Below are 60,948 nucleotides of genomic sequence, written 5' to 3'. Positions count from 1 at the left end.
AAAAAATTCTTCAAAATTTCCGGCCGTTATACACTTCCAGTGATATCTCCGGAGATATCGGTGATAAGCTATAAAATTCCTTCTTCGTCGGACGATATTACACGGAGATAGAGCTTGGTCGCCGAGAATCGCCGATATCGCATAAGTTTTGGTCTTCGGGTGAACGATTTTGGACGATAATAAATGGACGATTTTTTTCAAAATTTTGGCCGATATTCTGTTCATTTATACTCTCAAATTTCTCGCGATATTTTGAAAATCATTGATATATCGCGATATTTTGGCGATAAAATATAAAACGATAACGATTATGCACGATTTTTTTACCTAGACTTCTAAAAAAAGGATATATCGACGATATATCCCTATATATCGCCGATATTTAAAACCTTGAGATTGAGTAGGTACCGTAAAGAGGAATGTATTGCTATTGAAAGACTGATGCAAATTGACATTAACAGGCTTATAATGAATTAAGAACTTAAAATAGTCAAATTAAACTAATACAATCAGCTCAATTACTAAAACTATATATATATATAAATTACTTCTGTCACTTATCTAAATGTCTTTATTTATATAAAAAAAATATATTCTATTAATCAAACACCTATTCTTTAGATAAGGGACCCAATTAATTAGTTATTAATAATATGCATTAGTATTTAGTTTGAATGCGTTTGAAATAAATTGTATTGAGCTAAATAATGAATTTGAACAATAGCCAAGAATTTTGGACCGCCTATTTTTTGCTATTTAATTAAAATTTAGAATGGTAACTATTTTACTGATTAATTATTAAAAAAATAATTATTTTGTAAAACCTTTTTTCAAAAAAATTTAAAAAATAGTATTTCACATAGAAAGATCGTGCAGGTCTACGTGAAGATGGTATTATATATTCATATATGTATAATATACGTATAGTCCTTTACTGTGCAGTCTATCTAGTACTATATATACATGATGTAGCTTTCTCCCCAAAGAAGAAAGAAATATATCTTTTTCCCAATCCCTTTTGGGATCTGTTTTTTATTTCACTCCGAGACAAATCTATGTGATAAAACAAAATCATGGCCTCATCATCAGTAGTAAAATATGTCAATAATAGCCCAAAATGTGCCCTAATTATTCTCATTCTCGTCATATTGTCTCTCCCACCACTCTTCTCTTCCAGATCAGGTATGAATTTGATATAGGATATGGAGGATCAACATTATCGATCATTTTAATATGTGCAACATTATTAATTTATTGCCTACTTTCATTTTGTGTGTTTTGTTGGCAGGTGAAACAATAGTCTCGGAAAGAGATGGTAATTATGAGGATTTGAAGAGAGTGAAAATGGCGTTGGGTTCAAAGCCGCCACGGTGCGTGAACAAGTGTTTGAGCTGTACACCTTGCCATGCTTCTTTGGTCGTTTATCGCAAAAACGACAGTAATCATAATAATAATAAGAATGAATCCCCTCATGAGCATGAGACTAGATACTATCTCTTGGCTTGGAAATGCAAGTGTAGAGACAAGCTCTTTCAGCCCTGAAAATTATCTCTCACTTCTTCCTTTCTACTTCTTCTTTTACTCTTTTTGTGTGTTCTTCATTACATGATATATTGATATCTATCTTCTTGTAGTTCCCAAGTTAAATATTTCTTTCCGTTGATAAATAAGTCTCTCTCTCTCTCTCTCTCTCTCTCTCTCTCTCTCTCTCTCTATATATATATATATATATATATATATATATATATATATATTATTTAATGATATTTCCTACTGAAATGTGAATGATTCAATATCAACCATGGGCTCCATCATATTGTTATTTAAACGGGCGTATAGCCAGACAAAACAAAGGGAACGTAACATTAATTATTAGAATGTTTCGACAAATACTAAACTAGCCTTAGAAGTTTAGAAGTCGGGAGTTTCAAACAAAACTAGTCGATTGTAGTGGACCACCCCCATATATGGCCCTTTTCTTGGGGGGTTTTTGGGTAGTCAAAGTCAAGGTTTAAAATATCGTTACCGATATCCTTGTCGAAGTTCTGATTATACAGATATATCGAGTATCAACGGATATTTTATAATAATTTTAATACCGATTATCGATTATATCGATTACCGACGGATATATCAACAAAAATTCTATAACAAATAAATATTTTCAAACAACTAAATATATATATATATGTCTTGGAATCCAAATTATGAAAATACAAAATCAAATATTACAAAGTTCATGACAAGAATTAAATTTAAAGTAGACATTACAAACATAATAAACTATTCTCAAATGCTTAAAATGAAAGAAGAGTAGAAGACTATAACTTTTGAAAGCCCGAATAAGTTGTGCATAATGATACATCCATATTCTTCCCACGTGGGTCGTTGTGCATCCACGTACTTCTTGAAGTCTTTAACCTCCATCGGCAAGTACACGAAAGATATCTCATAAGGCGATAGAATAGGCACATTGGGACCTATACAAGGATAACAGAAAATTTATATTCAAGCTCGCCGGAACATATAACTAATTCTATAATTAAGCATTTTTAAAAAATGTCTTACCTGCTTCGGCGACTCCAGCTATCATATTCTTGAAATAATGAGATTTTACTTTGTTGAACGCGATATTCGTGTGGATGAAAAACTTGCTAATTAGGCGACCTACTGGTTTTTTCTTACGCGGATTCACCATCTCCGAAATCCTTTGTTGCTTTGCACTCTCTGATCGATATAGAGACAGAGCTGAGAGGGCACTGCCCTCGAGCCTCCACCGGGACCCTCAAATCCCCTAGAAAATCTTTCCGAGGCTTGTTCTTGACGGTTCTTTTGGAATTGTCTGAAAAATTATCGTTCCGCTTCGGTGTCTTCATCTGAATCTTCAAGATTTTGTGTCAACCTTCGACCGACGTCAATATCAGACCTCAACTTCTTCTGCCTTTTTTGGGAGCTTTGTAGAAGCAATTCTCACATCTCATTTCGAACCTCGGGAGGAACTTTAGTGCATGCTCTCGTATTTTTATTGGGATCATTACCACTCAAGTGGTATTTCATTCGAGTTATCCCGCCACCTTTCATTTGCCAATCACAAAAGTGGCACGTGAACCCGTCGAACTCCCTTGCATGGCGTAGAATATTTTTTGCCCCTTCGTCGGTCATTTCTGTAAATAAAAAATTCACAATAACAATATCACAATTTATAATTTGCAACTTACTAATCACAATCAAAATCACAAGTTTTGATTCGCATTTTCAAAAATCGCAATTTATATAACCTAATTTCAATTTTACATATTCCCGTCCAGAATCATAAATTCCAATTCATACGTACAATATCACAATTTATAATTCGCAATTTCTTAATCATAATCACAAATTTTGATTCGCATTTTCTAAAATCACAATATGTATATCCTAATTTAAATTTCACATATTCCCGTCCACAATCATAAATTCCAATTCATACATACAGTATCACAATTTATAATTCGCAACTTCTTAATCACAATCACAGTCACAAGTTTTGATTCGCATTTTCTAAAATCACAATTTATCTATCATAATTTCAATTTCACATATTCCCGTCCACAATCATAAATTTCAATTCACACGTCGAAATATCCTAAATTCTACAATAACATAATTTCTACACTAACCTCTTTTAATTGAAATTTATATGGGTGGCGGTTCCTCGGAAAATGAAAAACTCGCCTGAACTTTAAAAAAAAGTTGGGGATCTGAAAGATATTCAAATACTAATTTCAAATTTGCAAAAAATTTCAACAAGATTTGTGTTAAATCTATCTAAAAATGAAAAACAAAATTTAAAAGAAACTTCTTCAAATATCCGAACATTATATACATACCAGAGATATATCAGAAGCTATCGGCGATATAGTATATAAATCCTTCGTCACCCCGCGATTTCCCACAGAGATGTAGCTCAGTTGACGCAAATCGCCGATATCGCATAAAACTTGCACAACATCGATCGATATTGCACTGGTTCACGTCTGATGATATTTTTCAATATATAGCCGATATTCTCATAATTTATACACTCCGAAAATATCGCGTTATTTTCAAAAAACGACGATATATCGCAATATTTTATCGATATTTTATAAAATTATAACGTCTATTGATAATATTTCACCGATGTATAAAAAAACGAGATATCGGCACGATATATCCCTATATATCGCCGATATTTTGATCCTTGGTCCCAACCAACCTCGCTTCTAAGAAGGTTTTAAGTGCTTGGGCTGGGGAACCACGTTTTTTTTGGGTAAAATAACGACTATTTTAAATCCTTTTAAAAAATAGCATTTTTCAAATAGTACACAATTATTTTCTTTATAAATAAAATCATAAAGTAAAATTAAATAGAGCTCAAAATAATGACAATTTAAAAAAATCGTAAACATAAAAAAAATGATTGTTTACAACTTACAAAAAATACTATTTTCATAAATTGTTATTTTCATGATAAACAGACAATTTTTACTTGAGGAAAGGCGCAGTCTAGTGGTCAAAATTATGGTCATGGTTAGGTCCAACCCTTTCAAATTTAAGAATTATATATAGTTAAAATTTATACCCTGCACTTAAATTATTTTTTTTCTTAATATTAACAAAGAGTTTATTTATTAATAATTTTTTTTCATTTTTTTGACGTTGTAGATTTGTAGTCAAAACTAAACTATAAAATTGGGATGTAGCCAACGTTTGCAAACGTTTAGGAAAATAGTCAACGACAATTATATTTGACTTAAATATCATTATATTAAACATATTATAACTAACAAAAAATGTAAATAATTTTAAAAATTTGACAATTAATGTACCAATGATGAATTCCGATGGAATTCTACAGTAGTAGACATGATTTTTCATTCAACACAATGGGTCTATTTTTGAAGCTCTCATCACCACGAATCCATAGGATTTAGAAGCACTCAATTTCGAGTTCATATGAGGAAGATATGGATTTTTTAAGTTTTGATGAAAAAAAACTGTATGAGAGAGAACGAGTGACGAATCACCGTAGGAAAAAAAAACGATTGGAAAGATAAAATGAAAATTTTAAATGTTTTATTCAAGTGTTACCTCATCTGTTTGGCTATTTTTTAATAAGTTTTCAAACGTTGATTATATCTCAAACTTAATGTTTGAAATGGTCTAATAAGTTACAATTTTTTTTTTTTTACGAAGGGGGACTTGACCAGCTTGACGGCAACCCTTGGCCAGGCTTGGTCCTAAGTCGGCCCTGAGGTCTTATTCCCAAGGCCTGGCCCAGGCGAACGGTATGACCGGGTCTAGGTTTGGACCTTTTCCTTCAGTTAAATAAAAGAGCAAGGCGGCCCTTTTCCGTTTAAAATTCTTTTTATATCCATAAAAATTAATAATATATAAAAGAGTTGGAATAGGACAATACTGTTTCTCACGACTTGAAGTATTCAATTTTGAAAATATATGGTTATTTAGAAACAAAAGCCTTGGTAACTTTTTCAGCAGCACTCTCTCTCTAGAGAACTTGTCTGAGTGTGTGGCCGGGTGTCCTCTTATCCCCTGAGTATGGACGACCTGTGCGACAAATGGTCGGAGCTGGGCATCGAAGAGGAGGACGACGGAGAGGTCATGTCTTTCGAAGAAGAAGATCTCGAAAGTGCTGCAGTGGACCTGTCTGATTGCCTCTTAGGGAGGCTGCTCCGAAGCAAAGGCTACAATAGCGGGGCGCTCAAGTCCGTCATGGCCAGGATCTGGAGAACTAACGGAAAGCTCGAGATCAGCGACCACGGGAATGGAGTGATATGTTTCAGGTTTGAGAATCTCGCCGATAAGAAGCGGGTGTGGGACTCGGGACCGTGGACGTTTGACAAGGCTATCCTAGTTCTTAGCGACCCAGAACTTGAGATGGACAGCGGAGACGAATTCCGGTTCGTCGAGTTCTGGGTCCAACTCCATGGGATTCCTGCAAAGTACAGGTCGACGAAAATGGGAGAGCTAATAGGGGGAAAACTCGGCAAGGTCTCCAAGATTGATAAAAAAAAGGACGGGCGGGTCTGTGGTGATTTTATCCGTGCTCGCGTCGCCGTCGACATCGGGAAGCCGCTGATGAAGGGAGTTTTCATTAAACTGGGAGCCGAAGAAGGGAAAACCTGGGTTGCTTTCAGGTACGAGAGGCTCGGCGACTTTTGTTTTGGCTGCGGTCGGCTCGGTCATGGAGAACCGGATTGCCATGATAGGAACGGGAACAGGAACAACGTCGGGAAGGCTCCGTACGGGAGCTGGCTGCGAGGAGTACAACCTGCCAAATCCAACATGGACACCAGGACTTTCGACGGCGTCAAACCTCATCGGCATGAGGGATGGGCTGGCCCGGACTCGGGCCCCGTGAATGCCTCCGGGAAGAGAGAGACGGCCAGGTCTGGCGAGGCTGAGGCCGACGGCGAGAAGACCCACAACGTCAAGGAAACCCACGGCTCGCAACGGTCGGAGAAGAGGGGCCCGCCACCTAGGGAAGGAGAGGCTGGGCCGAGCGCGACCCGGAGCGAGACGACGGAGGAAGAAGACCCGGTGCCAATGGACGCTGAGCTTGGGCCGAGAGTCTCGCCGGGGAAACCTCCGTCTGCTGGATCTGCTGCGAAGGAAGACCCCCGGGACTCCTCGGGTTCGACGAAGGACACCTCAGAGGTGCACCAAACCCACCCGGGGACGAGATCTGGGCAGGGCACACCTGGGATAGCGGCGACTCACGCTACTCGGGGAACCCACCCGGTGACGAGATCTGGGCAGGGCGCACCTGGGTTAGCGACGACTCACGCGGCTCGAGGAGAGGGAGACATGACCGGGAAGAAGAGAAGGGCGACTCCGGTGACTGAAAACCACCGTGGAAAAACCAGCCCGGCGATGGAGACGCGGATAGGGAGTGGGGATGCGGTGGCCTCGAGATCTGAGTCCGATTGCCAGATTGGGAGGGGCAAGCAAAACCCTAACCCGAAAGTTGAGCAAATCCCGCCTGTTTTGGGGGGGTTTAGGTGACAACGGCTTGGAGCAGGTTACTTTTTCTGAGGAAAAGTCTGTCGCAGAGAGTGAGGCCTCGGGTTTTAGCGTGAGGCGCGAATCTGGGGAGGCAGTGGGACCTGACTTGCGGCCTTCCTCAGAAGAAAAGGATGGGAGCTTCTCCTTGGGCCCAAAAGAGGATAAGGCTGAGCCCAATACTGGGTTTAATAATTATTTGGGCCTGGCGGTGGCCTCTTCTCCTGAGGGAAACAAATGGAGCATCGTTTTGGGCCAGGATTCTTGTGACGCAGAGCCCAAGGGGGACAAACAGGGGATAATATCCTCTGATGCTTCAGTGCCGTCTCCCAAGTTGGGTTGTGGGAGTTCTGGGCCTGATGTGGCTAGAAGGTTTACTCCAACGCCCAAGAAACGATCCTTGGGCCGGAAGAGTGATCAAGGCCAAGGGAAGGGGGTTGAAGTTTCCAGAGCGGGAGGTGGGGAGCATGACTGTGGGCCGGGGAAAAGGAAATCTAGCGAGAGGATTCGAGTTGGAAACGTGAAGAAGATGGCACGAATGTTCGAAACGGGTGGGCGATTGACGACCACGGACGACCTGGCCCGATTGATCGAGGGCGGTGGAGGTGTCTCGCCAGCGGGGGGCCCTGATACTCCGGCTCTGAAGACAGTGTTGAGATCTACGCTCGGCACACAGGTAAGTCCACCTATCACCTCTCATACTCCTTTTCCTCAGTCTGATATAGGCCATAGAGACTTATTTTCTGTTACACTAAGCCTAGGGGTTAGAGACTCCTTTCCTGACACTCAAGACTTAGGGGTTAGAGACTTATTTTCTGTTACTCGTACTTTGGAAGTTTCTAGTCCACTAGATTCGACCTCAGTTGTTTCTGATGAGAGAGCGGCGCCCCTCGAGAACGAGGGCCGCCGAACGCGATGATAGGCGTTATATGGAACGTCCAGGGGTTAGGTAACCCCGGGACGAGGTCAGCCCTCCTTGCACACGTTCGTGATCATAGTCCCGATTTTATTTTTCTTTCCGAGACTAGACTACGGCGTGAAGGGGCTGAAAGGGTGCGTGTGCTGTTGGGTTTCGATGGTTGTATGGCGGTGGACTGTCTTGGTAGGGGTGGAGGCTTGATGTTACTTTGGAAAGAGCCTGTGAAATTCCTACTCGGGACGTTTTCGAGATATCACATTGAGGGAGATATGGTTAGCGAGCTTGGTGAGAGATGGAGATTTGTGGGGATCTACGGGGATCCAGTGAGTACCCAGAGAAGGCATACTTGGGAGCTTCTTCGACGCCTCAGGAGCTCTTCCACAGGTCCTTGGCTTGTTGGAGGCGACATGAACGAAGTTGCCTCTAACTCCGAAATTAGAGGCGGTTGCGACAGAGGCCCAGTCCAGCTCTTAGCTTTCAGAGACATGATTCTAGATTGCGACATTCATGACTTAGGTTTCGAGGGTGACCTTAACCTGGCGCAGATGAGGTATTGAGGAGCGTCTGGACAGATGCCTTGCGAGTCACGAGTGGTGCGATCTCGTCACTTGAGGTTCTGGAGATCGGATCACAGACCTCTACTTATGCTCACAACCGGTTTCAGAGACCGCCGGCGAAACAGGAGGCCTAGGAGATTCTTCTTTGAGGAGTCTTGGATTGGTGAGCCGGAGTGTGACGAGAGGATCCGTAGAGCTTGGGGGATGGGTCAGAGTGGTGATCAGAGCCAGAGTCCGAGCTTAGCTGATGCGATCAGTCGGTGCAGACAGAGCCTCTCCCGCTGGGGCGGAGAGAGGAACAGAGACATCAAAGTTAGGATTGAGAAGCAGAAGAAGATCGTGGAGCTTGCGGGACGCTCGGGCCCGGATTTCTTTATGGAGACCTTCAGACGGGAGGAGAGACAGCTTGACGCCTTAGTTGAGAGGGAGGAGTTGTACTGGAGACAGAGGAGCAGAGTGTCCTGGATGCGGTGCGGGGATAAGAATACGAAGCTTTTTCACCGCAAGGCTTCTGCTAGGAGGAAGAAGAACGCCATCAGAGGTTTGGAGGACGAGCACGGGGATTGGCACGGTGGAGACTCGGAGATAGAGAGGATCGTCTCTGGTGACTTTGGTGACATTTTCTCTTCAGCGAGGCCTTCTTCGCAGAGTATTGAGCTAGTTTCTGCGGGCGTACAGCCTAGGATCTCGGAGGCGATGAACGCCGAGTTGGAGCGCCCTTTTGAGCCAGGGGAGGTAAGAAAGACGCTTTTCTCGATGGATGCGATCAAGGCCCTGGGAAGTGACGGCTTTCCCGCGATTTTCTACCAGAGATATTGGGACATAGTTGGCGAGTCGGTCCTGAAAACCTGCCTTGGGATCCTTAACGACGGGGAGGAAGTGGCCACCATTAACGATAATGTGGTCACCCTCATCCCCAAAGTAGAGCACCCGAGATGAGTCAGCGATTTCAGACCGATTAGTCTGTGCAATGTGATCTATAAGATAGTGGCCAAGTGTTTGGTCAACCGTCTTAAGATCACTATGCACGATGCCATTTCCGAGTCCCAAAGCGCTTTTGTTGGAGGTAGACTGATCTTCGATAATGTCATGGTTGGCTTCGAGGCTCTCCATACGATGAAGCGGAAACGCTTCGGTAATGGAAAATGCGCGTCTCTCAAGCTTGACATGGCTAAAGCGTTTGACAGGGTCGAGTGGGTCTACCTAGAGTCGATGATGTTGAGACTGGGATACAGCACGCAGTGGGTGCACCTCATCATGAGATGTGTTACCTCAGTCAGGTTTGCTTTCAACATCAACGGCTCCACCCGAGGCAGTGTGACTCCTTTCAGAGGCCTCCGCCAGGGGGACCCTCTCTCTCCCTTTTTATTCCTCTTCTGCTCAGAGGGTCTCTCGAGCCTCCTTCGAGCGAGCGAGGATGCTGGGGCGATTTCAGGAGTCCGTTTCCGGGATCTTCACGTGTCTCACCTCCTTTTCGCGGATGATAGCATGGTTTTCTGTCGTGCGATACCTGACGAGTGCGAGAGGGTTACAGACATTTTACGGACTTATTCAGAGGCCTCGGGCCAGATGGTGAACTTTCAAAAGTCCGATGTTTGTTTCGGTACGGAGGTCAGCAATGAGGAGGGTGAGGTCCTGGCTCGGATCCTAGGTGTTAGGAAGACGGACTGTCACAAGCGATACCTGGGTCTTCCCGCGTTCAGTGGTCGGAGGAAGGCTGAGCTTTTTGGGTATGTGAGAGATCGTGTCTGGGCTAAGATTAAGAGTTGGAATGGTCTCTCCCTCTCGCAGGCCGGAAGAGAGGTCCTAATTAAATCCATCCTTAAGTCGATCCCCAGTTACGTGGCCTCATGCCACAGGATCCCTCTGCGCCTGATCAGAGACATCCATTCGGCGATCGCCAGATTCTGGTGGGGGGGTGGAACGGAGACGAAGAAGATCCACTGGTGCAAGTGGGAGGACCTCACGCGGCACAAGTCAGAAGGCGGGATGCGCTTCAGAGATCTGGAGAAGTCCAACCAGGCCCTTCTGGCTAAGAGTGTCTGGAGGCTTCTCCGAAGACCGGATAGTCTAGTAGGACGAGTCTATAGACAGAGCTACTTCTCAGACGGTGATATTATGACGGCTCTCCCTGGCTCGTGTAGCTCTTCCATATGGCGCAGTCTTCTTTGGGGTCGTGAGATCATCCAGTCCGGTTCGAGATGGCGGATCGGGGACGGGGAGGCTGTGTTGGTCATAGGCGACAGTTGGGTTCTGAGGGATAGACCGACCACCTGGATTGATCCCCCTTGGATTCCCCCCGATATGCGTGTAGCGGAGCTTATGAGAGTCGACGGTAGCTGGAATGTCGATCTCATTACAACGATGTTTGGGGAGGAGGACGCTGCGGCGATCCTGAGCATTCCGAGTGGTGGTGAGGGTACTCCTGATGTGCGTCGCTGGCATTTCACTGAGAACGGAGAGTACTCCGTCAAGACCGGCTACGGTGTCGCGATGGGGAGAGCCAGTACTCCGGTCGCCAGCTCTTCAGATCCGACGGTGATGGAGAAGTGGTGGACGAAGTTCTGGCAGCTGAGAGTTCCTCCTAAGGTGAAACTCTTCTGTTGGCGAGTCTGTTTAGGCCGGATCCCGGCCAGAGCAGTCTTAGCCAAGAAGAGGATCACCTCTGACGATAGCTGCCCTGTCTGCCAGGAGGCGAGAGAGACTGTTTTCCACGCGTTTTGGGGTTGCAGGTAGAGCAGGAGAGTCTGGAAAGAGGTGGGCTTCAGCCACATTCTTCCGCCTTTCAGAGACGGCGATGTCTTCGACGCCATCCTCAGAGCGACGGAGACACTTGATGTTCGTTTTCATGAGCTTTTCATTACCATTATTTGGGAACTTTGGAACCACAGGAACAATGTCTTGGCCGAGAGATCAGCTTGGAGCCAGCCACAGCTAGTCCAGTGGACCGTGAGCTTCCTCGAGGAGTACAGAGCGGCTACGGTTGGGGAGACTCCGACGAGCACGAGGGTGACTACGACCCCCAGATGGACCCCCCCTAGGGACGGGACCCTCTCGATTAACGTCGACGCGGTGCTCGCTCGCGACCGTGGAGGCTTCGGTGTCGGTTGTATTGTTCGAGACCACACCGGAGAGGTGATCACCTCGCAGACGCTTTTCCTGGCTAGGGGGTTCTCCCCCTAGCTTGCGGAAGCGTATGCTGTCCTCCAGGGCATAGAGCTAGTTCGCAGCGTCGGAGGCAGGAGAGCAGAGATCCAGTCTGACTGCTTGGGGGTGGTGAGGATGATCGATGAGGGCGCGACGCCTGCGACAGAGCTTGGGACGATCTTGCACCGCATCTCCAGAGAGGTGAGGGAGCTTGAGGTTTTTAGCATTATGCATATTTCTCGTCTTTGTAATGTTGCTGCGCATAATCTAGCGCGCTATGCGGTTAACCATCACTCGTCCTCGACCTGGCTGGGTTTAGTCCCGCCTTGTTCGGAAGAGGCCATTAGGGCCGATGATCGCGAGTTGAGGTCCCGCTCGGCCTCCTAGGGCCCTGTTTGTGTTTGATTTTCTTCTGTTTTCTTTCCGTTGGTTTCTGTTTCATTCATATCTTTGTAACCACGGTTTTCTTCCGCCATACGTGAGGGCTTTTATGATATTCCGTGGCACCGACCACGTTTCCTCAAAAAAAAAAAAAAAAAGAAACAAAAGCCTTGGTCCATTCATTCATAGACATTTTAAGAAGAAAAATAACGGAACCAGGCTATATTTGTCTTTATTTCCCATTAAAAAAACACCCAAAATCTGTTCAGTCCAATCCTGGTTTGAAAACAAAAATTCCGGCACATTATTTACGATGCTTACCAACTGCTTTATTTCGTAATATTACACCATATTTTTATAGACATATTTAAGTTACACAAGTATGCAAAACACTTGTGGTACCTAGGATAGCCTAGTGGTAATTCCACACCACTTTCTGTGTGGGTTCAATCCCCACTGCAGCAAAGCTGCCTTAAAAAAAAAAGTATGCAAAACACTATGAAAGATGTATTTTCTATAAATTCAAATCATTGCGTCATAGTTCTAAGCAGTGGAGAATCAGCCAAACCCTCGGTTGGTTTCCAAATAATATTTTCTAGTTTGGTGCACAAGTTTTTGTAAAACTGCAAAAAAAAAAAAAAAAAAATTAATTAATTAAAATCATGTAAAGAAATATGATAAATGAGGTGTTTAATATGCGTAATCCAAAGAAAAGGAGTACCTTGTGATATTCAAGTGTGTCCCCGGCAGCCTTTCGAACGTCTACCATGAAAAGCGACGGAGCAACTTCGAAGACCTGTTTGGAATTTAAAGGTATATTTATATAGCTGCTGTTCTATTTCCGTAGATAAAAAAAAAAAAAACAAAAAAACAAAAAAACTATTGAAGATACCTCCAAAACTACAGCAAATTGTCCGGTCCTATATGCCGATACACCTTCTAGTCTCATCTATACAAGCAAGAAATAATTAATCATTTTGCGATTATTAGTTGAATGTCTCAAAGCAGAGCAGATCATGGAAATATATAAGTATCTATAACAAGCTACTTTACCTTGTAACCTCGTGTATGGACTTTAAAACCCATCGACCCTGCAACAGCTTCAATGGTTGAAATTATACATTTTGCAGGATTACGAGAAACAAAGCGCGTTTGTCGCTTTACATAATCCTGCAAGAATTTAAAAGAAAAATTAAAAAATTGAAAACATCACTTTGGTTTAATAAAATTCGTAAAGAAGATTATGGAAGCAAACAATGCTGAAAAATGCCATAATTATCAAAGATGTACCTGTTGTCTGTCAAAAAGTGCAGATAGATTTAGACCTTGGGATAATGTTATCATTTCAAATGCATTCATTATCGAGGGACCGACATTACTATTCCGGGACTGCTCGGCTACGAACATGTCCTGCAAAATACCGCTCTAAATTTATATAACGATATCAATATGCAAAGTTATACCAACTTTTAAATTTTCTGCGCACCAAGTATTTTCAGTTAACTCGTCTCATGAAATGCACCACTCACTTGTAAAATAAAAATAAAAAAGAAAAAAAGGAAGGTTAACCTCAATATCATCAAAAACTGCACAAACATCATCCAGATTTACTTCACCATCTTCCCTATGCTCGACGAGTGTGTAATCCTCGCAAAACCATGGATCTTTTCGAATTCCCTTTATCCCAATTCGCTATTTAAACGCAGATAACAAGTCAAGAGAAACGCATGCATAAATTCTGTGTAATTGGATGTTAAGAGTGCTATTCTTGGGACAATAAAAAGCAAAGCCATTCAAACCAATCGAGTAATCTTGAGCAGTGTCGTATAAATAAATACTCACGGTTTTGGGATTGGGGTCGAGTATTTTATGTATTAATGACCTTGCTCCGTTAGAAAACCAATACGGACAAGAAAATGATGCTGCTTCTATCTACAAAGGATGCGGAAGATTAGTTAGCATCCGAAATTTAATTTTCGGAAAAAGTTTAAGGTATTTTGATATGGATCGGTAGAAATGTATATTTCGAGCGCCCATCAGATTCATAGAAATGTACCTTTTTGTAAAGAGTCGGAAGATCGGTCTCATCAAATGGGAGATATCCAGCCATTATCACGAAAAGGATGACACCACACGACCACACATCAACCGCTGCACCATCATAGCCCTGATCGCCAAGAACCTGTAATAATGGAGTTCAGCGTATAAATTTGACAGAATAACCAAACACCAAGTGTGTGAATTCGAGAAGAAGAATATTTTGTAGATTCATACGTTAGCTCTAAAGGACTCATCGGGATTATGAAAGAACTTTTTAGACCCGGAAGGGTGACTTCGTAATTTATTCACTTAGTCATATTTTAGGATAAATACTTCATCATAGTGGGTCATCAGGGTAACAAGAAGAGTTATTGAGTTAGTTATCTTATTTCTTTAGTCATAGAGTCGTACAATTGGAGAGATTGGTTCACTTCTCAGATTATTAACTGAGCTTTTCAGTAATAATATTAGTAATTTGTGTTCAGAACTACCCGGGTCCTATCAGAATGTATCTATAAGGTATAAGAAACGGAATACACTAGTGAAACTAATGATAAATCTCCCACAGCTGAACTAAGGTCAAGCACAGTCAGACTAGTCACTGGAGTCATTACTATCTTTATGACCTCATAGTTTTTTTAAAAATCCTAAAAGAGTCCAAATGGAACATGGTAAGCAAAACATAGTATAATCATAGTCAAAGCATTAGCTCTTTGTGGTTTATTAGAAGAAATACCTCGGGTGCAACGTAATTCGGGGTTCCACATGTTGTGTAAAGAAGACCAACTCCCTGATTCAAGACATGATAGAGAGAGAGAGAGACAGAATTAAATAAATGATTACTTGCACAAGAAATTATATTACTCTACAAAAAATGAAAATTAAGCTTACCTTTTGGGGTAATGCACTCAAACCAAAGTCGGAAACTTTCAATTTTCCATACGAATCAAGTAAGAGATTTTCGGGCTACAAGACACAGGGAAATAAGTTAGTTCTGCGCGGACACAATTCACGACAAGAAATGGAAGCCTATCAAAGTCAAATTTCTACTGGAACTAATTATCTTTGCAAAAATAAATAAATAAATAAAACACTGTTTTTTCACCTTTAAGTCTCTGTGGAACACACCCTTGCTATGACAATGAGAAACTGCATCTATAAGCTGCTGAAAGTACCGCCTCGATTCATTCTCAGGAAGCTTTCCTTGGTGAACCTTAAATCAAAATCCATTGATTAGACTTTCCAAAAGAAATTAAAACCAATCTATTTAGAAGTAATTCTTCAGCTTGAGTAAAAAACTGAGAAACTGTTTGGAATAGCTCAATGGCTAGTCTCAATTACACAAATATAAAAAATATAGCCCAACTCTATCTTCTCTAATGGCTTTCTTAAGTAAATTGAATTAATTATTATATTAAATTAACAAAAATTCATCAAAATTATTCTCAGTCTAACTTCTTTTCTCTGAACAACCTAGGTCTACCTTAAAAAAATAAAATTGTTCATTCAAGTGAAGAAGAAAACTCACAATTTTGTCATATAACTCTCCTCCACTTACAAACTCGAGAATTATGTATATCTTTGTTCTGCTAGACAAAACCTGCCAACTCCAACCAGAAACTGAATTACATATCCTTGATTTCATTAAACAATTAACAAAAAACGGCTCTTCACAACCCGAGAAGCATACCTCATGCAACCGAACTATGTTGGGATGCCTGACAATCTTCATGATCGATATCTCTCTCTTGATCTGAAGTTAAAGAAAGATTTAAAAAAAAAAAAAAAACATATGATTAATCTCAAATCATTACTCGTGTTCAGTCATTAATATTGAAATCGACTAACAACTTTAGTCCAAAAATACGAAACTTTAACTTTTCGAGACTAAATATGAAATACCTGATCTACCATTTGGTGCCTGAGAATTGTGCCTTTGGATAAAACTTTCATGGCCACGCTTTGGCCGGTCTCGGTGTTTCTGGCGAACTTGACCTTCGCAAACGTGCCTTCGCCGATGGTACTTCCAACTTCATACTTCCCAACCTTCCTCATCACTCTCTCGACATTCATTTCACGGTTTACCTAAACTATAATAGTTACCAATCCGAGGCAAAATTCAACCTTTTATCACAGCCTAACGAGTCCAGTAAAAAAAGAAAAACTCAAGTAATTCGAATTTCTATTTGAAGGATCGAGATTCAACAACGTGATAAAGGTTTTGTAAAATAAAATATCTATCAGTAAGATATCTAAATCAATATAAAATAATAATCAACATTTGAAACGTGGAAATCACATAAGCACTGTTGTCACGATCGCTCGATAACTACAAACTTCGTTTCCCCTCTTTTTCCTTAAAAAATATCATGAGAAAATATAAACCCATGACACTTCACAAACGATCAACCAGAAAGCGAAATAGCAAACAAAATTCTCCAAACCAATTCAATTTAAGACATAAGTGCCTCCTTCAGGAACAGCAGTGATTACCATCACGAATCAAGAAAATTCAAACCACAAGCTGTAATTGAAAAACAAACATAAGATAGACAGATAGGATTAATGAAATTGCGATCGGAGCCTCACCGGCGAATGTGAGTGTGATCAAGAGAAATCGCCCAAGCTCCGGCGTGGATTATCGCCGTAACACAAATATGAGAGAAAGAGAGAGTTTTAAAATTAAATAACCTCCAGAGCTACGAAACGAAGATGACGCAACCAGAAATGGACTCACTGTTAATTGCGTGAAGATTTATATTAAGAAAGTTTGTATTTCGAAAACACTGACATTGCCAAGTCCTATTAATATTATAATATTGTCGTTTCATTCATTTTCTTATGATGAATAATCTTTTATGACTCAAGAAAAGCAAAGATTCGGGTTGGTGTTACTCTTACGGGTAAAATATTTAACTTGCGGGTAACGTATATCTATGGGTTAATTGAAAAATGATGAGTGGTTGTAAGTCACATGTGATACAGCATCGTCTCTCCACCGTAAAAAAACGACATTTCCTTACAAAAATAACAAGTCCAAACTCAAAAAAGTTTCGAATTATAAAACATTGTCATTTTTTTTTATTTGGGCCTCTCTCTTCCCATCTATTGCATTCGAACCGATGTTAATTGTCGAAGAGCGCGTTGGGGGAAATTCCTCCACGCTCCCCTAGTTTGCTCTCATCCTTTTCTTAGATTCAAAAATCTCTTTCCGGCGAGGTAAAAACGACAAGTGGACAAATTTTACAATCATTTGGCCAACGTGCGAACAAACACATAAAAACTTATAATTGATAATATTCAATTTATAACATTATGAAAAATGATAAATAATAACTATAATAATTCAATATAAACTTAAGTGATTTAAAATTGTTTTTATTTGGAGTTGTTAATGTTGACTATAAACAACATAAACAATAATGTTCACTATAAGAATAATTTTTTTATAGGTTCGTCGTATATCATGCGATATATCGCATATCAACGAGTACTGAACGAGTATATTAAAGAAAGCGTATATGAGTATCGTTTATCATTACTTACATATAGAAGGATTATCGACGAGTAATAACATATTATCGTGGGAACCTCGAACCTTAATAAAATCTCAATATATCGACATAAAATACTTTTGCTATATATTAAATAGATAAAAAAAAAAAAATAGGATCCAAGCACTTATGAAGAAATGGATAAAATTTGATGGCTTATTAGAAAAACTCAAGCTGTCATATGTAAAATTCAATCACACTAATACTTTATACATATATATATACACATATACGTATAAATAAAATTATATAAAATAGCTATTTGAAATTAGGGCACTCTACAAAACTAGTCAAATTGAAACGTTGAAATTTCAATTTAGCCAGCGTTTCATAAGTTTAAGTCAACTAGCTATTTGTTGATGTGGCAAAAATTTTAGCATGTAAAAGATCCAATGTTTGTATGAGAAATATATAGATTTTTGAAGTTTTGAAGAGAACGAAAACGAAAATTGAGAGAGAGACAGAGAAAGAAAGATGAATCTAATGCGAATGAGAGAGAAACAAAAAATAGAACATGGTTAAACTTAAACAAAAGGAGAGAGAGAGAGAGAGAGAGAGAGAGAGAGAGAGAGAGAGAGAGAGAGAGAGAGAGGTCCTATCAATTAGGGATTTAAATTTGATTTTTTTTTTCAAAAAACAAAATCTGATTAATTAAATAAATAAAAGTAATAAGGAGCATAAAAAATATATGTTGACTGTTTGTTTAAAATTATGATCAGATTGAAATTCTAAAGTGGCCCATCGAAGTTATTGTTTTAAGTATACATTGACAATTAAAATGAATCGACTGCATAAATCATAATAGTCAAAAGTAGAAGGTTGCTTGTCACTATAAGCAATAACTTCTTAGATCTTGGCCATAAACAAAAATAGTTTATTGCGGGATTCGGCTTGAGTTTCAAAGCGAATATGGACATTCGTACAAAAACAAAAGCCATCTAAGTCTCGAAAGTTTAGGATTACTGTCAAACCTTAAAATATTAATTTTGTCAAAAGTCGGGTCCACGAGAACTATTGGTGAAAGTTAAGATAAACTATTTTTTTTTTCTTATACATATCAATGCCTTTATTTATAATACGAGATCACAAGAAAACAATTGGTGTATGATAATGAAAATGACCGGTGAAAAGAGTAGATTAGATATTAACCGCCCTTTATATTAATTATTAATACAAGATGAGTGTCCGCTAGCTAAGTTGCACAAGCTTTGATGTTCAAAATAATAATTATAAAATTTGAATAATTTAAATATGTATATGATTTGTGTAACGAATTTGTATTGTAATATATTCTATGTTTGTTTGTTACATAGAAAACAGAGTTCACTGGAAAATCTTATCGCACTACATGGGATATCATACTAGAAAAAATCAAGTGCATCCATTTGGTCCGTCTAGACACGTTTATTGTAAAGCGTTCTTTTTCATGTATAGTTATATGAAATATATATTTGTAAATCAATCATTCGGAATATTCCAATCCAAGCTTCATCATGATCATGGATCACCCAAGTTCCATTTCATAAGCAATGACATTTATGATAAAATAAAAGATAATAAATTTTCTTGATAAAAAATCATTTGATGTAAATCCGTTGATTAAAACATAATCTCAAATTATCAATTTCAATAGTATTACCAAAATAATCAGAAAAAATAATAATTTATATAACTATTTGCACTAGTTATGTCGCTTTATATCACATCGCCATCGTCGATAATTTTTTAAAGAGTGAGCTATGGACTCAATAAGTAAACTTGATGCTCGTAAATAATATCCTTATGAAACCTTGTTGGACTATTAGAGAGATTTTGGATAATAAAGTATTTATTATCAAATGGGCTGCTGACTTTAGGCAAATATTTGAGTGGGGTCCACTCAACGGAATTTGATAATTCTTTCGTATTATTCTTCCTTGCAGAATGGGATAGAATATCGATTATAAGTTTGCCAAAATCGGAGCTATAATGAATGTGAAATTGATGATCAAAGTATGCTTAAAAATCACATTTGTTATGTGTAAATGAAGTGAATTTCAAAAGTCTCACATGGGTTGGGTAAGTGTGTTGTGTTGTGTTTATATACTATCTTCTTTCTTTATTGGATAAGCAAGTGCAAGAGAGGAGAGTGTGGGTGGGTTAACTCTTAACCTCTCGTGCGTACATACACATGCGCCGCCGCCGCCGAGCCTGGCTGGGCTCGGGTTTTGGCATGTCTCGGGCTTGGGCTTGGGCCAATTCTTATCTTTTTATTGACAAGTTCACTTCATATAATTTTAATTCCATAAATAACTTGTTTTGTTATGACGGGAATCAATTATGTACCTTGTACTGTTGTGGCATACCAATAGAAACGTAATCAGTAGGTTTACTTTTTTATTTGCTGAACGGTTTGTAACAGCTACGTTAATGCTGAACGGTTTGTAACAGCTATATTAATACATTTAAAGGCCATTATTTAGTTAGTTTTGAATGGCTCTTGTGTGTGTAACCGCTCAGACCTAAGGCTAAATAAAGGAGGCCTTTGCTCTCATTCGAAAAAGACCAATAAACGCAGTTTCTCTCTACTTCTTTCTTTCTCTCCAAAAATTGCTTTGTTTATTTGTAGTCGGTGATCGGTTCTGTTACAATTTCTATTTCGCCGGAGAAGTTCGTTTGGTGCAAAACTCTTCTCGTTTCTGTCATTGTATCCTGGGAGGTAAATTGCTCGTCGATTCTGGTACATGTGGGAGGCAATATTACTTTAAGAAAACTGTCGAACCGTCTTCGGCCTTTATTTTGCGTCTTGCCTTCTTTTCTTGTTTTCGTTTATAATATTGTTGTTGTTTAATTTATTTATTATAATATCAAGTTTTTCTTTTTATTCCCAGAAAATAAATATTATTTACGTAATATTTCTAACAAACCTATAGTATGCAATTGCAATTGGCACAAACCCATTACTTTATAAATAAATAAATAAAACACACTATTTTCATATAATTCGAAGTATTTTATTCATTTGACAAAAAAACCATTATTCATTAACAGTTCAATATATTGAACATTTACGTTTAATCACGATATGCTATACTTGCAACACACATTCATGTATTAACTATCTACATGGTACATGTCAATGCCGAAAAATGGATCAACACTTACACCGGCCGCGGTTCGGTCTAGGGTCAGACCATATGACCGTGAGGTAGCCGAACGGGAAAAATACCTCCGACTTGACGCCTCTGCCGTGCCGAAAAGAGGTTTTCAGTAGCTCATCACTTGAAAAAGAGATAAACGTGAGCTAGAGGGGTGCATATGGGTTTCTTCCGACGCTCAACATTAGTGCAAGTGATATGTGAGCTGGGGGCGTTTGTTCTCCCTTATGAATTCTAAAGAGAGAAGGTCTGAGGTGAGAGAGAGTCTGAGTTTTGTTAAGTTGGGATAAACTTACCTTCTGATAGTGTGATTAGAGGTATTTATAGTACAGCTTTAACAGTAAGGGTAAATTCGCCATCTAATATGGGCTATTCCTCCTTTACTTTGGCTGAGGTCGAGGCCAGCCTTACTTTGTTGAGGTATAGACGAGCCTCACTTTGTTAAGGTGATAGCAGACCTCATTTTGTTAAGATTGATTGCAGGCTCCCTTACATATGAGCCCTAAGCATCGTTGCTTCCACAACGAAAGATTTTTTCGTACGTACTTATCTCAACCAAAAGTGTCTCGCCTTCATCTCAACAAAAAGAAGGTTGCTCTTATCTCAACAAAAAAGGGGCCTGCCCTTATCACAACAAAAGGGGGGCTGTCCTCATCTCAACAAAAGGGCCGCTACCCCCATCTTATTAAAAAGGAGGCCTACCATGATCTCAACAAAAGGAAGCTTGCCCTCATCTCAACGAAATGAGGCCTGCATTCATCTCAACAAAAGGTCTGTATTCTGCACTTGTGGTAAGTGTGCGGCTAGGACAGACTTTGATTGTTGATGTGTCATTTAAGCACCGTTACGACATACTAATTGGGGTCGCTATGATGGTCACACTAGAACTTAGTCTGAATCCCGAAGTGATCACGGACTTCTAGGTTGTATTACCATGTTCTTTGAGTCACTCGTTAATGGCTGCTTTTAGCTTCCTAAATACATATGTCTTGGGACTTCGAGATATGATTTGAGCGAAAAGTAATTCAGAAATACATAATCCGGCCTTCCTGAAAGAAGGTCAATGTTCACTCACCTAAGGGTTGACTTTTGTAGTAACACTACTACAAAAACAGTTTTCCGGTGCGGATGACTTTTGGGTGCGACTATTCGCACCTAAAAGTCGCACCAATAAGACTTTCAGGTGCGAATAGTCGGACCCAAAAATCAATTAAGCGCTGGAAAATTTTCGCGAAATTTTTTGACTTTGGGTGCGACTAGTCGCACCCAAAAGTGTGGTACCACTATTGGGTGCGACTTAGTCGCACCCAATACTTTCTCTAAAGTTATAGGTGCGACTAAGTCGCACCAAAATGATCTAAAATTTTCGGCGGCCAAAACTTCCCCCTTTTTTTAGAAAATGTAAATGGGTGCGACTTTGTCGCACCCGAAACCACTGACACAGGTCATTGGGTGCGACATAGTCGCACCCAAAGGTGTCATTGGGTGCGACCGCCACCGCTCTCTCTCTCAGCCTGCTCCGACCGTCACCACTTCTCAGCCTCGGACCGCTTCTTCCTCGCGCCAGACTCGATCTGAACCGGCCGGCCTCGCTCTTCTTCGCGCCAGGCTCGATCTGAACCGACCGGCCTCGCTCTTCCTCGCGCGACCCGTCGAAGCCTCAGCCAAGAAGTCCGGCCGTGAGTCTCTCAGGTATGTGTGTGTGTGTGTGTTCGTTTATGTGTGTGTGTGTGTGTTCGTTTGTGTGTGTTCCCGTGTGGTGTGTGTTTATGTACCGGTGTGTGTTTATGTGTGTGGTGTGTGTTCCCGTGTGCTCTATTGCAGAACGAAACCCTCGGCCCGGCCACGTCCAGGTTGAAGTCTCACTCTTCCTCGCGCGACCCGTCGAAGTCCGGCCGTGAGTCTCTCAGCCAAGAAGTCTCAGTGTTTAGGTATGTGTGTGTGTGTGTGTGTGTGTTTATGTGTGTGGTGTGTGTTTATGTATGTTCCCATGTATGTGTGTGGTGTGTGTTTATGTGTGTGGTGTGTTTATGTGTGTCCGGCCGTGAGTCTCTCAGCGAAGAAGTCTCAGTCCGGCCGTGAGTCTCTCAGCCAAGAAGTCGCAGCACCGCCGCTGTCCCGCCAAGCTGCTCGAGACCCGCGCGCTTCAACTCCCCGTCGCAGCACCGTCGTGCCTCTCGCAGCCTCGCCGTGCTCTACAGGTTAGCCTCTCGTAGTCCTTTTAATTGTGTTTTTAATTAATTGTAATTAGTATAATTAGTCTAATTGTTAATTAATTAGGTAATTAAATAGTTGTTTATATGTATATATGTATTAATAATGTAGTTAGTATGATAAAATTGTTAATTTTGAAATCGAAATTAATTTGATATAATTATCAATTAGGAATTGTAATTAGTCTAATAATTAGGAATTGTAATTAGTCTAATTGTTAATTGTAGTTAGTAATTTATCAATTAGGAATTGTAATTAGTCTAATAATTACATGAATAGGTTGTTTAGTTTAAAATTAGTTTAATGAAATTAAAATTGTAAACTAGATTAGGGATACAATACAATCACATGTAATAATATTTCATCCATTAAACTGCCTCCCCAGGTCTGAAAACGAGGAGTAAATACAAACCAAAAGAGAAACCGAAAAGGCAAAGAAAATCAAAAGATAAGAAAGCGAAAAGTCACACAATTAACACAAAACATTAAACTCGAATTAAGTGCAGTAAATGGCGTTTTTAGGAGCCGAAAAGTTTTCGTTTATAGACTCGAAAAGCGTTCCACGTAGATAACGTCCGTAGCTTCGAAACGAATGGCACCAATAGCAAAACTGATGCTCGAGTCAACCGGTGCGCCCCCTCAAAGTCGCGCGTGCGTGGACCGTTTCTCAAATCGTTCCAGAAATGTCAAAGCGTGTTCGATGTGGGACTGTACTGCATCAGATTGGTATTACAATGTACATCATGTCGTTCCAGAATATTTATTATGAATTTTTTTTAAAAAGAAAGATAAAGAGCAATATTTGACACGATAATGGAATGAGCTGTGTACAGTTTGTAATATATTATATTTAGCACAAGTTTCAGATCTCGGCTAGAGATACTCAGAGCACAGAAAAGATGACATGTCAAACGTCCAATATTATTCTTAGTCTAAGCAAAGCATTAGTGATGCTCTCTGAAATGATTGATCATGTCTAAAACCAAAGAAAAGTAAGGCCATTGGGTGCGACTAGTCGCACCCAAAGACTTGGCGCGAAGGCCATTGGGTGCGACTAGTCGCACCCAAAGACTTAGCGCGAAGGCCAAAAACTTGGCGGGTAGACCAACGGGTGCGACTAGTCGCACCTACTGGCCTTCCCGCGGACTTTTTCGCACATCTTTTCTGACTAATGGGTGCGAATATGGGTGCGAAAATCCGCACCTAAAAGTCGCACCTAAAAGTCATGACCATCGGGTGCGACTAGTCGCACCCATGACCTTTAGGTGCGAACTTTCGGGTGCGACTTTGTCGCACCTAAAGTCGCACCTAAAGGTATCAATGGGTGCGACTTTCGACCTTTAGGTGCGAAAAAAGTCGCACCCAATGCTGCTTTTTGTACTAGTGAATTAGCATAAATTTCAAGTTTAAAGATTGAAAGAGATATATATGTATATATAACATATTATATAACATTATTTATGTTTGGTTTTTCATCGGCATATCAATTTTCCTTGGAAAATAACATTTGAAAACAGCATATCAATTACCTTTTTTCACCTTTTTTTTTCCGTTTGATTCTCCGTAAATCATAATGCTCGAAACAGCATCTAAAAAAGCATTTTCAACCTTGTTATAAACAACTGCTAAGAATAAAAGAAAATAAATGTTAGGTATATTTATATTTTACTAATTTTATTTATTTTAAACAAATACACATATTTAAAAACTTATACATTATTTTTTATAAATTATCTTGCAACATTATTTTTGTCGCAATTTTCATGTTTTACCGTAATTTTTTTTTTTATACCAAAATTTCCATGGACCCAATTTTTCAAATTTGCACAATATTTTCATTGCAATTTTCGTCGATTACTGCAATTTTCATTTTTCACGACCACCAATATTTCAAACTTTGGTATGCTTTACAAGTGCAACTATGTTCATTTTATTAGCATGCTCCTCCGCCACAATTTGTTGAGAAAATACCTAAAAACAACTAAAAAAATAAGTTATTATAACTTCCATTCAAGCGGCCCAACAATCAAGTGGTAATTAGTTAACTATAATATAAATTTTCGTATCAATAGACTATAATAACATAAACTAAAAGCAACGATCACTAAACGTTTCGTCTATTTTTTTTTTCATAATTTATTAACCCACATGGCGTATTTGTGTCTCTTTCGTCACTAATGTGGGGCCCTCTAATTTTTTGTTATTTGTTCACGTATTTATCAATAATTTTACCCTTTTATTTTCTTTTCCCACATTAATTCCCAGTGCCTTTTGTGACATCATTATGGATAGGGAAAATATCACATTTATACCCTGTGTTTTAGTGAAATGTCGAGTTTAACCCCCGGTTTTCAAAAATGTCGAGTTCATACCCTCTGTTTAACTAAAATGACGAAATTATACCCTGAAATGAATAACAGCGTCACAAATCTCCCTTTCATTGATATTAACTCTTATATAAGAAAAACCAAATCAAATCTAAATCAGTGCCCTAACTTCCAAATTCCCAATTTTGAAATAAAAATAGCCTTAAATTGAAATTAAATAATAAAACTCATACCTCCTAAGAAATGACTCCATTCTGTGTTCGAATTGTAACTCTAAATTCTGGATTCTCTGTTCGAATATGCGATTTTGATGACTATCAACTATCGATGTTTACCCATTTGCCTCTTTCTGTGTTCTTCACGATTAAGAGACTGTTGTTTATTTTTTAGTTTTTAAATAAATTACATATATGGCGCGAATGAATAAAGATAATTGGTGTTTATATATACATATTATAGTCAACGTCAATGAAAAGTCAATAAAAAGAATATTCGTGACACTGTTGTCTATTTCAGGGTATAATTTCATCATTTTAGTTAAACATGGGGTATAATTTTGTCATTTTAGTTAAACAGAGGGTATGAACTCGACATTTTTGAAAACCGAGGGTTAAACACGACATTTCACTAAAACACAGGGTATAAATGTGTTATTTTCCCTTATGGATAAAGAAAATAGTATAATAGACATGGTAGTATGTTGGGATTAGAGATCGATAATTTGGTCCATGGTTATGACACGGTAAACATATTTAAATCTCAATAAATAGATTCATTCTTAATTGGATCAAATACGTTAACACGATTAAATAATTGATCAAAATGATATGATTACGGTTACACGATAAAAATCTAATTAACACGATTATTAAATTATCGATACAAAACACGATTGACCCGCGTGAATATGACCCAACTAAAACGTTACGAGTAGTATCACGAATACGATCCAATTAAACACAATTTATACTATATATTATCACCATATAAAAAAAAGAGATATCAATTTTGAACTATAAAAGAAAAATATATAAAATTACGATGAAGTTATTAAATTAAAGATAAGAGTCGTCATGATAATAGTATCATACTAATTTCTAATACTTTGATAATAATAGTATCATCATATTATATAAAACAATCACAATTTAAAAGGAATAATGTTTGTCAAATTAGTTTACTTTAATATTCAAGTAAAAGAAAAAATATTTTTTCCATTAACAAGATTTTATAAAACGATTCAGAACAATCAAAGGAATAACATTTGAATAATATATTTGTTTAATTAATCGTCAATTAGTTTTAAAATCGAAAATAACGGAAATACATACTTGTCAATTAGTTTTAGTTTATATCCCTGTAGAACAACACATAATTTTTCAATCAATCTGATTATATAGGATAATCAAAGAGAAATTTCATTTTCTAGACCCAAAAACTATGAAAATATCACCATTAGACCCGTTACTTAAAAAATATCCAAAATTGGACTTTTGGACACATTTCGGACAAAAATACCCTTATTTCAAAATAAACCCTATCTTCTTCTCCAACCACACCATTCTCACTCTCTCACTCTCACTTTCTCTCCAACCACAACCACACCCATTCCGACGCCCATTCCGACGAAACCACACCCATTCCGACGCCAACCACACCCATTCCGACGAGTTCCGACACGCCTCCGACCGAAGCTCCGTCACGCCTCCGACCGAACCACCATAGCTCCAACCTTCACCAAATGACAAAAAAGGTTAGTTTTTTATAGTTTTTTCATGGTTTGATTAGAGTAGGAATGATAGGATACAAGATTTGAGTGGTTGTTAGTTATTTTAGGTTGATTTGAATGAGATTTGGAGGTGAAATTTTTTTTTTTTTAAATTTCTGGGAAATTTCCGATGAATCCCATCGGAATTCATCGGAAATTTCCGACTAGTTCCGACGTTTTCCGACCCTTTCCGACCTCTTCCGATGTATCGGAAATTCCGACGTTTTTTTTTTAAATGATTTAAGATAAATAAAGAGTTTTTTGTATTTTTTTTAAATGATGAACAACATAATTAATCTAATTAGTTGTTTGTGTAATTAATGATTAGTTTTTTTTAATTTTGAACATCATAAATAGTTGTTTTTTTTCTAATTAATGATTAATTATTTTTTTTATTATGAACAACAATTGTTTTTTGTAAGTATATTTTTTAAATGATGAACAACATACAAATTAGTTGTTTTATATAATTAGTTTTTTTTTTATTATGAATTCTTGGAGTTATGAAGTTTGTTGTTTTTTTTTTTTAATTATGAATTCATGGAGTTATGTTTAATTCTATTAATATTTTGTGATAATTAAATATGTAGGATAAATTGACGTATTTATGCGACCACGACTTTGCCGGTCGAATCACGTACGGTGGTTCGGGGCATATTAAGACGGTGAAAGAAAAATTCACCGATCTCGGTCTACTTCAAAGGGTCGCGGAGAGTCCCTTCGCTCAATTCTTCGAAGGGAGCACACTAAACTTTTCTACGGTACTTCTACACTCTCTTCTTCTACGTAAGATCCATCCAACAAAAAGGGGGGAGATTCATTTCGGAATAGGAAATAAACGCGTGAGATTCGGGAGACTCGAATACGCATTGATAACCGGAATGAGCATGGAAGATGGTCCATCGAAGGAGGAGCAGAATGAGCGGAGGAGCGATAGGCTCATTAAAGATTACTTGAACGGCGTGTCAAACGCCAAGTTCGACGCCTTGATTAGCGCGTTCAAGACATGTCAAGATCCAAACGACGCGTACAAGCTTGGATTATGTGTGTTTGTCTTGGGATATCTCCTTGGACTAGAACACAACAAGGCAGTCAACGACAAGTACCTATACATGGTTGAGGATTTGCCGTTCTTCTATTCTCTGCCATGGGGGAACATCTCGTGGGCTGAGACGATGTCTTCCCTCTCAGTAAACTTGCTGCGGTACTACAAACGAGTAAAGGAGAAATCTCTCAAAGAGAATGTCCTACAGAAGGAGGCGAAGTATTCCCTATCAGGGAATTTGCACGCGGTGCAATATTGGGCGTTCGAGGCGATCCCGGAGATTGGTCAGCAGTTCGGGAATAACGCCGGTGTTCGAGTACCGAGGATGAATTCTTGGTCAAGCACTCGAGTGATCACGCGCAAGGACGTGGAGAAGGTTTTGCTCAAAAAAACGGTAATTTATAATTTTTAAAAATATTTTATAACTACAATTATCTAACTTATAAATTTTAATAAATTTTGTTGTCTTGTAGCTCGGTGTTTTTCAGATGTTGAGACCACGGACCGGAGAGCGCGAGTTCTTCGAGCTACTAGAGACGCAACTCAGTCAATCACTCTATCCGACTGAAGGCGAAGACGTGGTTGAGCCACGTAATATCGAGGAAGAGATTGACTTAGTAGAGTCAACGGCGAAAGAAGCCGGCGTGCTCAGACAAGACGAAGAGGAGAAGTTGTGGAGTGATGAAGACGATGACGAAGCCGACGTAAGTTCTAGTTTATAATTTATTAATTAGTTAGGCTAGATTATTTATTAATACGTGATTAGTTTATAATTTATTAAGTAGTTAGTAGTTTATTTATTAATTAGTGATTAGTTTATAATTTATTAAGTAGTTAGTAGATTATTTATTAATACGTGATTAGTTTATAATTTATTAAGTAGTTAGTAGTTTATTTATTAATTAGTGATTAGTTTATAATTTATTAAGTAGTTAGTAGATTATTTATTAATACGTGATTAGTTTATAATTTATTAAGTAGTTAGTAGTTTATTTATTAATTAGTGATTAGTTTATAATTTATTAAGTAGTGATTAGTTTATCATTTATTAAGGAGTAAGTAGTTTATTATTATTCATTTCAGTTCGAACTTCCCGATCATCCCGCACCTCCCGCTCGTCCCGATCATCCCGCTCCTCCCGCTCGTCACGATCATCCCGCACCTCCCGCTCGACCCGATCATCCTGCTCCGTGGGCTTTGACGGAGAATATGTGGAATCAAATGATAAATTCTCAGGCAACCGTCTTGAGAGCAATGAGTACGAACGGTCGCAGGCTAGAAAGAATGAGGCAAACTCAGGTTAGTATTAATTTTCGTTTAATAAATAAGTTTCTAATCAGTCGTTTCTATAAATGTTTAGTTTCTTATTCAGTATTTTGTGTCACAATTTATAGCTTGACATGCTTGAGAAGATAAACATCATGTTCGAGGACGTGACAGGTTTACCTCCGGGGCCGTTACCAACTACGCAAGCTGGTTCACGCCGTCGACATCGATCGCGTAGTCCTCCTCCTCCTGGTCCTCCTGATCCCCCTAGTCCTCCTAGTCCTCCTAGTTCTCCTAGTCCTCCTCCACCACCTCCTCCTCCTCCTCCTCCTTCACAGCCGTCCTCTTCGACAATACCGCCTTCTTCGACTCCATCGTCGAAGAAGCCACCCTCTCCGAAAAGGAAACGTTCACGACGGGTCGATGTATCGGAAAAGACGCTACCACTGTCAACCCTAGCGCAGAAGAGGCTGAGGTCGGAAAGCGACTCGGTACGAACACCATCTCAGAAGCGTCACCGAAAAGATACTTTTCCCTCCGATTTCACAGACCCGACGCGGCCGAAATACTCCTCGGAGGTGCGGGTAACGCCGTTCAGACCATTGAAGGAAGCAAAAACTTCTGATTGGAATGACTGCGTGAAGTGGACCCGCACTTCTAAACTTGAGGGAAAGTTCTTGGGCCGAGTTTATGTGAAGGTCGCTGATGTGGAGACCGACTTCTTCAAGCTCCTTTTGGAAAATGGAAAATGGCTAACAGATACGGAAAATGGGCCGAGATTATTTATTATCTTACATTATTATAACATTATTATGTTAACATAGAATTGGAGACGAGCGTTGCCGACGGTTATGGCAATGTCGGGGATGTTCACCGAGCATCCAAATGCGGAGCGAGAACTAGATGGCGGCGAAATTCGACTTCCTGAATTTCGATGGCTAGTCGATCAAAAAGTGCCACAATGTGTGACAAGGTATGTAATTTGAATAAGAACAAGATTAAGAGTATTTTGTGTATAAATTTTGTGGTTTTGTCTTTCAGTGGTGATTGCGGGATGTTCGCAATCAAGTATGTGGAGCACATCCTTGTTGGCGTGGGGTTCGATACACTTCGAAGCGAGAACATGAGGACGTTCAGGAAGAAATGGTCGACCGATTTATTTTTCCAATTAGAAGGGCGATGATATGTATTCATTAAATATTTGGATATTTTTGTGTCATTAAATATTTTAAAATGTTATGTTACTGTTCGCTATGAAAATATATGATAAATAGTAGATATAAATTATATGAAATTACATAAAGATGAAGTTCACCTTAAACTACAAATATTCAACAAAACACGTACAAAAGTTGTCAACATAGAAATGCGTCTTTAATTCAAAACAAACAAAATAAAAGATAAATGTTGTCACTCTCTCCAAGTGCACGTCTTCCTGTTATGGCCCATACCACCACATTTACCACATTTGCGGTGAATAACAACTTTTTCGCCTTGCGAAGGATAACGATTGACCCTGCGCCTTCCTTGTTTACTTTTCTTCGGTCGACCGGCTTGTTTCTTTTCAATTGGTTCTGACACCTTCATGTTCTTTATGTCATCCGGAACGTTCCATTGGTCTTCGTTCCCAACAGGATATATGGATTCCTTGTACATCTCAATCCATGTTTCCTTCGAATAGAAAGGACTGCATAAAGAATAGATGTCGACACTCATGTGTTGTGCAGATGCAATGGCATGCTCACATGGGATTCCAAGTAGTTGTGGTAGGCCGCACGTGCATGTCTTTCTCAATAAATCAACATCAAAGTCACCTCTCTTGTCTTTTACATGACATTCATACATACCGAGTCCATAGGTATTGACGAATTGTGCCTTTCTGTTTAGATGGGCGAGATTGTCTTGAAACTTCGGGGACAGTCTTGTATCACATTTTCTAGCCATTTCTTCTCGATCAAAAAACCACGTTTGAAGTGTGAATCTAATAAACTCAAGCAACGTGGTAATTGGAAACGTTCTAGCATTCCTCGTCTTATTGTTGAAGCTTTCTGCATTATTACTTGTCATTATATCGTACCTATATACACAGTTACATATTAGCGACGGTCAAGTTAAAACACTTGTAATGACAAAGGGAAAAGTTTTAGTTTTACCGTTTTCCAGGAAAAAATGCTCTTGCGCACCGATCAAAACCGACTTCCTCGAGATACTTGGCCATCTCGACATCTTTTCTCCTCAATTGCTGAAAATGAGCTTCGAAAGCCCTCTTATTGAAGGCATAAGCGGCTTCATACAGTTCAATTCCACAATGATCGGTCTTGAATTTGTGCTGGACATTTAGTTTGAGATGATGGAAGCATGCTCCATGAGGGATACCGGGAAACACCACTTCGACGCCATGAATGATGCTAACATGTCGATCGGATATGAACACCAACTCTTCAACGTCTTCACCGATAGCTTCTCTCAACTTTCTCAAAAACCAAATCCACAAAGCATGACACTCGCTATCTACTACCCCGAATGCAAGTGGATATAATTGTGAATTAGCATCCATCGCAATTGCGCATAACAACTGTCCACCGTATTTTGTCTTAAAAAATGAACCGTCTAGTGATATCACCGGTCGACAAGACTTGAATCCTCTACGACACGCCCCTATAGAAAAGAACGCGTACTTGAATCTATCGCCATCTTTCACAAACGCAGTCAGAGTCCCAGGGTTCTTCTGCTCCAACATGTATAGCCAAGATGCTAACTTCTGATAAGATTCTTTTGGCGTACCCCTTACGTATGAAATCGCTTTCTCCCTGGTTCTCCAAGCTTTCAAGTACGAGATGTCAACACCCCATCTTGTCTTGACTTCCTCTCTTACGTTATGTGCCGAATACTCAGCCATAGAGCTAATATTGTACTTATCTTTAAAGACGTGACCAATAACCCATGGTGCAGCTCCTCTATGTCCTTCTGTTCGAACCACACGCGCACAAGAATGTCTACTCTCGTACGACGTAATCTGCCACATTTCAGACCACTGAACAACACCCCTCAGCTTCCAAGTGCACATCTCATTTTTGCATATGACATACCATCTACTTCTCGAAGAGGATTTCACTCTAAACTCGAAATTATTTTTTAGAGCAAAAACATGAATCTCTTGCTTCATCTGCTTCTTGGACTCAAACTCCTTCCCAAGGTATATATCTTCTGTGCTACCTATTGAATTCAATGGTTCAATGGTTATAATACATATAACATTACATTTTTCATTTAAGAATATAAGTACATCTTATTCTTAATACCTGTCGAAGAATTTGGCAACCGACTTGGATCGTCATTATGTTCTTCCTTGACAAAATCATTGGTTGTGAACTCAGGGGCTTTCCATGAGTAAGGCACGCAATCTGTTGGTGGTACAACTTTATGAGAGTTACATGATTGTTCACCGTGTCTCGATGGTTCACCCTGTCCCGATGGTACTGCAAAATGTTTTACAAAATCTTCATATTCTTCAGTGTTCACGAACTCTTCAAATTCTGTTCCTTTGTCATAGTTGTTTCCATCCTCTACGTCAAACTTGTCGTCATCATCCAGATCGTTGTTGTGGTAGTCATATCTATCACGCTTGTATACTTCATCGTCTCGGTCATCTATTCGACTGTTGAACACATGATTATCATCTCGATCATTTGTAATAAGATTATGTTGTCTCTTGTTGAGTTCAACACGAGACAATTCTTCGTTCATCACATTTTTTCCTTTATCTTTTTTTTTGGAGTTAACGCCTTGACTTCTTTCGATACCAAAGTTACACAAAGTGCATAACTTCTACGACTTTTATTCTTCGTATAATACTTAACGTCCATATCGTCCTCCAACAAAGCAGGCTCAATTGGCATATTACCAGCCTCATATGGAACTTCAAACTTTAAGTCATACTTTGATCTGTCTATATCGACTCTCTTGTACACCTTGTCGACTAACTCCATGTAGGTTGTCTCTTTCGAAACTTCAAGCGGAAATGTTCTCGCGTTTTTGAACACGTATAAGTGTCCATTTCTCTCCCACGTGCCGTTAACCATCAATAAAACTGCAAGAAATATCAAAAAAATGCATTAAACTTTGATTTTTTCCAAACTCATCAGAATAGGTCGGAACCGGTCGGAATTGGTCGGAACCGGTCGGAATCGGTCGGAAACGGTCGGAAATGGTCAGAAACCATCGGAAATTTGGTCTTGTCGGAATTGGTCGGAAACTGTCGGAAACTGTCGGAATTTGTCGGAATATTGGCTTAAATTTCATCGGAATTTTTACATGATTTTCATCCGAAAAGGTCGGAATTCATCGGAAATAACGTTAAATTCCGGAAACTTTTACCTACATCTACCAACTTTATTTTTTCTATACAAGCTATATGACTAAAGCAATAAAAGATGAATGGAGAAGCATACTTACCCATTTTGAAGGAATTACACCAATTGGATACGCGAAATGATGAAAAAATGATAGAGAATGAGAGAGAATGAGAGAAGTAGAGAATGAATTTTTTTTAGAAGTGTTATATGGTCTTGTAAGGGTATTTTTGTCCGAAATGTGTCCAAAAGTCCAATTTTGGATATTTTTTAAGTAACGGGTCTAATGGTGATATTTTCATAGTTTTTGAGTCTAGAAAATGAAATTTCTCTAATCAAATTACATATTGAGATATTGTCAATCAATTAACGACTATGTCTAATATTTTCACATCAACTAGTTTTGACATATTGAAAATATTAGTCATATTCAATTTTATTTCATTTAAAGCCATAATAAATTGTATTTAAATTAAATATATAGTATTAAATTTTTATTTGATTTCAAGTGTAGTAAAATAATTTCTTCCCATTAATATCAGACTTTTCAATTTCCCAAATCTTTTGAATTACCCTCTCTTTATTTTGCTTTTCCGTTCCCCCTAAATCAATTCTTCTTTTCAAATCAAATAAAAGAATGGACTAATAAATAAAAACAATAACTCTTATAAATAAAAAAAAAAAAAAAAAAAAAAAAAAAAACAAACAAACAAGAACCCTTCAAACATTTTCCTTAAAAAAAAACTTTCGAACCCTCCTAGCTTCTATATAGGGTAGTGTTGTATCATGATTCATGTATATGAGAGTTTGATTTTGGTTGACCTTGTTTCTCATCCTCTTTCTAGTTATGGCAGCGAAGAAGCTTAGAGAATTTAACCAGCCAATGGACATTGGACTCTTCAACGCCGTTGTCGATGTGTTATGTGTCACTGGACCCAATGATAAGGCGTACCTTTTTATATCTCTAAAAATTTCCGTTCATAATTCAGATTTCAATTTCTGTATCATGCCTCCTTCATCTCCGTTATTGTGGGGCATGTCCATTGAAGCTTGTAAAAATTTGGACGTGTTGCTTGAACGAGTACCTACGGTGTTTTTGCGTACCATGTGTTCGACAAAAGTCCGAACTGAAAAAATGCCTAAAGCAGTAATATATTCAGTCCTTGTTTGACAATATTAATTCGATTCTTTATGATTTTGGTTTTTTTTTTTTTTTTTCAGAAATTGAGATTTTTATATTATTCTTCATTCATTTTCACTTCAATTCAAAATATATATCAGTTGCGAAAGGTAAATTTGATGTAAGGCCAACAATAAAATCTTGTACCAAGTCTTCTAATGAAAATAGCAAGAAAAGTAGTGATGCTAATGGCATAAGAAGATCCGAAAGCTACAATATACCAACTATTTAGAGCTTTGACTCAATCCAATCTCAGTAGCAAATACAAGATAAAACTATATTTTTTATTGTATATTTTATGGTTACTGAGAGAAACGCTGTAGTGAAGCAAGTATATAAATATTTGTCAATCTTATTTCATATGTTCACGCTCTCGCTCATAGTCCATATTTTTTATATCGAATCGTTTTTATTGGTATTAGCAATTTGTTGTGGTAAAATAGGGTTGCACTTGGTTACTGTTGGTGTAGTGTGTTGATGTAATTCATGTGAAATCAGGAGTTGGTAAGGAAACTAACTAACTTTCTTGAATTTGTTTCTTAATTTTGGAGTAAGAGTACACACCAGGAAAACACCCGGCATAGTAGATTCTTAATTAAGTTGTTTTTTACAATAAATTCTCTAATATGAATTCTCTTATATATTTGATGACGTTTTGAAAGTAAAGTTGAATGGCGAGGACGTTCAATCCGAAGTTTTAAACTTTTCATGTGGGCTAAACTAGTTACATTTTTTTTTTTTTTTTTTTTTTTTTTTTTTTTTTTTGTGATGAATAATTGTATTTTAGATTTTTATTTTCGTATATAACTACGTTTGTGATATATTTATATTTTTTTTCCTATGATTATGATCACTATTAATTGAGTCCGAATGTCTAAAAACGATTAAAACATGTTTAAATGGATTTAGATCTATAAAAAAAATGATCGGATTTAGATCTAATTTTTAAACACGATTAATAAACGGTCGGATTTGATTCTAACGATTATTTTGGAAAACACGATAAACAAGACACGAACACGAAATTGTCAACCCCAGTGGGATAGGCTGTCACTGTGTTGGTGTGTCATGTATTTTGAATCATTTATATTTTTTGTTTACTTTATCTTCGGTACTAGACCACAAAGAAATATAATTAATGTAATGATAAATTTCATCTTTGTCCTTGAATTATATGACTTGTAACAATGTCTATTCGATCTTTTTTTTACAACCGTTTACCATGTATTCGTGAGTTTTTTTACATCACATCTTTCCGTCAAATATGTAACTGATTTAGCTAAAAATTTAGGGTAAATCATAAATATTTTTTTATTAACTTTATTATTATATTTTATATTAACAATAAATCAATCTCTCTCTCTCTCTCTCTCTCTCTCTCTCTCTCTCTCTCTCTCTCTCTCTCTCTCTCTCTCTCTCTCTCTCTCTCTCTCTCTCTCTCTCTCTCTCTCTCATATCACAGCCAGGGAAACAAAATCCATGCTGCTCTGAAATAATATGAGGAAAAACAAAAAAAAAAAGACTAGGAGACACACCTGCGCACAGTACATATACACAGACATATTTGTTCAATCAATGAAACTAATGCAAACGGTGTGACATTAAAGTGGTTAGATTATATTTGTGGAAATCCAACTCAAAATCAATTGGTATTAAGTGGAGGGTCCCAACCAATATATAAACACATGCCAATTCACACACACAATCAATGTGTGACTCATTTCCCACTTCAATACCTTCCCTCACGCGTAACGTGGTCGGGCAGGGCAGAAGAGCAATCCCCCTCACGCATGAGTGGGGCCAAATATGTGTATGAACGGTCAAGGCTCTGATACCATGTGGAAATCCAACTCAAAACCAATTGGTATTAAGTGGAAGGTCCCAACCAATATATAAACACATGCCAATTCACACACACAACCAATGTGGGACTCATTTCCCACTTCAATAATATTAAACTATACATGGTTGTATGTTTTTTAATTTTTGTTATTACACCAGTTTTATTTTATTTCAGTGGAGAAAAAATTACAGTCCATCACTCCGGAGATCTGCATCTCGCGAAAAAAAAAGTCCGACATTTCAGCTCGGGCGTAACCGCCTATCATCACGCTCTAACAAACCAGGTTTTGTTCAGGAATTTCGTCGAACATCTTCTGTGCGTACTCATTTTCCCCGTCACCGCAACGAGCCAGATGTGGACCGTCATCACCGAACCCGTACTTCACGGTGGAGCAATGCCCCGACTTACCCAGTCTGTAGCTTCCGATCCCAGCGCAAGCTTTGAGGACGAACGGGTACGTGAACTTGTTCGGCGAGACTCCATTCGCGAGCATGGCTCTTTATACGATCAAAGCTTTAGTACTTTCAACTATAGATTTATGAGTGATTTGTGAGTGATTTAGCCGTAAAGAGACTTCCGATACTCAAAATACTCTTTCACTCCCATCATCTCCGCCGCCGCCTCCGAGTATCACCGCCGCCGGAGATATGCCGTCGTTTTAGACGACAAAGCCTTGCTTGTCATTCGCCTTCCTAACATTTCAATTTTCAAGTTTCTCAACACAAATCACTTCACTCTCTGTATTTTGAGGATTTACACACAGACAGTTCTTTTGCTACTAAAGAATTCGAATATGGGAGATGTGCAGAAGAGTGAATTACTTGTTATCTTTATTGATGAATACAAAGGGATTATACATACACAAACTAATGCCTTAATGCCTTAAGAATAGGAAACAAACTAACTAACAGATGACAACTCTTAAGCCTAAAAAACAGGAACAATAATATCACTAAATACACAACTGAATCTATCCCCAAATACGCAGCTGAATCTGAACAACCACAGCGTACATGTACGCGTAGTAATCTGCATAATTCTACACCCCCCCTCCCCCCCTCAAGCTCGGCGATAGATATCAATCAAGTTGAGCTTGGAACAATTTTCACTGAAGGATTGTCGTGGAAGTGGCTTCGTGAGGATATCTGGGGCCTGATTCTGTGAAGTCACATAATTCATGGAGATTATGTTTTCTTCAATCTTTTCACTAAAAAATGGTGATCAATCTCTACGTGCTTCGTATGATTATGTTGAACTGGATCTTTCGAGATACTGATTGCTGACTTGTTGTTGCATAGCATCTTAATCGGACCACCAACTGAGACCTTTAAATCATCAAGGAGTTTTTTCAAGCAAATTCCTTCACAAACTCCATGAGCTAATGATCTTAGTTCTGACTCGGCACTGCTCCTTGACACCACAGACTGCTTCTTACTCTGCCACGTTACCAGATTGCCCCAGACAAAGGAACACATTCCAAAGGTTGATCTTGAGTCTGTCCTTGATCTAGCCCAATCGGCATCAGTGAAGACTTGTATATCACGGCTGTCATGCTTCTTGAAGAGTAAGCCCATTCCTGGAGAGGATTTGAGATACCTGAGGATCCTCATTATTGCTTCCATGTGGATCTCAGATAGGTCATTCATGAATCGACTCGCCATGCTAACTGTTGTGAGACAGATAGATAAGTTTTCCAACTAGCTATTGGTACTGGCATTTGTCAACTCCCTTCTCCGTGCTTCTCTTATCCAACATCGTTGTAGGATCCATAGGTACATCGGTTAGTTTGCACCCCAACATACCAGTTTCCTTGAGAAAATCTAGAGTATACTTCCACTGTGACATCGTGATTCCGATCTTGGACCTTGCTACTTTCATTCCCAAGAAGTATTTAAGCTGCCCCAAATCTTTCACTTCAAATTCAGCAGTGAGCACTTTCTTCAGCTTGTTGATCTCATCTTGGTCATCTCCGGTGAGGATTATATCATCCACGTAGACACTCAAAATTGTACATCTCCCTTGATTAGAGTGTTTTATGAAATGTGTATGATCAGCATGACCTTGCTTGTAGCCGCAATCCTTTAGCACTCGAGTAAATCTACCAAACCACGCTCTAGGGCTTTGTTTTAGTACGTAAAGGGACTTGTGAAGTCGGCACACGTTGTCTCTTGATCGTTCGTCTTCAAATCCCGGAGGCAGTGCCATGTACACTTCTTCTTCGAGAGTACCATTGAGGAAAGCATTCTTCACGTCTAATTGGAATAATGGCCAGTCTAAGTTAAAGGCAATTGACATTAAGACTCTGACTATATTCAGCTTGGCCACCGGTGCAAATGTCTCCTGGTAGTCTATCCCATAGGATTGAGTATATCCTTTGGCGATGAGTCGTGCCTTGTACCTTTCAATTAAGCCATCGGATTTGTACTTCATTGTGACCAACCATCTGCACCCAACTGTTTTCTTCCCTTCATGTAGCTCTGTAATGCTCCAAGTGTTGTTCTTTTCGAGAGCCCTTATTTCTTCATTTGCCGCTTGTCTCCATTGTGGACTCTTCATTTCTTCTTGAATGGACTCTGGTATCGTGACTTGGTCCACTTGAGACACAAATGCCTTGTAGCTTGTGGACAGATTACCTGTTGGAATCGATCTAGGTTTTAAGAAAATAATTAACGCTTCGGGAAGCGGCGGAATTTTAAAAATTTTCTTTTACAAGTAAAAACGGTTTTTACTAACCTAGACAAGTGCAAGTACATGTAATTAAAAAAACTAATATGAGCTAAGAAGTTTACTAACCTTTCTTGAAGCTTGATCTTTGAGAAGCTCTTAGAAAGTTGCAACGCTCGTCTCCCCTCGCAGCACGTCTCTCTTCCTTTCCTCGGCACCTCGAGAAACCACGAAATTTTCTATCACTAAATTGATAGGTGCGTTAATCACGCGTAAAACTCCTATTTCCCGAACCGAAAACCGACGAGTCCTCAAGTATTTTAATGGTTTTTAGTATGTTTTTGAGTAGTTTCAGGTTCAAAAGAGCAATAGAGCGTCTACAATCAATTTCTTGGAAAAAGGACGGGATTTGGAGATAAAACGGTCGAAATAGAGTCAAAAATCACAAGCAAGAAAATTGGAGCCGCGCGCCGCGCCGCCACACCCGCGCGCCGCGCGATGGCGAAATTCAAGAAGGTGCGCCGCGCCTCATCAGTAGCGCGCCGCGTATACCGGGAATCGCAAACTCGAAAATCACAGAGTCTTACGCGCGCTCCGCGCAAAGCTGAAATTTGGAGTCGCGCGCCGCGCCCCCTAGACCGCGCGCCACGCCCCTCTTCGGATTTTGACGGACTTACTTTCCGTTTTTGACGTTTTTTAGCGAATCAACCCATTCAAAAGGCCCAATATGCTCCGAAAATCACCACAAAACCTATATATGTAACTCTAAGCTCTGAAAACACAATCCCCTTTTTTGTTTTAGTTTCTCTTTTATTGTTTTAGTTGTTCTTGAGAGCTTTTGAAAGAGGAAACATGCGTTCTTCAACGGAATTGACAACCCGACGAGTTCTCCTTCTCCGAATTCAATCGTTCTTCTTTCTTCCCTTTCTTTTATTTATTTCATTGCTTTAAATTATTGTTGAACATCAATTTTATTTAATATGAATTCTGTTTTGGCTTCAATCTTTATTTTAGTGCTTTTAATTATTCTGTTGTGTTTAGCGTTGATTATGAATTCCATTAGAGGCTAAGTTTCTTATGGGGTTGCGATGTAGCCGGGATTGATAATGGTTGGGGGGTTCGTTAGGGTTAGATAATCATTGTTTGCTTCATTATTATGGATTGCTTGTTATGAATTGTTCATTATGTTTTCTAGTGCTTGATCACCATTAGAATTGTTATCTAGGATTGTTTAGCTACTCGAGAGAGAGTAAATAATCGTGCTTTTGTTCATGTCATCATAGTTGATCCTAGGTTATAAACTCTAGGCAATTTATGTAATCGTTTGAGCTCTTGTTTCATTGCGTGTGATTGTTTTAATAGGATTAGATGCCGAGAGGATAATAATCCGTCAATTACATAGGTTTGCTAGAACACTCGAGAGAGGCTAGTGAATAATTTTGATAGAGTGAGATTAGCATCCATAGGAGTAGATTTTGTTGATTCAAACCCGAAACCCCCGTCCTAGTTAGTTCCGGTGAAATCGTGACCCCTACCTTCTCTTCTTGCAAAACTCATATTTAACTTTCTGCTTTAGTTTTATTATTATTTCTTTTGTTACAACCATCTTCTCAACTTTACTTGGAATTAATTAGCATCAAGTTTTAGAAAATCGCTAGAGTGACTAGTCTCTGTGTGACTAGTCTCTGTGGGTACGATACTCGAATTTACATTCTATATTACTTGGGCGACACACGTACGCTTGCGTGCGCGAGAAATATCGCAACATAAATCACTCGAAATAAAGGAATTAGTGAGTGGGCACTTTTAAACACTACGACTTAAGAACGAGTCTTGAAGTTGAAGAGCTAAACACTAGGTCGAGTGAGGACCTAGGTGCCAAAACAAGAAAAATCGAAAATAAACTAGAAAGAGAGAGAGATGAGTTCGGCCAAGTTCTAGAGAGAGAGTCTCTCAAATCTCTTAAACTTGGATTAATGAAATGTGTGGAATGAGGCTCCTATTTATAGGAGAGGCTTTACCTTCAATAAGGTAGTTTCCTCTTCTATAGAATATCACATATTCATGAGCAAATATTGCCTCTTTCCCACTTAAGTCACACAGCCAAGGCAGCCTTCTAGAAGGCTTGGATTTGTTTCCTTTTTTGTTCCTTGCCTTGCCTTGACTCTACTTGGCCGAATTCCCTTTAGCATCCTAATGCAAATTTGTTTCCTCTTTTTCTTTTCGCAAGTATCTTGATACATTTATGCACAAAATATTCTCTCTTCCTATGGGTATGTTGGGCGCCCATTATGTCTAGAAAAGGCTTCTAGAATTTTCTTCACTTGTTCATGACAGCATAAGAAAAGGCCCCATTTAGAATTTTCAATAAAATTCTTATGAGACGAAATTAATTCACAAGGCCCAATGATCAAGTCATGGCCGAGTGACATTAAGTCATCAAATGAACTTGTCAAAAAATTTATTGACATTCATTTCATCCTTTGTCTCAAAAGACAAAAATACCCTTTTGACTATTTTCGTTCTTGTTTTGACTTAGCTTCTAGTTTAACTATTCCTATCGATGTGATTCGTGACAGTGACCTCATGGACCCAAATGAACAAAGCTTGAGCTAAACACTTGGACTTAAAAGTTCACAAACCTTTTCCAAGTTTAGCTTAATGCCAACTAACTCCACTAAAGAGTTGACACTGAAAATCTCTCGGTTCAAATGAATTTATTTTCTACTCAAGAATTCACCTAATTATAATGAGCGGATCCACTGAATATTATCTATGCTACCCTTCATGAATGTCATCAGCTAGTCGGGATTTACTAAATTACCATTTTACCCTTCTAGCTGTTATTTCCTCAACTCCTTTGTCGCTTGTGAATAAGTTAGAAACAATGTATTGACGAGGAGCTAACAAGTCACATTGTTTCATCCAAAAGAGTCAGGACTCAATTTGGACACTGGCCAGTTCATTTATTCACACTCCAAGGAACAAAACATGAGGTGACATACATTGCATTTCAGCAATCTTGTACATGAATTCCATATCTATGAGAACTTCACAAAGTTACTCATGACATTCTCACAACTTAGTATTTCACCAATAGGCCCTGTTCGGAATCACATAGTGAGTCCGAACTCTGACTTTCTCAAATGAGAATACTAAGCTGTGAAATGGCATGTCTCATTTCAGGATTAAGGTAAGCATGATGCAATTCATACGTAGTGACTTCGAGACATAAGAGGTTAAATGGTTTGTTCTTATCTTGTCTCTAGAAGTGCACTGGTCAATTCAGTACCTTCGGAAGATACCTAGAAGAACTATAGAGTCTCAAACTCTCAATGCCTCATAACCAGACATCATAGATTCTTCTAACAATCGTACTGAGGTCAATAGCCCTTTGACCCTAAGATTGCGAATATATCGTTTTAAGCAAACTACGAAGAGTTTGTTCATGAAAATCTACATTTGTCTCTTCGTAAGTTGTTAAGTTTGTTTATGGACTAAAAGACTAAGGTTTTATCATAAAGCTTCAAACAAAGAAAGAATGAATGAACGTTTCAACTTTATTAATGAATGAATAGGCAATTACAAGCAAGAGTCTTCATGAGACTTTATTACATCAAATGTACAAAATAAAGATTACAACTCTTCTTGTGGGCACCATTGACAACAAACTCCCACTTGACTCAAAGAAGATGTGTGTAGTCTTTCATGCCTAATCCCTCACGATGTTGGTCGAAGACCTTGTTCGCTAGGGCCTTGGTGAATGGATCTGTGAGGTTGTCCACCGTTGAGATCTTCTTCACTTCCACGTCTCCGCGCTGCACGATCTCTCGAATCAAATGGTATTTCCTCTCAATATGCTTAGAGCGCTTATGGCTTCTAGGTTCCTTTGACTTAGCGAGAACCCCACTATTATCACAATAAAAGGTCATGGGCTCGTCGACGTTTGGAACAACTTCCAAATACTTAAGGAATTTTCTAAGCCATACAGCCTCTTTGGATGGTTCACAAGCAGCCACATATTCTGCTTCCATTGTGGAGTCAGCAATGCAAGATTGCTTAATACTCCTCCACACAACAGCTCCACCATTAAGGATGAACACAGATCCCGAAGTGGATTTCCTGGAATCCTTATCCGCTTGAAAATCGGAGTCGGTATATCCCGTCATAGTCAGGTCAGTACCTGAGTATGTAAGCATCAAGTTCCTAGTTCTTCGAAGATACTTAAGAACATGCTTAACAGCAATCCAGTGCTCGGGTCCAGGGTTGGATTGGAAACGGCTAACTACGCCAACGGCAAAACAAATGTCAGGTCTAGTGCAAAGCATAGCATACATGAGGCTTCCTACGGCAGAGGCGTAAGGAATTTTCCTCATGTCTTCAATCTCTTGTGCAGTCTTGGGAGACTGGTCCTTAAAGAGTGAAACTCCATGCCTAAAGGGTGTTTGGCCCTTCTTGGAGTCTTGCATCGAGAAGCGATCCATTACCTTATCAATATAAGATGCTTGAGAGAGCGACATGGTCCGGTTTTTCCTATCTCGAAAGATTTGGATCCCCGGTATGTACGCGGCTTCTCCTAGATCCTTCATATCGAATTGCTTTGCCAGCCAGACCTTAACCTCAGATAACTTACCCACGTCATTACCAATGAGTAGTATATCATCGACATATAGTACCAGAAACACAACTTTGCCTTCGTGTATTAACTTGTAAACACAAGGCTCATCTATTGACTGTTCAAAGCCAAAGCTCTTTACAGTTTCATCGAATCTAATATTCCATGACCTAGATGCTTGCTTTAATCCATAAATGGACTTAAGCAACTCACAAACCTTGGTCTCTTGACCTTCTTCCACGAAACCGTCTGGTTGAGCCATGTAAATGCGCTCGTCAAGATTGCCATTCAGAAAGGCTGTCTTGACATCCATTTGCCAGATCTCATAGTCGATAGCTGCAGCTATGGATAAGAGTATGCGGATGGATTTAAGCATCGCGACTGGCGAGAAGGTTTCTTCATAGTCAATCCCTTCTTGTTGGGTATAACCCTTCGCCACAAGTCGTGCTTTGAACGTCTCGACGTTCCCATCAGGACCTCTTTTCTTCTTGTATATCCACTTACACCCTACGGGTTTAATCCCTTCAGGAAGGTCTACAAGTTTCCAGACATTGTTGACATACATCGAGTGCATTTCAACTTTCATGGCGTCAAGCCAAAGGTTTGATTCAGAACAAGCCATCGCTTGGCTATAGGAAACATGATCATCCATGTCAGAGACGGCTACAAAGAGAGTCTCCATAAGACATGTACCTGTCAGGCTTTTGAGTAGCCCTCCCACTACGTCTAAGTACTACTTTACGAGATTTTGATGAGTTAGGTTGTGTTTCAGTTGGGGTAAGAACAGTTCTTACAGATGAGGTAGAAGCTTCATCACCCAACTTTTCTTCAAGCACAATTTTGCTTCTAGGTTTTGCATCCTTCATAAAGTCCTCCTCGAGGAAACGAGCATTCGTGCTAACGAAATTCTTATCGTCCTCGGGACTATAGAAAGTAAAACCTTTGGTTTCCTTTGGATATCCCACAAACAGGCACAATTCTGACCTACTAGCCAACTTGCTAGTCTTTTGCCTCAGCACGTGTGCAGGGCAACCCCAAATTCGGATGCGGCCAAGATTCACTTTACGACCAGTCCATCGTTCATAAGGAGTACCAGGAACCGTTTTGGACGGAACTTAGTTCAGAATATAGGCGGCTGTTTCACGGGCATATCCCCAAAAGGAAAGATGGAGTGATGAGTAACTCATCATTGATATAACCATCTCCATAAGAGTTCGGTTTCTTCTCTCTGACACTCCGTTTTGTTGAGGCGTGCCAGGTGCGGTAAGCTGAGAAGCGATACCTTCTTCTTTAAGAAAATCATCGAACTCTCCAGACATATACTCACCACCTCGATCAGATCGAAGGGTTTTGATCACTTTGCCAGTTTGCTTTTCCACTAAAGCCCTAAAGACCTTAAATACGTTAAAGGTCTCGGATTTGTGTTTGAGCAAATAGACAAACCCATATCGTGAGTAATCATTGCTGAAAGTAACGAAGTATTCGTATCCTCCACGTGCCTGTTGGTTGAGCGGACCACATACATCAGAATGTACTAGTTCCAGCAACTCAGTGGCTCTTCGACCCTTATCGGAGAAAGGTCGCTTAGTCATTTTTCCTTCTATGCAGGATTCACAAGTAGGTAGTGAACCTATTGCAGAGTCTTGGAGTGGACCGTCCCTCACAAGTCTCTTAATCCTATCTAGACTGATATGACCAAGTCTCAAGTGCCAGAGGTATGTTGATTTTGTTAGATCGGAGGATTCAGAAAGTTTGATCCTCTTTGGCTCCCTAATTAGATCGTTATCTATTTCGGTGTCTAAAATAGAAGGTTGAGTGGGATAGATGTAAAAAATACCATTCTTCATACATGCATCAGTGACAAAAGAATTAGAAAAAGAAATACGAATTCCATTCTTTATAAACTTTAAATAATAATCTTGCTCGAAAAGTTAAGCAACAGATATTAGGTTTTTCCCAAAGGAAGGAACATAATAAACATTATTCAAATTTAAAGTTCGATCTTCAAAAGATAACGTCACGGATCCCACAGCCTTCGCAGACACCACGCTCCCATCACCCCACTTGAAGCAGAAGTCGCTATCCTCTAAGCTTTTGCTTTTCCTAAAACCAGTCAAGGAGCAGCAAATATGGTTAGTAGCAGCGGAGTCAATAATCCACGATGATACATTATCAGCTACTAAACAAGCTTCAGTAACAAGTACAATACCTTTTACTTTGGTCTTGAGGTAGGCAGGACAGTTCCTACACCAGTGACCAGGCTCATTGCAGTGGTGGCACTTGTCTTTAGACTTGTCCACCTTCGGAGCCTTTGGCGCTTTCTTCTTCGTTTGAATCTTAGGTTGGTTCTTCTTCTCGGCATTGTGAGGTTTCTTCTTAGATCCAGAGGTGGAGGCAGTAGCATGTACTTCTCCTTGAGCCCTCTTTTTCTTAGTGAGTGCCTCAGCGGTTTGAAGTTCATTCATGAGCTCGGTAACAGTGTACTCCAGCTTGTTCATGGAATAATTCAACTTGAAGGTATCAAAGGTTTCGGGGAGAGTTTCCAAGATCATATCTATTTTAGTCTCCCCATCAATCTCGGATCCAAGGATCTCCATTTCGTTGAGATAGCTAATGATCAGCATCATATGATCTCTAACGGGAGTTCCAGCCTTCATACGATAGTTCATGAATTGTCGGACCGCTTGTTGCCTAGCTTGACGTCCTTGCCCTCCAAACATCTCATGGAGATTGTAGAGCATATCGGTGGCAGTTTCGTAATCACGATGATGTTGTTGCAACACATTGTTCATCGATGCCAGAATATAGCACCTCGCAATCTCATCGGATCGAAGCCAGGCCGCCAGGGCGTCTTTTTCCTCTTGCGTCGAATCTTCATTCGTTTGAGGACAGGGGGTGGTGAGAACCCATTTGTGCTTGTCAACAGTAAGGACTATGTCGAGGTTACGTTTCCAGTCGACGTAATTGTCGCCTTCGAGTTTATTCGAGGAAAGAATGGTTGAGAGAGGGTTGAGAGACATATTGCCTATAAAAGTTGAAACAAGTTTATGATTAGTCTTTGGTTTAGGATTTAAGTTTTATTAAGACTTTTATAAAATCCAAAGGTGTTATAAACCAAACGATAATTTACTCCCTCAAGAGAAGGCCGCAAAAAATCTCCATTTATAAGTAAATGACACATCATTAATGCTTAGCCAAGATGTCAATACATCTATTTTGACTAGCCACCTTTTAAATTGGTTTGATCACTCACATCCTTTCGCAGAGCCTCAAGGGAGGATTACTAGGGATTGAGCCTAAGTGTGCAACCAACCACTTAGTCCAAAAGGTCAACTTTGAAAAACAATCCCCCAAGGGGAGGCCTTGCCATCATCGTCTCACTCTCGGACGTAGCTCATTGAGCAATGATCGAAGCAATAACGCCTTGGAGTACTCCCATTTAAGTGAGGGTCGCAAGAGCGGCTCTTAGTCCCACGTTAATTGCTTCTTTCATTAGTGTTGGGGATCGTGGGTTACAAACAACAAGTATAACCCTACCACTTAGTTTTTGGAGTTGGTTCATCGACTCTTATAAGTTCGGAAACAGATTTCCTAGTTAAAGAGCGACAGAGCGGACAACTAGAAGAGAATCCTAGATCGACATGTTCAGAGCAGTATTAGTGCATAAAGGCACAAGGTACATACTCGATCTTTTCCTATTTTCTATTTCGGGAAAGTGCATGAGGGAAGTGTGAACTTCAACTCATTCGAACACTTGAAAGTTTGAGATTACACATCTTTTTATTTTTCGGCTTGTCTACAAGGAGACCTCCCACTCAAATTTTCAAGAGCATATAGATTTTGAACATATGTGATATAGATATAGTTTTGAAAACATTTTGAAAACTTATTTGATTTGGATGACAAAATATTTTCAAGTTTGAAAGTGAAAACGGTTTTTCAAAATTCAAACTAGTTTTGTAAAAACTCAATTTCAATTAAACTTTCAAAAATCAAAACATTTTAATCTTACACATCATGTTTATATTATTATAAAAAACAATTTTGCTCAAGAAAATTTTCTCATTAGAGTTCTATAACTCATGGTAGTGGGGCTGAAAATCCGGAATTCTAAAAAACTGGAGTTTCGGAACAGCCACGCACCTCGGAGTAAAATCGCCATATCTGGCGGCTCCGATGTCCTTTTGAGCCGAAACCGGTGGTATTGGACAGAGGACAAACAGAGCTTTAATTTGATTTAAGAATCATTAAATTTCGATTTCGGAGTAGAGAGTTATGCCACTTTTAATGTGGGTTTACTTCAGCTCGAAGAAAAAGAAATAATTAAAGTTTGGCCATTTTTTAGGTGCGAAAAAGAATCGAGTGTAACGGAATGTTTTATGAAGGTTTTTAAAGCTTTTATTTGTGTTTTATTAGGAAGGTAATAACAAGGCCTAAAAGAAATAACAACAAGCATAAAACGATTCAAGTAAAAATAAGAAACTAGTAAGACAAGAAAACTAGTCACAAAAATTTACTCGAAATTTCTCAAACCTTTAAAACACGTTTTTCAATATAAAAAATTAAAAACTTTTAGAACTGATTCTAATGTGTTTTAATATCATCCCAAACTCATAGAAAATCAACATGATTTTTAATTTAAAGGTAAGAGCAATAAATTAAAAAAAAATCTAAGATAACAATTCTAACTTGTCACAAAATTAGTAAACTTTCGAAAACGATTTTCAAGCTCATATTTTTAAATACATGTACATGCTAATCTTTGACCGTAGCTCTGATACCATTTATTGGAATCGATCTAGGTTTTAAGAAAATAATTAACGCTTCGGGAAGCGGCGAAATTTTAAAAATTTTCTTTTACAAGTAAAAACGGTTTTTACTAACCTAGACAAGTGCAAATACATGTAATTAAAAAAACTAATATGAGCTAAGAAGTTTACTAACCTTTCTTGAAGCTTGATGTTTGAGAAGCTCTTAGAAATTTGCAACGCTCGTCTCCCCTCGCAGCACGTCTCTCTTCATTTCCTCGGCACCTCGAGCAACCACGAAAGTTTCTATCACTAAATCACTCGAAATAAAGGAATTAGTGAGTAGGCACTTTTAAACACTACGACTTAAGAACGAGTCTTGAAGTCGCAGAGCTAAACACTAGGTCGAGTGAGGACCTAGGTGCCAAAACAAGAAAAATCGAAAATAAACTAGAAAGAGAGAGAGAGAGGAGTTCGGCCAAGTTCTAGAGAGAGAGTCTCTCAAATCTCTTAAACTTGGATTAATGAAATGTGTGGAATGAGGCTCCTATTTATAGGAGATGCTTTACCTTCAATAAGGTAGTTTCCTCTTCTATAGAATATCACATATTCATGAGCAAATATTGCCTCTTTCCCACTTAAGTCACACGGCCAAGGCAGCCTTCTAGAAGGCTTGGATTTGTTTCCTTTTTTGTTCCTTGCCTTGCCTTGACTCTACTTGGCCGAATTCCCTTAAGCATCCTTATGCAAATTTGTTTCCTCTTTTTCTTTTGGCAAGTATCTTGATACATTTATGCACAAAATATTCTTTCTTCCTCTGGGTATGTTGGGCGCCCATTATGTCTAGAAAAGGCTTCTAGAATTTTCTTCACTTGTTCATGACAACATAAGAAAAAGCCTCATTTAGAATTTTCAATAAAATTCTTATGAGACGAAATTAATTCACAAGGCCCAATGATCAAGTCATGGCCGAGTGACATTAAGTCATCAAATGAACTTGTCAAAAAATTTATTGACATTCATTTCATCCTTTGTCTCAAAAGACAAAAATACCCTTTTGACTATTTTCGTTCTTGTTTTGACTTAGCTTCCAGTTTAACTATTCTTATCGATGTGATTCGTGACAGTGACCTCATGGACCCAAATGAACAAAGCTTGAGCTAAACACTTGGACTCAAAAGTTCACAAACCTTTCCCAAGTTTAGCTTAATGCCAACTGACTCTACTAAAGAGTTGACACTGAAAATCTCTCGGTTCAAATGAATTTATTTTCTACTCAAGAATTCACCTAATTATAATGAGCGGATCCACTGAATATTATCTATGCTACCCTTCATGAATGTCATCAGCTAGTCGGGATTTACTAAATTACCATTTTACCCTTCTAGCTGTTATTTCCTCAACTCCTTTGTCGCTTGTGAATAAGTTAGAAACAATGTATTGACGAGGAGCTAACAAGTCACATTGTTTCATCCAAAAGAGTCAGGACTCAATTTGGACACTGGCCAGTTCATTTATTCACACTCCAAGGAACAAAGCATGAGGTGACATACATTGCATTTCAGCAATCTTGTACATTAATTCCATATCTATGAGAACTTCACAAAGTTACTCATGACATTCTCACAACTTAGTATTTCACCAATAGGCCCTGTTCGGAATCACATAGTGAGTCCGAACTCTGACTTTCTCAAATGAGAATACTAAGCTGTGAAATGGCATGTCTCATTTCAGGATTAAGGTAAGCATGATGCAATTCATACGTAGTGACTTCGAGACATAAGAGGTTAAATGGTTTGTTCTTATCTTGTCTCTAGAAGTGCACTGGTCAATTCAGTACCTTCGGAAGATACCTAGAAGAACTATAGAGTCTCCAACTCTCAATGCCTCATAACCAGACATCATAGATTCTTCTAACAATCGTACTGAGGTCAATAGTCCTTTGACCCTAAGATTGCGAATATATCGTTTTAAGCAAACTACGAAGAGTTTGTTCATGCAAATCTACATTTGTCTCTTCGTAAGTTGTTAAGTTTGTTTATGGACTAAAAGACTAAGGTTTTATCATAAAGCTTCAAACAAAGAAAGAATAAATGAACGTTTCAACTTTATTAATGAATGAATAGGCAATTACAAGCAAGAGTCTTCATGAGACTTTATTACATCAAATGTACAAAATAAAGATTACAACTCTTCTTGTGGGCACCATTGACAACATTACCATAACAGATGAAGTCTTGAATTTGGTAAGGACCACATGCTCGTGTTGGCTTTCTCAACGTTATAGGTAGATCCAAATCTGTCACATTATCAGTAACACTAGATACAGATGAGTTAGGACTAATGTTACCTTGATGAGCTTCATCTGTTCTATCCGAGGATTAAGTTGGAGATGCTTCATGGATTTGCTGAAGTGTGTTGGCTTCTTGAGGCTGCTGAGCGGGTGATTGGTAATTGTTGGGATGATTTTGAGCAGTGTGGGGATCTGGTACAATATCAAGGAGGCTTAGTGGATCATTTTGTGAGGGTTAATATGAGGATGAATTCTGGATTTCCTGAAGTGTCTCCCCCTGAAATCCAGAATTAGAGAAGAATGGCATATCTTCATGGAAAGTGACATCATAGGATCTGTAGACTTTTTTGTTTTGAGGTGAGTAGCATTTATACCATTTTTCTGTAGAGGAATACCCAATAAAGATGCATTTAATAGATCTAGGATATAACTTACTGTGATCATATGTGTGTACAAAAACTGAGCACCCGAAAACTTTAGGAGAAATGGTTGAGATGAGTCTGGTTGTAGGGAATGATTTACGGAGGACTTCACATGGATTTTTGAAATTGAGGACCCTTGATGGCATCCTATTTATGAGATAAGTGGTTGTTAATACGGCTTCTCCCCATAAATATTTTGGTACCTGTGAAGTGAACATGAGAGACCTAGCAACTTATAAGAGATGTCTATTTTTTCTTTCTGCTATTTCGTTTTGTTGGGGTGTTTGTACACACGAACTTATGCGAATGATCCCATGTGTTTGAAAGTATTGGTTGAGCTGAGAGTTGAAGTAATCTTTGGTATTGTCAGAGTGTATGATTTGAATTTCTGAGTTGAATTGATTTTTGATCATCTTATGAAATTGCATGAGGATTGAGCTAGCCTCGGATTTTTTTTTCATCAAATAAACCCAACTTAATCTTGTATGATCATCAATAATTGATATGAACCATCGAGCACCATTTACATTTTTTATCCGTGAGGGACCCCAAATATCACTATATATGGTTGAGGATGACTTAGAGGAGACATATTTCTTAGGACTATATGAGCTACGGGTATGCTTTGATAATTGACACATATCACATTGAAATAAATTTGCATCTTTATTGAGAAATAATTTTGGAAACATTTTCTTGAGGTACACAAAATTAGGATGGCCTAGACGATAGTGATTCATCATGATATCTCTATCACTTTGAGAAAAATCTAACTTATTTTGCATAATGGAAGAAGATGCTACTTTGTAAGAGGGGCTGCTGTTTTGAGGGGATAGAGTCCACCACACATTTCAACACTTTCAATCATCATCCCCGAGCTCTTTCCCTGAATAGAACAGGAAACATCATCAAATATTGTTAGGCAACAAGAATCCCTAGTCAACTTGTGTACTGATAAGAGGTTGGAATGTAAAGTGGGCACATAGAACACATATTTTAGCGTGAGTTGTTGAGAAACTGTAACCAATCCAACGCCAGCTACCAAGGCTCGTGATCCATCAACAATGGTGACATACAACTCCTCATCACTTGGAGCATAGTTGGTGAATAATTGTAGATTACTGGACATGTGATCCGATGCTCCAGAATCCATTATCCACACAAATGAGAGGTTTGTATTCACATGATATGCCTTTAAATCTTGAAGGGCTCGAAGTTGTATACCTCTTTGTGCTACTAATCCAGAAGAACTTGGTTTAGAAGGATCTCCTGATTGATTGGCCTTCTTGATGATACACGCCAGCATCTCCAATTATTCCGGGCTGAATGGATTTGAAGAGGTTGCATTGGCTTGAGGATCATGCTCCTTCGAGTGTCTTGATGGCTTCCAATCAGCGGGTTTGCCATGTATTACCCAACAAGTGTCGTATGTGTGTCTCGGCTTCTTGCAGTGCTCACAGTAAGGCTGACCCTTCTTCTGCTTGTTGTATGCAGCCTTGGCAGCAAAGGCTTGTGACTCGTCGTGAGCAATTAAGGCTGAGGCATCTTGAGGACTTGGCATAGTCAGTGAGATGAGTTGGATATTCATCATGAGCTTTCAGCGGCTTTCTTCATGTCGGACCATCGAGAATGCTTCGCGGAGAGAATGGAGTGGCTTTATGCTCAGGATTCTCCCCCTAACTTCATCTAGTTCTTTGGTGAGGCCCGACAGTAGCTTGAACACCCGCTTTGTTTCCAGGATTTTAGTGTAGAGGATTGAATCTTCAGGACAATTCCACTTGTGTTGGTCATATACATCAATTTTCTTCCAAAGTCTGGTTAGAGTGCTATAATATTGAGTGACTGAAAAATCTCCATGTTTCGTGTCGTGGAGGAGATTTTCGGTTTCAAACAACTCCGATGTATTCTCTGAATCTGAGAAGGTGATTCAAGCTGCTTCCCGAATTTCAGATGCCGTTGAGTAGAGAACAAAATTTTCTCCGATTTCAGGAGTCATGGAGTTGACCAACCATGACATTACCATGTTATTCTCAGCTTTCCAGATCCTGAATTTTGGGTCATCTGTCTTCGGCGCCTTGGCTTCTTCGGTGATGTAGTCGCCTTTGCTTCGACCACAAATGAACATCTGGACTGACTGGGACCATTGAAGGTAATTTTGGCCATTTAGCTTATGACTAGTGATGGTGTGTGAGGTTTGTTCGGAGGTGTTTAGGGTTGGTGGTGGTGTTTCGGATGAAGAGGTGCAAGCATGATATTGGCCGTATTTGGTCATTGAGATCGAGTTTTGTTCTGCTCTGATACCATAAAGAATTTGAATATGAGAGATGTGCAGAAGAGTGAATTACTCGTTATCTTTATTGATGAATACAAAGGGATTATATATACAAACTAATGCCTTAAGAATAGGCAACAAACTAACTAACAGATGACAACTCTTAAGCCTAAAAAACAGGAACAATAATATCCCTAAATACACAGCTGAATCTATCCCCAAATACACAGCTGAATCTGAACAACCACAGCGTCCATGTAGGCATAGTAATATGCATAATTCTACAGCTACTTGAAAAAAATGAAAACAAGTTTATAACTTTATTCTTCAACTTTTACTTTTACGGTTATACCCTTGTTCGGCGTCGGATTCGAAGATGTATGATATATCTGTGGACGATGATCTTGACCTCACTCTTGGAAACGAGAACATGAAGGGCCAGTTTTTATGGACGTTTGAAGATTGATAACGTGTACAACAAGAAAATATACACATACACGGAGAAGAAGGAAACACAAAAGTGATTTTTTTTTTTATTGAAAATGATTAATTATTTAAAATAATATATTTAAGGATATATATATATATGTAAATTCAATTTCAAACTCCTTTTTAGAGTGACACGTGTCAAAGTTTTGTTTTAAAAAAAATACGGAAGGATGAGTTCTTAGTTCACTTATGTCACATTATAAAAGGGAAACTTGATAAAGCAAGCTTGATAAAGCATGTGATTTGAAAACCAAACCATGTTTTGGTTCCCTTAGGAAAACCAAGCATCTCACCATGTAAAATGTCCAAATTACCCTTAAATGAATTTTTTTTTCAAAATCAATCCTTCACTCACTCACTCCCCTTCCCTTCCTTTCCCTCACGTGTGGTTTTTCAATTCTGAAACAAAAAAAAAACGCACAGCCCTCCCATACCTTCCCTTTTCAATTCAAAACCCAAAAAAAAAAAACCCGTTCATCCCGTCCCAAACCCCCACGCACGGCCAACCTCCACGCACGGCAAACCCCCACGCACGACAGGGTAAGTTTCGATCCCTAATTCGACGATATTTTGTAAGAGATTTGTTTGATTTCCTGAAAAAAAAGAGTTTGAGTTCGTCATGTTGGATCCAGAAAAAAGTTCGAAATTGTTGTCTGTAATTTCGAACTTTATAGCTTTTATTTCGATTGCATTTCGAAGGTTACGATGCCCACGCCCTAATTCGTTTAAACTCAAATTTTTTGAGCCTTCTATGTAGTTAAACAGTTGAGAGAAGAAAAATGGGTAAGTTTCGATCCCTAATTCGATGATATTTTGTAAGAGAGATGTTTGATTTCCTGAGAAAAAGAGTTTGAGTTCGTCATGTTGGATCCAGAAAAAAGTTCGAAATTGTTGTCTGTAATTTCGAAGTTTATAGCTGTTATTTCGATTTCATTTCGAACTTTTTAACTTGAAATTGTTGTCTGTAATTTCGAAGTTTATAGCTGTTATTTCGATTTCATTTCGAACTTTTTAACTTGAAATTGTTGTCTGTAGTTTCGAAGTTTATAGCTGTTATTTCGATTTCATTTCAAAAAATTTGAGTTTAAACGAATTAGGGCGTGGGCATCGTAACCTTCGAAATGCAATCGAAATAAAAGCTATAAAGTTCGAAATTACAGACAACAATTTCGAACTTTTTTCTTGATCCAACATGACGAACTCAAACTCTTTTTTTCAGGAAATCAAACAAATCTCTTACAAAATATCGTCGAATTAGGGATCGAAACTTACCCATTCGTGCGTGGGGGTTTGCCGTGCGTGGAGGTTGGCCGTGCGTGGGGGTTTGGGACGGGATGAGCGGGGTTTTTTTTTTTTGGGTTTTGAATTGAAAAGGGAAGGTATGGGAGGGCTGTGCGTTTTTTTTTTTTTTTGTTTCAGAATTGAAAAACCACACGTGAGGGAAGGGAAGGGAAGGGGAGTGAGTGAGTGAATGATTGATTTTGAAAAAAAAAATTCATTTAAGGGTAATTTGGACATTTTACATGGTGAGATGCTTGGTTTTCCTAAGGGAACCAAAACATGGTTTGGTTTTCAAATCACATGCTTTATCAAGCTTGCTTTATCAAGTTTCCCTTATAAAAGTACCTTATAAGTTCTATGACTTAAAAAAAAAAAGAGGATATGCATTATTTTAAGTGCTTATTATTATTATTATTATTATTATTATTATTATTATTATTCATTTAAAAATCAATAAGGCTTTCATGAAATATGTTGGTCTACGGTTGTACATCTCTAAATAATGTTCATAATTCTTATCACATATATATATATATATATATATATATATATATATATATATATATATATATATATATATGTTGGTCTACGGTTGTACATCTCTAAATAATAGCCATATCAATCTATTTACAGCATGTTAAAAGATGTGAATGACCTCAAATAACCTCAACCAAATTCCCGCCCATTATTTTCAGCATATTAATTTAAATGAAAAACAAATATTCGGTCATAACTACTCGCACAAATTGAGGGTGGATTTAAAACTCAATAGATACACATAAAACAAAGTGTCTCTCCCCTCTCATTCAGCGTTCAAAGAATAAAAAAATGGTGAACGGTTTTTTTTTCATGATCCGATTGATTGGTTCAGTCGACTCATATCCATCGTCGTCGAGAGCGAGGCCAACAGACGATCGCTCCAATCCTCCGGCGTCGCTCAATTTCTCGCCTCGATCGTCCTCTCCAGATATTCCAAGCGCGAGGAAGCTCTTTCGGTCCTCGATAGCCTCTGCCTCTCGGAGGCGGCGTTTAGGTCGATGGCGGTCGGAAAGGAATCAGAATTCGTAATTAATGGTGTTCGACGGCGATTAGGTCGTGCCTCACGCGAATGTCAAGCGTCACGGATTCCTCTGTTTCAAGTACGTCAGCCTCACCCCACCGCCGTCTAAAGTCTACCTCAAGGTGATTTCCACTTCCTCATTTTTCTTCTGATTCTTTGTATTATAATCTCCTTTCAGTCATTGTCTTAGGGCACGATTTTGATTTTCGTATCAACAATTTTTTTTCTTACGTATGTACCTCCATCATATCCACACGAAAAAAATTCCAGCTCCACTTCTCCAGGTATATTTGTTTGGAGAGTTTTCTTAATGCACTCCTAAAATTACTGGAATGTTTTATATCACAAAGATTTCATTATGATTTTTTTTTGCTAGTAATTAAACCTTCATCAGCGAAGCCGCGGCGCTATGATTTGCGTCTTCGCTTCGATCATGCGCGGGCTTTCAGGATCAGAGCTGAACCTCCAGAGAACCAACGACGCCCACGGTGATACAACTTCCACTTATGCCCATTGTTTTGCTTGTTAGGGTTTTGGTGGGTTTGCATAAATCCAACAACGATTTTTTAGATGTCGTTTTTTTAGAAAAATTAGATGTTTTTTTAGAAAAATTAGATCTATATATAGGTTAATGGGTCTATATATATGCTAATAGGAAATGACCTTTTTTTTTTGGTCAATTCCATCCAGTATTGTAAATACGACGTTGATTTACAGTTAATACCAATTGTTTCATCGTAAATGCATTGTAAATACAAAGCATATTTACAGTATATTCGTGTAAATAAACTGAAAAAAAAATATGGAAATATTGGACATTCTAATATTATGAATATATGAAAGACAAAAGAATTGTAAAATTCAAAGATTTTTGCGCGGTGATCAAAATAATTCATGAAATGAAAACAAATAATATCAATAAATGAAGAATATATTTATATCCATAATGAATTGTCACGAAAATAGAAACTAATTAGCTAAAGTCAACGCTGAAAATTTCCAAATTCACGTTAACAATCTTTCCAAATTCGGTTTGATTCAAAATTAAAAAAAAAAAAAAAAAAAAAAAAAAAAAAAAAAACTGCCTAATTCAATTAGCGGACGTAATAAATAAGGGCAATGATGTAAAACTAATTCAATTAATAAGATGCCACGTAAACAAGATGGCTATTTACGTGAAATTAACAAAAGGTTGGTTAAAACCAAATTGCTAGTATTTAAGATAGCTACATAGACAATTATATTGTATATATTATTCAGTTTATCTTCAATTATATGAATGAATAAATAGAAATTTACACCTTTTTCAACATTGGTATACAAAATTTGTTCAATCCCTTTTTATTATAGTGAATTTGGAGTCAATATAACTGATGTTTAAGTTCGATGCAATAAATCAAAAGTTGTTCGATGCAATAAATCAAAACTATAGAATCCAAAAATGATAGAATAATGTTGCGTGATGAAGTTTTTTTTTTTCCGACAACTAATACAAATGGTTAATAGTAACATCTAGCCTAGCCTAGTTGATAAATGAATGTTGGAAAAGGGTACAATTAATGTAAATTGTATAAAATATTTACTCAAGTTGTAAATAAATAATAGAAAAGGCTTAATCACTTATATGATACACATCAATTTCTAACATTTGTATTATTAGGTATATACAAGAACAAATTAATTTATAAATAATAAAAGGAGATTTAAATTCAACATAATTTTTTTAATTAAACACATATGCCATGCCCGGCATGGCCGGGAAACAAGTGTATGTAAAAGGTATTCAACACTTCTTGATTACTTTATAAAATCACTATCAACATAAAAAAAGTCCAATGTAAGTTCATTTTGTCCTTTTCTATATACGATTATCTTATCCATAGGACTCCCATCCAAATCCTATTTAGCTACTGATTAAAGTAGCCTAGCTAAATATCAGTACGTAATAATTAAGAGTAGGTTAGATATTTATTATTATTATCATCTTGAAAACTTTTATTAGGTAACTGATAGAGTTGATGATTCATATACTCATTTTTTTAGTACAATGATGTGTATTTTGTTTGATAATAGAGCTAACAACGATCTTTATCCTCTTAGAATAAACACTAGGAGTAAAAAATAAAAATAAAAAAAAATAAAAAATAAAAATAAAAAAAAAAACCTAATATGATAGTAAGTGTGGGCTATGTTGTTTATTATAAAGGTCAAAACAATATTATATTTTCTAAGAATAAACACTAAAAAATATTGACTATTTTGCTTAATAAGAAAGTTAAAACTATATTTTATTTTCTTAGAATAAACACTAAAATAAATAAATCACTAAAAACAACTTCAACTTTGTTTAAAGCAAGGTTCTAAATGCCGTTTTCGTTGCCGTTTTGAGCATCCTGATTTACGGAAAATCGACAAGCCGATGGAAAACCGAACGAAAAAAATGTGGAAAAGAGTATTCGATTTGCCGTTTTCAAATACCGTTTTCCACGGGAAACCGAAAGCTGATGGAAAACCGAAGGGAAAAAATGTGGCAAAATATATTTAAAATATATAGATGTAATATATATACATTGTATGTAATACATACATATATTTTTCAATTTTTAAACATATATATAAAAAATACATTGTGAATATAATCTTTTTTTTAATAGAAAATTGTATGTATATAATATTTTATAAATGTGTGCTATTAAAGTATATAATATGTTTTATAATTAAAAAAAAAACGATAGCAAAAAAAGAAAATGACAGCAAAAAAAAATACAGAAAAAAATAAAAAACGACAATAAAAAAACTACAGTAAAAAAAAGAAAAAAAAACGACGAACGACGAAAATCGATGAAAAACGAAAAAAAAAAGAAAAACGACGACGAAACGGAAAAAAACTGCCTTCGTCGGTCGGACACCCTCCGGCAGCGGTGTTTTCGCTGGAAATCGGCGAAAATCGTCGACATTTAGAATATTGGTTTAGAGTCTATGGTTATTAAGAGTGTGTTATCCCAACGCAAGCTTTGAGCACGAACGGGTACGTAAACTTGTTCAGAGAGACTTCATTGGCGAGCGTGGCCTTTTATACAGTCAAAGCTTTGACATTTGAGCTGTTCGTGCGGGTGTAACCCCAATTACAGTGTTATAGATATAGGTGTCGTAGAGGCGGTGATCGGCGTCGGATTCGAAGATGAACGATATATCTGTGGAAGATTATCTCGAGCTCACTCTTGAAAACGAGAACATGAAGGGCCAGTGCTGATGGAGATTTGAAGTTTGATGACGTGTACAACCAGAGAATATACACATACACGAGGAAGAAGGAAACACAAAAGTGGTTTTTTTTTTTTTTTATTGAAAATGATTAATTATTAAAAGTAATATATTTAAGGATATATATGTAAAGTCAATTTCAAACTCATTTTTAGAGTGACACGTGTCAAATTCTGTTTTAATAAAAGAAGGAAGATAAATACATGATAAACAGTTGTAAAAAAAAAAAAAAAAAAAAAAGATATACATTGCTATACAGGCTATATAGTCCAGGAAGCAAATATGAAATTTATCCTAAATGTAATATCATCTTATTTGTGAAACTTTATACGTCACCTGTGAAATTAATTTGTTTGGATAACCTTAGTTCACTTATTTCACATTATAAAAGTAGTTTATAAGTTATATGACTTAAAAAAAAGAAAAGAAAAAAAAAAAAAGAAAGAAGAGGATATACATTATTTTAAGTGCTCGTGATAATTATTATTATTATTATTATTCATTTAAAAAATCAATAAGGCTTTCATGAAATATTCAGTTTACCTTCAATTATATGAAAGAATAAATAGAAATTTTCCCTTTTTTCAACATTGGTATACAAAATTTGTTCAAACCCTTTTGTAATAGTGATTTGGAGTTAATATAACTAATGCTTAAGTTCCATGACAATAAATCAAAACTATAAACTCCAAAAGTGATAGAATAATGTTGCTTGGTGAAGTTTTTATTTCCGACAACTAACACAAATGGTTAATAGTAGTATCTAACATAATTTAGTTGGTAATTCCACATCATCTCCAAAGTGAATGTTGCGGGTTCAATCTCCATTGACAGCAAATCTGTGCTTAAAATAAAAACACAAACGGTTAATAAATTGATAGAAATAAATCATTGTAATAAATGAATGTTGGAAAAGGGTACAATTAATGTAAAATGTATAAAATATTTACTAAGTTGTAAATAAATAATAGAAAAGGCTTAATCACATATATGATACAAACAGTAATTTCTAACATCTGTATTATTAGGCATATACAAGAACGAAGTAATTTATGAAAGGAGATAT

At 38.1% G+C, this 60,948-nt stretch overlaps 4 protein-coding genes across 6 annotated transcripts; 3 read left to right on the top strand and 1 right to left on the bottom strand.

Annotated features, from left to right (window-relative positions):
* Positions 1-1,073: 1,073 nt before the first annotated feature.
* Positions 1,074-1,542, top strand: LOC149397968 (EPIDERMAL PATTERNING FACTOR-like protein 8). The gene is made up of 2 exons (XM_089614414.1): positions 1,074-1,182; positions 1,289-1,542. The coding sequence occupies exons 1-2, from the start codon at positions 1,074-1,076 to the stop codon at positions 1,540-1,542; spliced, it is 363 nt and encodes a 120-aa protein (XP_089470540.1).
* Positions 1,543-8,232: 6,690 nt separating this feature from the next.
* On the top strand, positions 8,233-12,459 carry LOC149397967 (uncharacterized). The gene is made up of 9 exons (XM_089614413.1): positions 8,233-8,513; positions 8,628-8,954; positions 9,039-9,117; positions 9,199-9,255; positions 9,331-9,441; positions 9,905-10,092; positions 10,137-10,430; positions 10,683-11,026; positions 12,410-12,459. Exons 1-9 carry the CDS (start codon positions 8,233-8,235, stop codon positions 12,457-12,459), a joined length of 1,731 nt encoding a protein of 576 aa, XP_089470539.1.
* Positions 12,353-16,860, bottom strand: LOC149397966 (CBL-interacting serine/threonine-protein kinase 24-like). 3 transcript variants are annotated; one of them, XM_089616002.1, is made up of 16 exons: positions 16,678-16,860; positions 15,991-16,178; positions 15,779-15,841; positions 15,617-15,688; positions 15,194-15,301; positions 14,980-15,054; positions 14,825-14,878; positions 14,105-14,230; positions 13,891-13,980; positions 13,618-13,740; positions 13,339-13,458; positions 13,102-13,218; positions 12,941-12,997; positions 12,770-12,844; positions 12,547-12,671; positions 12,353-12,442 (listed from the first exon to the last, which is right to left on the bottom strand). In XM_089616002.1, the coding sequence occupies exons 2-15, from the start codon at positions 16,159-16,161 to the stop codon at positions 12,576-12,578; spliced, it is 1,347 nt and encodes a 448-aa protein (XP_089472128.1). In that variant the 5' UTR covers positions 16,162-16,178; positions 16,678-16,860; the 3' UTR covers positions 12,353-12,442; positions 12,547-12,575. The 3 variants fall into 3 exon arrangements, with proteins under 3 accessions (XP_089472128.1, XP_089472127.1, XP_089472129.1); XM_089616001.1 differs by having other exon boundaries at positions 12,353-12,671; XM_089616003.1 differs by having other exon boundaries at positions 12,353-12,671; positions 15,991-16,173.
* A 9,881-nt stretch (positions 16,861-26,741) lies between these two features.
* On the top strand, positions 26,742-29,382 carry LOC149397965 (uncharacterized). Its single transcript, XM_089614412.1, has 5 exons — positions 26,742-27,073; positions 27,679-28,527; positions 28,607-28,837; positions 29,217-29,323; positions 29,370-29,382. Exons 1-5 carry the CDS (start codon positions 27,062-27,064, stop codon positions 29,380-29,382), a joined length of 1,212 nt encoding a protein of 403 aa, XP_089470538.1. The 5' UTR covers positions 26,742-27,061.
* Positions 29,383-60,948: the final 31,566 nt, after the last annotated feature.

This window comes from Urtica dioica, chromosome 5 (genome assembly GCF_054948205.1).
Source record: "Urtica dioica subsp. dioica isolate 48M chromosome 5, U.dioica_male_clone48M_v1_H2, whole genome shotgun sequence".
NCBI classification, from domain to species: domain Eukaryota; kingdom Viridiplantae; phylum Streptophyta; class Magnoliopsida; order Rosales; family Urticaceae; genus Urtica; species Urtica dioica.
Note: the sequence above shows the minus strand (reverse complement) of the source record. Positions and strands in the feature narration are given on the sequence as shown.

Bases quoted from the DNA above. Each gene is read 5' to 3' on its own strand.
- LOC149397968 (XM_089614414.1), top strand. From the start codon at position 1,074: ATGGCCTCATCATCAGTAGTAAAATATGTCAATAATAGCCCAAAATGT. The intron at 1,183-1,288 runs GTATGAATTTGA...TTTTGTTGGCAG, and splicing joins ACTCTTCTCTTCCAGATCAG to GTGAAACAATAGTCTCGGAA.
- LOC149397967 (XM_089614413.1), top strand. From the start codon at position 8,233: ATGGTTAGCGAGCTTGGTGAGAGATGGAGATTTGTGGGGATCTACGGG. The intron at 9,256-9,330 runs GTAAGAAAGACG...ATTTTCTACCAG, and splicing joins GCCCTTTTGAGCCAGGGGAG to AGATATTGGGACATAGTTGG. The intron at 11,027-12,409 runs GTACTCCGGTCG...ATATTTTTATAG, and splicing joins TGTCGCGATGGGGAGAGCCA to ACATATTTAAGTTACACAAG.
- LOC149397966 (XM_089616001.1), bottom strand. From the start codon at position 16,161: ATGAATGTCGAGAGAGTGATGAGGAAGGTTGGGAAGTATGAAGTTGGA. The intron at 14,231-14,824 runs GTATTTCTTCTA...CCATTATTACAG, and splicing joins CGAATTACGTTGCACCCGAG to GTTCTTGGCGATCAGGGCTA. The intron at 13,219-13,338 runs GTACATCTTTGA...AAATTCTTGCAG, and splicing joins CACTTTTTGACAGACAACAG to GATTATGTAAAGCGACAAAC.
- LOC149397965 (XM_089614412.1), top strand. The intron at 28,528-28,606 runs GTAATTTATAAT...GTTGTCTTGTAG, and splicing joins AGGTTTTGCTCAAAAAAACG to CTCGGTGTTTTTCAGATGTT. The intron at 28,838-29,216 runs GTAAGTTCTAGT...TATTCATTTCAG, and splicing joins AAGACGATGACGAAGCCGAC to TTCGAACTTCCCGATCATCC.